The sequence below is a fragment of the Somniosus microcephalus genome, chromosome 12 (genome assembly GCF_052327205.1).
Source record: "Somniosus microcephalus isolate GS21.2 chromosome 12, FLI_Smic_1.0, whole genome shotgun sequence".
Taxonomy (NCBI): Eukaryota; Metazoa; Chordata; class Chondrichthyes; order Squaliformes; family Somniosidae; genus Somniosus; species Somniosus microcephalus.
In genome coordinates this window covers 206,545,764-206,616,959 of record NC_140998.1, presented here as the reverse complement: position 1 = coordinate 206,616,959, position 71,196 = coordinate 206,545,764, and the positions used below count along the sequence as shown (strand labels likewise).

Genomic DNA, 71,196 nt, shown 5'->3' with positions numbered 1-71,196 from the left:
GAGGCCCCGTCTCTCTGTTCAGGGGGATGTTAAACCGAGGCCCGTCTCCCTGTTCAGGGGGGATGTTAAACCGAAGCCTCGTCTCCCTGTTCAGGGGGGATGTTAAACCGAGGCCCCGTCTCCCTGTTCAGGGGGGATGTTAAACCGAGGCCCCGTCTCCCTGTTCAGGGGGGATGTTAAACCGAGGCCCCGTCTCCCTGTTCAGGGGTGATGTTAAACCGAGGCCCCGCCTCCCTGTTCAGGGGGAATGTTAAACCGAGGCCCCCTCCCTGTTCAGGGGGGATGTTAAACCGAGGCCCCCTCCCTGTTCAGGGGGATGTTAAACCGAGGTCCCGTCTCCCTGTTCAGGGGGGATATTAATCCGAGGCCCCGTCTCCCTGTTCAGGGGGATGTTAAACCGAGGCCCCGTCTCCCTGTTCAGGGGGGATGTTAAACCGAGGCCCCATCTCCCTGTTCAGGGGATGTTAATCCGAGGCCCCGTCTCCCTGTTCAGGGGGGATGGTAAACCGAGGCCCCGTTTCCCTGTTCAGGGGGGATGTTAATTCGAGGCCCCGTCTCCCTGTTCAGGGAGGGTGTTAAACCGAGGCCCCGTCTCACTGTTCAGGGGGATGTTAAACCGAGGCCCCATCTCCCTGTTCAGGGGGATGTTAAACCGAGGCCCCGTCTCCCTGTTCAGGGGGATGTTAAACCGAGGCCCCCGTTTCCCTGTTCAGGGGGATGTTAAACCGAGGCCCCGTCTCCCTGTTCAGGGGGATGTTAAACCGAGGCCCCGTCTCCCTGTTCAGGGGGGATGTTAAACCGAGGCCCGTCTCCCTGTTCAGGGGGATGTTAACCGAGGCCCCGTCTCCCTGTTCAGGGGCGATGTTAAACCGAGGCCCCGTCTCCCTGTTCAGGGGGATGTTAAACCGAGGACCCGTCTCCCTGTTCAGGGGGGATGTTAAACCGAGGCCCCGTCTCCCTGTTCAGGGAAGATTTTAAACCGAGGCCCCGTCTCCCTGTTCAGGGGGGATGTTAAACCGAGGCCCCGTCTCCCTGTTCAGGGAGGATGTTAAACCGAGGCCCCGTCTCCGTGTTCAGGGAGGATGTTAAACCGAGGCCCCGTCTCCGTGTTCAGGGAGGATGTTAAACTGAGGCCCCATCTCCGTGTTCAGGGAGGATGTTAAACCGAGGCCCCGTCTCCCTGTTCAGGGGGATGTTAAACCGAGGCCCCGTCTCCCTGTTCAGGGGAATGTTAAACCGAGGCCCCGTCTCCCTGTTCAGGGAGGATGTTAAACCGAGGCCCCGTCTCCCTGTTCAGGGGGGATGTTAAACCGAGGCCCCATCTCCGTGTTCAGGGAGGATGTTAAACCGAGGCCCCGTCTCCCTGTTCAGGGGGATGTTAAACCGAGGCCCCGTCTCCCTGTTCAGGGGAATGTTAAACCGAGGCCCGTCTCCCTGTTCAGGGAATGTTAAACCGAGGCCCCGTCTCCCTGTTCAGGGGGGATGTTAAACCGAGGCCCCGTCTCCGTGTTCAGGGAGGATGTTAAACCGAGGCCCCGTCTCCCTGTTCAGGGGGGATGTTAAACCGAGGCCCCGTCTCCCTGTTCAGGGGGATGTTAAACCGAGGCCCCGTCTCCCTGTTCAGGGGGATGTTAAACCGAGGCCCCGTCTCCGTGTTCAGGGAGGATGTTAAACCGAGGCCCCGTCTCCCTGTTCAGGGGGATGTTAAACCGAGGCCCCGTCTCCCTGTTCAGGGGGATGTTAAACCGAGGCCCCGTCTCCCTGTTCAGGGGGATGTTAAACCGAGGTCCCGTCTCCCTGTTCAGGGGGATGTTAAACCGAGGCCCCGTCTCCCTGTTCAGGGGGATGTTAAACCGAGGCCCCGTCTCCCTGTTCAGGGGGGATGTTAAACCGAGGCCCCGTCTCCCTGTTCAGGGGGATGTTAAACCGAGGCCCCGTCTCCCTGTTCAGGGGGGGATGTTAAACCGAGGCCCCGTCTCCCTGTTCAGGGAGATGTTACTGTTCAGGGGGATGTTAAACCGAGGCCCTGTCTCCCTGTTCAGGGAGGATGTTAAACCGAGGCCCCGTCTCCCTGTTCAGGGGGATGTTAAACCGAGGCCCTGTCTCCGTGTTCAGGGAGATGTTAAACCGAGGCCCTGTCTCCGTGTTCAGGGGGATGTTAAACCGAGGCCCCGTCTCCCTCTTCAGGGGGATGTTAAACCGAGGCCCCGTCTCCCTGTTCAGGGGGGATGTTAAACCGAGGCCCCGTCTCCCTGTTCAGGGGGGATGTTAAACTGAGGCCCCGTCTCCCTGTTCAGGGGGGATGTTAAACCGAGGCCCCGTCTCCGTGTTCAGGGGGATGTTAAACCGAGGCCCCGTCTCCGTGTTCAGGGGGATGTTAAACTGAGGCCCCGTCTCCGTGTTCAGGGGGATGTTAAACCGAGCCCCGTCTCCCTCTTCAGGGGGATGTTAAACCGAGGCCCCGTCTCCCTGTTCAGGGGGATGTTAAACCGAGGCCCCGTCTCCCTGTTCAGTGGGGATGTTAAACCGAGGCCCCATCTCCCTGTTCAGGGCGATGTGAAACCGAGGCCCCGTCTCCCTGTTCAGGGGGATGTTAAACCGAGGCCCCGTCTCCCTGTTCAGGGGGGATGTTAAACCGAGGCCCCGTCTCCCTGTTCAGGGGGGATGTTAAACCGAGGCCCCGTCTCCCTGTTCAGGGAGGATGTTAAACCGAGGCCCCGTCTCCCTGTTCAGGGGGGATGTTAAACTGAGGCCCCGTCTCCCTGTTCAGGGGGGATGTTAAACCGAGGCCCCGTCTCCCTGTTCAGGGGAATGTTAAACCGCGGCCCCGTCTCCGTGTTCAGGGGGATGTTAAACCAAGGCCCCGTCTCCGTGTTCAGGGGGATGTTAAACCGAGGCCCCGTCTCCCTGTTCAGGGGGATGTTAAACCAAGGCCCCGTCTCCGTGTTCAGGGGGATGTTAAACCGAGGCCCCGTCTCCGTGTTCAGGGGGATGTTAAACCGAGGCCCCGTCTCCGTGTTCAGGGGGATGTTAAACCGAGGCCCCGTCTCCCTCTTCAGGGGGATGTTAAACCGAGGCCCCGTCTCCCTGTCCAGGGGCGATGTTAAACCAAGGCCCCGTCTCTATGTTCAGGGGGATGTTAAACCGAGGCCCCTTCTCCCTGTTCAGGGGGATGTTAAACCGAGGCCCCGTCTCTCTGTTCAGGGGGATGTTAAACCGAGGCCCCGTCTCCCTGTTCAGGGGGGATGTTAAACCGAAGCCTCGTCTCCCTGTTCAGGGGGGATGTTAAACCGAGGCCCCGTCTCCCTGTTCAGGGGGGATGTTAAACCGAGGCCCCGTCTCCCTGTTCAGGGGTGATGTTAAACCGAGGCCCCGCCTCCCTGTTCAGGGGGAATGTTAAACCGAGGCCCCCTCCCTGTTCAGGGGGGATGTTAATCCGAGGCCCCCTCCCTGTTCAGGGGGGATGTTAAACCGAGGTCCCGTCTCCCTGTTCAGGGGGGATATTAATCCGAGGCCCCGTCTCCCTGTTCAGGGGGGATGGTAAACCGAGGCCCCGTCTCCCTGTTCAGGGGGGATGTTAAACCGAGGCCCCGTCTCCCTGTTCTGGGGGGATGTTAAACCGAGGCCCCATCTCCCTGTTCAGGGGGATGTTAATCCGAGGCCCCGTCTCCCTGTTCAGGGGGGATGGTAAACCGAGGCCCCGTCTCCCTGTTCAGGGAGGGTGTTAAACCGAGGCCCCGTCTCCCTGTTCAGGGGGATGTTAAACCGAGGCCCCATCTCCCTGTTCAGGGGGATGTTAAACCGAGGCCCCGTCTCCCTGTTCAGGGGGATGTTAAACCGAGGCCCAGTTTCCCTGTTCAGGGGGGATGTTAAACCGAGGCCCCGTCTCCCTGTTCAGGGGGATGTTAAACCGAGGCCCCGTCTCACTGTTCAGGGGGGATGTTAAACCGAGGCCCCGTCTCCCTGTTCAGGGGGGATGTTAAACCGAGGCCCCGTCTCCGTGTTCAGGGAGGATGTTAAACCGAGGCCCCGTCTCCCTGTTCAGGGGGGATGTTAAACCGAGGCCCCGTCTCCGTGTTCAGGGAGGATGTTAAACCGAGGCCCCGTCTCCCTGTTCAGGGGGATGTTAAACCGAGGCCCCGTCTCCCTGTTCAGGGGGATGTTAAACCGAGGCCCCGTCTCCCTGTTCAGGGGGGATGTTAACCGAGGCCCCGTCTCCGTGTTCAGGGAGGATGTTAAAACCGAGGCCCCCGTCTCCCTGTTCAGGGGGATGTTAAACCGACGGTCCCGTCTCCCTGTTCAGGGGGATGTTAAACCGAGGCCCCGTCTCCCTGTTCAGGGGAATGTTAAACCGAGGCCCCGTCTCCCTGTTCAGGGGGGATGATTAAACCGAGGCCCCGTCTCCCGTGTTCAGGGAGGATGTTAAACCCGAGGCCCCGTCTCTCCCTGTTCAGGGGGGATGTTAAACCGAGGGCCCCGTCTCCCTGTTCAGGGGGATGTTAAACCGAGGCCCCGTCTCCCTGTTCAGGGGGATGTTAAACCGAGGCCCCGTCTCCGTGTTCAGGGAGGATGTTAAACCGAGGCCCCGTCTCCCTGTTCAGGGGGATGTTAAACCGAGGGCCCCGTCTCCCTGTTCAGGGGGATGTTAAACCGAGGCCCGTCTCCCTGTTCAGGGGGATGTTAAACCGAGGTCCCGTCTCCCTGTTCAGGGGGATGTTAAACCGAGGCCCCGTCTCCCTGTTCAGGGGGATGTTAAACCGAGGCCCCGTCTCCCTGTTCAGGGGGGGATGTTAAACCGAGGCCCCGTCTCTCCCTGTTCAGGGGATGTTAAACCGAGGCCCCGTCTCCCTGTTCAGGGGGATGTGAAACCGAGGCCCCCGTCTCCCTGTTCAGGGGGATGTTCAAACCGAGGCCCCGTCTCCCTGTTCAGGGGGGGGATGTTCAACCGAGCCCCGTCTCCCTGTTCAGGGAGATGTTAAACCGAGGCTCCGTCTCACTGTTCAGGGGGATGTTAAACCGAGGCCCTGTCTCCCTGTTCAGGGAGGATGTTAAACCGACGGCCCCCGTCTCCCTGTTCAGGGGGATGTTAAACCGAGGCCCCGTCTCCGTGTTCAGGGGGATGTTAAAGCCGAGGCCCTGTCTCCGTGTTTCAGGGGGATGTTAAACCGAGGCCCCCGTCTCCCTCTTCAGGGGGATGTTAAACCGAGGCCCCGTCTCCCTGTTCAGGGGGGATGTTAAACCGAGGCCCCGTCTCCCTGTTCAGGGGGGATGTTAAACTGAGGCCCCGTCTCCCTGTTCAGGGGGGATGTTAAACCGAGGCCCCGTCTCTCTGTTCAGGGGGGGATGTTAAACCGAGGCCCCGTCTCTCTGTTCAGGGGGGGATGTTAAACCGAGGCCCCGTCTCCGTGTTCAGGGAGGATGTTAAACCGAGGCCCCGTCTCCGTGTTCAGGGGGATGTTAAACCGAGGCCCCGTCTCCGTGTTCAGGGGGATGTTAAACCGAGGCCCCGTCTCCGTGTTCAGGGGGATGTTAAACCGAGGCCCCGTCTCCCTCTTCAGGGGGATGTTAAACCGAGGCCCCGTCTCCCTGTTCAGGGGGATGTTAAACCCAGGCCCCGTCTCCGTGTTCAGGGGGATGTTAAACCGAGGCCCCGTCTCCCTGTTCAGGGGGGATGTTAAACCGAGGCCCCGTCTCCCTGTTCAGGGGGGATGTTAAACCGAGGCCCCGTCTCCCTGTTCAGGGAGGATGTTAAACCGAGGCCCCGTCTCCCTGTTCAGGGGGGATGTTAAACTGAGGCCCCGTCTCCCTGTTCAGGGGGGATGTTAAACCGAGGCCCCGTCTCCGTGTTCAGGGGGATGTTAAACCGAGGCCCCGTCTCCGTGTTCAGGGGGATGTTAAACCGAGGCCCCGTCTCCGTGTTCAGGGGGATGTTAAACCGAGGCCCCGTCTCCCTCTTCAGGGGGATGTTAAACCGAGGCCCCGTCTCCCTGTTCAGGGGGATGTTAAACCGAGGCCCCGTCTCCCTGTTCAGGGGCGATGTTAAACCAAGGCCCCGTCTCTATGTTCAGGGGGATGTTAAACCGAGGCCCCGTCTCCCTGTTCAGGGGGATGTTACACCGAGGCCCCGTCTCCCTGTTCAGGGGGATGTTAAACCGAGGTCCCGTCTCCCTGTTCAGGGGGATGTTAAACCGAGGCCCCGTCTCCCTGTTCAGGGGGATGTTAAACCGAGGCCCCGTCTCCCTGTTCAGGGGGGATGTTAAACCGAGGCCCCGTCTCCCTGTTCAGGGGGGATGTTAAACCGAGGCCCCGTCTCCCTGTTCAGGGGGGGATGTTAAACCGAGGCCCCGTCTCCCTGTTCAGGGGGGATGTTAAACCGAGGCCCCGTCTCCCTGTTCAGGGGAGGATGTTAAACCGAGGCCCCGTCTCCCTGTTCAGGGGGATGTTAAACCGAGGCCCTGTCTCCCTGTTCAGGGAGGATGTTAAACCGAGGCCCCGTCTCCCTGTTCAGGGGGATGTTAAACCGAGGCCCCGTCTCCCTCTTCAGGGGGATGTTAAACCGAGGCCCCGTCTCCCTGTTCAGGGGGGATGTTAAACCGAGGCCCTGTCTCCCTGTTCAGGGGGGATGTTAAACCGAGGCCCCGTCTCCGTGTTCAGGGGGATGTTAAACCGAGGCCCCGTCTCCCTGTTCAGGGGGGATGTTAAACCGAGGCCCCGTCTCCCTCTTCAGGGGGATGTTAAACCGAGGCCCCGTCTCCCTGTTCAGGGGGGATGTTAAACCGAGGCCCTGTCTCCCTGTTCAGGGGGGATGTTAAACCGAGGCCCCGTCTCCATGTTCTAGAGTTTAGAAGAATGAGAGGCGACCTCATTGAAACATATAAAATTCTTACAGGGCTTGACAGGGTAGATGCAGGGAGGATGTTTCCCTTGGCTGGTGAGTCTCGAACCAGGGGTCACAGTCTCAGAATAAGGGGTCGGCCATTGGGGACTGAGGTGGGGAGAAATTTCTTCACTCAGAGGGTGGTGAATCTTTGGAGTTCTCTACCCCAGAGGGTTGTGGGGGCTCAGTCGTTGAGTATATTCAAGACAGAGATTGATAGATTTTTGGATATTTAGGGAATCAAGGGATATGGGGATAGTGCAGGTAAGTGGAGATGAGGTAGAAGATCAGCCATGATCTCATTGAATGGCGGAGCAGGCTCGAGGGGCCGAATGGCCGACTCCTGCTCCTATTTCTTATGTTCTTATGTTCACTTAGGGTGCTAACGGGCCGGTAGAGCCAGGCCGCTAATGAAGTTAGCGCTCAGCGCTACCGGTCTTGGAGGCTCCTTCACTGGGTCAAAGGGAAGGGCCCAACGCTTATCTCCAGCATCAGTGAAGCCCGGGGATGGGTGGGCAATGACACCCGTAGGCCCCGAGGAGCAGCCCCGAGCACCCAATAGAGCGCAGGGCTGTCTCATCGGGGGCACCAAATGTGGCAAAGGGCCGTACCCAGGGGACTCATTAAAGGTGGGCCAACCTGACAGCCGAGGCCTTTAATTAGCGCCAGAAAACAGCGGGTAATGCTGCAGTGCCTGGTCCAGCGCTAATCAATAACCCGGTGGGACGCTATCGGAACACTGCGCCCCACAGATGATGTCACACTCTCTGGGGCGCAGGGTTCCGAGGCGCCAACTGTTATCGCCGCCGCTAAGTGTTAGCGCCGGCGATCCCCGCCAACTCAATTTATAGTACGGCGCTGTTATCATCCCACCCGGGCACTAATCCCTTAGCGACCCGTTAACGCCCGGGCGGGGGGCAAAGCGGAGGCCCTAAGCTAGCCAATTTCTAGCCCTATTTATCTCATCCTGTCTTGCGCCCCTCCCCTCCCCATCCGCTGGACTGAAGTCAGCAGCCCAGACACACCAAGCTTGGCCTTCAGACTCCTTCAGTCAAAGGCCGCAGTGTTGGAACTGCTTGGTGTCAAGGTTGGGCCATCATTGGCCAAATTAAAGATACGTAAAGCAAAATCCAAATCCTAAACTTGTAAACAACAGACAGCTATGCCTGGCAAGCAAGGCGGGCCCCTATGTGGAATGTTAGGCATCATTTACTCTAACACTTTGGGGTATAAATTCCGTTGCTTTGCACCTCCCGTTAGCACCCTAAGAGGGCGCTAATGGGACGCATAGCAACCAGCGCTGCCCGCGCAATTCAGCGGGTGGTTAGTGGTGGCGCTAACCAGTAGCGCCTTGTGGCGCTGCACTGCTGGCAATGACGTAATCACCGTGCGCAACGCCACGCTCGCGCCCCAGCCGCAACCTTCGGGAACACCCCCTGACTTACCGCCGGACGCTATGTCTGACGCGGTCAGAAGGGCCTACCTGCAGCCGGGGAGGCGCAATTTAAATGCGAGGTGCGGGTCGACCATTTTGTTTGCTGGCCGCCTGCCAGCACCTGCCTGCGCTCCTGTCCCCGGCCTCCTGAACAGCCAACCCCACCGCCCCCCCCGCCCCGTGGAGTGCCAGCTGCGCTCCAAGAGCCCAGCACTTCTCTTGAGTGCCGAGCTCTTTTGCCTGCACTCCCGATCCCCGGGGGCCCAGCTGGGCCCCAGGTCGCGCTGCGCAAGGCCCATCCCCTTTAAGAAGGGGAGGAAGGCCTGCAATACCGCGGCGCGACGTGCTGCAGCGTGTGGCGCTGCGGGACATAACACTGCGATGTTGACTCACAGCGCCCCAAGAAGCAACTACTCAATTTCCGGCGCGGGGACGCTAATTTTTCCGGGGTGCTACTTATAGCGCCCCGGCAAAGTTAGCACCCCAGATGGGGTACTACTCAATTTTTAGCCCTTTGTCTTCAAATTCTAATACAAGCTTTCTGGGAAATCAAAACTGACACGGTTCCAGTAAGAAGCAGTTTATTCATTAACCCCCTACATGTCTCGAGCAGAAACACAGTATTATTCACGTCACAGTCTTATTCGCATAACTGCTTATGTTTCAGGCACCTCTAATTTCTAACAGTGATCTGACCAGGGTTTTGTACATTTGCAGCATAATATTCGCGCCACACAAGTGCCAGGCAATGACTATCTCCAACAAGCGAGCGTCTAACCACCTCCCCTTGACATTCGATGGCATTAACCTTGCCAAATCCCCCAACATCAACATCCTGGGGGTCACCATTGACCAGAAACTTAACTGGACCAGCCACATAAATACTGTGGCAACAAGAGCAGGTCAGAGGCTGGGTATTCTGCGGCGAGTTTCTCACCTCCTGACTCCCCAAAGCCTTTCCACCATCTACAAGGCACAAGTCAGGAGTGTGATGGAATACTCTCCACTTGCCTGGATGAGTGCAGCTCCAACAACACTCAAGAAGCTCAAAATCATCCAGGACAAAGCAGCCCGCTTGATTGGCACCCCATCCACCGCCTTAAACATTCACTCCCTCCACCACTGGCGCACCATGGCTGCAGTGTGTACCATCTACAAGATGCACTGCAGCAACTCGCCAAGGCTTCTTCAGCAGCACCTCCCAAACCCGCGACCACTTCCACCTAGAAGGACAAGGGCAGCAGGTGCATGGGAACACCACCACCTCCAAGTTCCCCTCCATGTCACACACCATCCTGACTTGGAAATATATCACTGATCCTTCATCGTCGCTGGGTCAAAACCCTGGAACTCCCTCCCTAACAGCACTGTGGGAGTAACTTCACCACACGGACTGCAGCGGTTCAAGAAGACGGCTCACCACCACCTTCTCCAGGGCAATTAGGGATGGGCAATAAATGCTGGCCTTGCCAGCGACGCCCGCATCCCATAAACAAATATAAACAACAAAAACTTCTACCCCCTTGTACTCTAGTCCTCTACATATAAAGGCCAGCATCCCATTAGCCTTTTTGACTATTTTCTGTACCTGTTCCTGACATTGGACTCGTTGGACCTCCATTGTTTTTAACCTTTCACCATTTAGAAAGTACCCTGTTCTATCCTTTTTAGGTCCAAAGTGGATGACCTCACATTTGCTTACATTGAAACCCATTTTGCACATTCACTCACTCTGCCGATATCCCTTTGTTGTAACTATCAAAAGGGAATTGGATGAATACGTGAAGAGGATAATTTTGCAGGGCTCTGGGGAAAGAGCAGGGGGGAGTGGGACTAATTGGAGAGCTCTTTCAAAGAGCCGGCACAGGCACGATGGGCCGAATTGCCTCCTTCTGGGCTGGACCATTCTCTGATTCGATGAAGCCTGTGCTGAAATATTGGTGTTCTTATAAGAAGGTGGTTCAGCTTTGGTTGTCACTTCAGCTTTTTGAAACCCTGTGTGTTTCCTAAGCAATTGCAAAATCCGAAACGAGATTTAAATTTAACAACTTATTGGCAAACCAGCTGGAAATAATCAACAAGGGTGGATTCATTCTTCACAGAGGAGGAGCAAGAACAGCACTTGACAAGAAATGTGGATTTTGAAAGACACAAACATTCTTCCCGTTTGTCTCGAAACAGGTTGGACCACAAATCTCAAACAGGATAAAGGAAGTTCCCCCCCCCACCCCCGCAAGCTCCAAATCCAGAGACTCCTATTTCATTGTGTCCTTGCCAATCGGTGCTGAACTGCCCACCTCTTCATTCCATTCCAATGACAATTAATTTGTACCTCACTCACCCAGATCTTGGGCAGCAGGTGACATTTCCTTTGATTTTAAATGTAAGCGATGTTTTGTGAGCAATGGTCTGTCTGCACGTTTCCATCTCAAATATCCACCATCTCAAGGCAGGACTAGCAAGAGTGAGATGGCCGTGGACAATAGGCTGCCCAAGTTCTGGGTGAGTGAGGTGCCAATTAATTATCATCAGATTGGAATGAAGTGTATTGATGATTGACCTAGCCCACCTTGGCAAGGACACAAGGAAGGCGGAGACTCTCGATTTTGGTGGAGCTTTTTCCATATATACTGGGTGACTGATAGACACAGTCTGCAGAGCGATGAGGAGAAGAGGTTTGTGTCACTGGTCCCCGGGAGGAACTCCAAAGCTCAACGCAAAGATGAAGTTGTTCTCTGGCATTTTCATCATTTGCGCTCTGGTTACTGAAGGTGAGACGTTTTATTAAATTTGTTACTTGTTAATCTCTTTCAGGCTGATTGTTTCAATAGAACTGTTAGTTAGAGGGACCATATATATATATATATACAAATAGTATTCCATTCCCATATGGGACATGTGTTAATGCAACACTCATTATGCCACAGAAAAATGGGTGATTCTTAAAAACTCTTTCTTGGGATGTGGGCATCGCTGGCAAGGCCAGCATTTATTGCCCATCCCTAATTGCCCCTTGAGAAGGTGGTGGTGAGCCGCCTTCTTGAACCACTGCAGTCCGTGTGGTGAAGGTGCTCCCACAGTGCTGTTAGGGAGGGAGTTCCAGGATTTTGACCCAGCGACGATGAAGGAACGGCCGATATATATCTAAGTCAGGATGGTGTGTAACTTGGAGGGGAACTTGGAGGTGGTGGTGTTCCCATGCATCTGCTGCCCTTGTCCTTCTAGGTGGTAGAGGTTGTGGGTTTGGGAGTTGCTGCAGTGCATCTTGCAGATGGTGCACACTGCAGCTACAGTGCGTCGGTGGTGGAGGGAGTTAATGTTAAGGTGGTAGATGGGATGCCGAACAAGCGGGCTGCTTTGTCCTGGATGGTGTTGAGCTTCTTGAGTGTTGTTGGAGCTGCACTCATCCAGGCAAGTGGAGAGTATTCCATCACACTCCTGACTTGTGCTTTGTATGTGGTGGAAAGGCTTTGGGGGGTCAGGAGATGAGACAATCACCACAGAATACCCAGCCTCTAACCTGCTCTTGTAGCCATAGTATTTATGTGGCTGATCCAGTTAAGTTTTCGGTCAATGGTGACCCCGCCAAGGATGTTGATGGTTTCATAGGTGTCAGCTGTGATTAAGTGGGTAGCTCTCTCGCCTCTGAGCCAGAAGGTTGTGGGTTCAAAGTCTCACACCAGAGACTTAAGCACATGATCCAGGCTGACACTCCCAGTGCAGTACTGAGGGAGCGTGGCACTGTCGGAGGGGCAGTACTGAGGGAGTGCTGCACTGTCGGAGGGGCAGTACAGAGGGAGCGCTGCACTGTCGGAGGGTCAGTACTGAGGGAGTGCCGCACTGTCGGAGGGGCAGTACTGAGGGATCGCTGCACTGTCAGAGGGGCAGTACAGAGGGAGCGCTGCACTGTCGGAGGGGAAGTACTGAGGGATCGCTGCACTGTCAGAGGGGCAGTACTGAGGGATCGCTGCACTGTCGGAGGGGCAGTACTGAGGGAGCGCCGCACTGTCGGAGGGGCAGTATTGAGGGAGCGCCGCACTGTCGGAGGGGCAGTACTGAGGGAGTGCTGCACTGTCGGAGGGGCAGTACTGAGGGCGCGCTGCACTGTCGGAGATGCCGTCTTTCAGATGAGACGTTAAATCGAGGCCCCATCTGCTCTTTCCGTTGGATGTATAAGATCACATGGCACTATTTTGAAGAAGAGCAGGGGAGTCCTCCCCAGTGTCCCGGCCAATATTTATCACTTATTCGGTCATTTATCTCATTGATGTTTGAGGGACCTTGCTGGGCGTAAATTGGCTGCCCCATTTCTGACATTATAACACTTTTAACCTACTTCATAGTGTGTGAAATGCTTTAGGCTGTCCTGGGGACTGGCAAAGCGCCAGATTCCAAGACTTTTACATTCGGTCCGTTCATTGACGGCAACAATAACTGATGATTATTTCCTTGTTCTCTTTGTTGCAGCCTCAGCTCTGAAATGTTTCAGTTGTGTGGATCCAACAGGAAACTGTGGACAGAATGAAGCAGTCTGTGATCCGGCTCAGGACCTCAAATGCTCAACCACCTTAATCACACAGACAATCGGTGAGACTTCCTCCAAATAAGATTAATTTCTTCTAGGATTGCAAATATATAATAGCGGATAGATAGACAGATAGATAGATAGATAGATAGATGGATAGATAGATAGATAGAGAGATAGATATATAGATAGATAGATAGATAGATAGACACACGGACAGACAGACAGACAGATAGACAGACAGACAGATAGACAGATAGACAGACAGATGGAAAGAGCGACTGATAGGTAGATTGATGGTAGATAAAGTGGTTTGTATACCGAGTTGAAACTGACCAAATTCTGTCTGATTTCAGATGCAAAGAATCGCAGCCTGTTGATCAAAGGCTGCGGAATTTGCCCGGAACCCACTTCCATCAACTATGGTTTTGTGGCGCAGACTGTGGGATCCAGTTGCTGCAGTTCTGATCTGTGTAATGATCAGCATCATGAAGGTAAGGGCATGACCACAGCAAATGATTAGCACTCTCGGATGCATCACAGACTGGAAAAGGAACAAACTGCAGGGGGCGATGGTGAAAGAACCAGCACGGGCAAGATGGGCCGAATGGCCTCCTTCTGTGCTGTAAGATTCTATGTAAAGAAAGGCTTGTATTTCTGTAGTGTCTTTCACAACCACCGGACGTCTCAAAGCGCTTTACTGCCAATGAAGTACTTTTTGAAGTGTAGTCATTGTTGCAATGTAGCTATTGACTAACTGGTGACTTATTAACGACCTTCTTAAACTTGGGTTGCTTCATCTCCCAGTCAATGCTTGTGGGATCCTTCATATTTTGCCTTCCTATTACAGTGAAGGAGAACACCACGTTGAACGGGCTCGAGTGCTTTGGGTGTTATAACGATTCGGCTGAAACCTGTGCCAGCAGTACAAGAATCCTGAAGTGTGTAGGCAATCAGAATCGCTGCTACCACGATTCATTACCACAAATCTATGGTGAGTCCAAGCGCTGATATGTCACGCTAAGAGCTTGCAGTGTCTCCTTGATGTTCAGGGAGGTTTTGCTCCTTTGAAGAAATGGAGAGGTTTAGGGAGGGAATTCCAGAGCTCGGGGCCCAGGCAGCTGAAGGCGCGGCCGCCAATGGTGGAGCGATGGAAATCGGGGGATGCGCAAGAGGCCAGAATTGGAGGAGCGCCGAGATCTGTGAGAGTTGTAGGGGTTGGAGGAGGTCACAGAGATAGGGAAGGTTGTAGGGGGCTGGAGGAGGTTACAGAGATAGGGAGGGTTGTAGGGGGCTGGAGGAGGTTACAGAGATAGGGAGGGTTGTAGGGGCTGGAGGAGGTCACAGAGATAGGGAGGGTTGTAGGGGCTGGAGGAGGTCACAGAGATAGGGAGGGTTGTAGGGGCTGGAGGAGGTTACAGAGATAGGGAGGGCTGTAGGGGCTGGAGGAAGTTACAGAGATAGGGAGGGTTGTAGGGGCTGGAGGAGGTTACAGAGATAGGGAGGGCTGTAGGGGACTGGAGGAGGTCACAGAAATAGGGAGGGTTGTAGGGGCTGGAGGAGGTTACAGAGATAGGGAGGGTTGTAGGGGGCTGGAGGAGGTTACAGAGATAGGGAGGGTTGTAGGGGCTGGAGGAAGTTACAGAGATAGGGAGGGTTGTAGGGGCTGGAGGAGGTTACAGAGATAGGGAGGGTTGTAGGGGCTGGAGGAGGTCACAGAGATAGGGAGGGTTGTAGGGGCTGGAGGAGGTTACAGAGATAGGGAGGGTTGTAGGGGCTGGATGAGGTTACAGAGATAGGGAGGGTTGTAGGGGCTGGAGGAGGTTACAGAGATAGGGAGGGTTGTAGGGGCTGGAGGAGGTTACAGAGATAGGGAGGGCTGTAGGGGCTGGAGGAGGTCACAGCGATAGGGAGGGTTGTAGGGGCTGGAGGAGGTTACAGAGATAGGGAGGGTTGTAGGGGCTGGAGGAGGTTACAGAGATAGGGAGGGTTGCAGGGGCTGGAGGAGGTTACAGAGATAGGGAGGGTTGTAGGGGCTGGAGGAGGTCACAGAGATAGGGAGGGTTGTAGGGGCTGGAGGAGGTCACAGAGATAGGGAGGGTTGTAGGGGCTGGAGAAGGTTACAGAGATAGGGAGGGTTGCAGGGGCTGGAGGAGGTTACAGAGATAGGGAGGGCTGTAGGGGCTGGAGGAGGTTACAGAGATAGGGAGGGCTGTAGGGGACTGGAGGAGGTCACAGAAATAGGGAGGGTTGTAGGGGCTGGAGGAGGTTACAGAGATAGGGAGGGTTGTAGGGGGCTGGAGGAGGTTACAGAGATAGGGAGGGTTGTAGGGGCTGGAGGAAGTTACAGAGATAGGGAGGGTTGTAGGGGCTGGAGGAGGTTACAGAGATAGGGAGGGTTGTAGGGGCTGGAGGAGGTCACAGAGATAGGGAGGGTTGTAGGGGCTGGAGGAGGTTACAGAGATAGGGAGGGTTGTAGGGGCTGGATGAGGTTACAGAGATAGGGAGGGTTGTAGGGGCTGGAGGAGGTTACAGAGATAGGGAGGGTTGTAGGGGCTGGATGAGGTTACAGAGATAGGGAGGGTTGTAGGGGCTGGAGGAGGTCACAGCGATAGGGAGGGTTGTAGGGGCTGGAGGAGGTTACAGAGATAGGGAGGGTTGTAGGGGCTGGAGGAGGTTACAGAGATAGGGAGGGTTGCAGGGGCTGGAGGAGGTTACAGAGATAGGGAGGGTTGTAGGGGCTGGAGGAGGTCACAGAGATAGGGAGGGTTGTAGGGGCTGGAGGAGGTCACAGAGATAGGGAGGGTTGTAGGGGCTGGAGAAGGTTACAGAGATAGGGAGGGTTGCAGGGGCTGGAGGAGGTTACAGAGATAGGGAGGGCTGTAGGGGCTGGAGGAGGTTACAGAGATAGGGAGGGTTGTAGGGGCTGGAGAAGGTTACAGAGATAGGGAGGGTTGCAGGGGCTGGAGGAGGTTACAGAGATAGGGAGGGTTGTAGGGGCTGGAGGAGGTCACAGAGATAGGGAGGGTTGCAGGGGCTGGAGGAGGTCGCAGAGATAGGGAGGGTTGTAGGGGCTGGAGGAGGTCACAGAGATAGGGAGGGGCGAGGCCACACACTCATATATATATATATCCCACATCCTTTCCCATCCCCAGGTTGGGCATTGATAAGTGCAAGAGGGAGAAAGGAATTGGAGGATCTGCTGATAGGCTTAGATGAAATAAGAATCATAGAGAATTACAGCACAGAAGGAGGCCATTCGGCCCATCGTGTCCGTGCCAGCCCAATGAGCGATCCAGCCTAATCCCACTTTCCAGCTCTCGGTCCATGGCCCTGTAGGTTACGGCACTTCAAGCGCATATCCAATAACTTTTTAAATGTGATGAGGGTTTCTGCCTCTCCCACCCTTTCAGGCAGTGAGTTCCAGACCCCCACCACCCTCTGGGTGAAAAAAGTTCTCCTCAACTCCCCTCTAAACCTTTGACTAATTAGTTTAAATCTCTGCCCCCTGGTTATTGACCTCTCTGCTAAGGATAATAGGTCCTTCCTATCCACTCTATCCAGGCCCCTCATTATTTTATACACCTCAATTAAATCTCCCCTCAGCCTCCTCTGTTTCAAAGAAAACAACCCCAGCCTCTCCAATCTTTCCTCATAGCTAAAATTCCCCAGTCCTGGCAACATCCTTGTAAATCTCCTCTGTACCCTCTCCAGTGCGATCACATCCTTCCTGTAATGTGGTGACCAGAACTGTACACAGTCCTCTAGCTGAGGCCTAACTAGTGTTTTATACAGTTCTAGCATAACCTCCCTGCTCTTATATTCTATGCTGTGGTTTATAAAGGCAAGTATCCCGTACCCCTTCTTAAGCACCTTATCTACCTGTCCTGCTAACTTCAGGGATCTGCGTACCTGCACTCCAAGGTCCCTCTGATCTTCTACACTTTTCAGTAACCTGCCATTTATTGTGTATTCCCTTGCCTTGTTAGCCCTCCCCAAATGCATTACCTCACACTTCTGCAGATTGAATTCCATTCGCCACTTCTCTGCCCACCTGACCAGTCCATTGATATCTTCCTGCAGTCCACAGCTTTCTCCTCACTGTCAACCACACGGCCAATTTTTGTATCATCTGCAAACTTCCTAATCATGCCCCCTATATTGAAGGCTAAAGGGACCCAGTACTGAGCCCTGCGGAACCCCACTGGAAACAGTTTTCCAGCCACAAAAACACCTGTCGGCCATTGCCCTTTGCTTCCTGCCACTGAGCCAATTTTGGATCCAACTTGCCACTTTCCCTTGGATCCCATGGGCTTTTACTTCTCTGACCAGTCTGCCATGTGGGACCTTGTCAAAGGCTTTGCTAAAATCCATGTAGACTCCACCAAATACGCAACCCTCATCGACCCTCCTTGTTACCTCCTCAACAAATTCCATCAAGTTAGTCAGGCACGACCTTCCCTTAACAATCCATGCTAAGATGGGAGGAGGCTCATGTGAAGCATAAGTACCGGTTTAGACCTGTTGGGCCGAGCGGCCCGTTTCTGTGCTGTAAATTCTGTGTAAATCGGGGAGCAGCAGTGAGGGGGAATCTCGTCGGGTAACTGTAAACCTCACCTGAAGACCAGTCCCAACCTTTAGACCCTTTTTGTTTGTTCAATAAGTAGAAGTTTCAATTTTGTGCTTGGATGCTGGCAGCAGAGTTGTGGGGTGATTTAAGGGACAGGCGATTCTCTATTACACACTATTACACAGCAGACATGCTAGGAATGACCCACATCTTTCTGTTCCCTGCAGCTGGGACATACATTGTCCAGAAAGGCTGTGTATCCGAGAATATTTGCCGAAATACCGAATCGACATTTTTAGGAGTACAACTCACTTCTGACACCCTCTGTTGCAAGGATAACCTGTGCAACAAAGAGACGATCCTTCCAGGTACCAACCGCGGGCACGGGTTACAAGGGGTACTAAGTTCTACTGTGCTCGGGTGTTGAGTTTAACATTCTATTTTCGTTCCACTCAAGGACTGCAATGCCAATCATGTGTCAGTGTGGCAGGAAAGTGCAAACCCCTGACAATACATTGCACCTCTTCAAGCTGCAGGTCACTCCACATCAAAGAAGTCAATGGTAAGTAATCCACGGCAACCCGTGGTTAAAACATGTCGAGTTTCTTGTAAAATCTATACCGTTACTACGTTAGGTTAAGCGTTAGATGCTACACAATACACATCGATAGATACAAGGCTCCTGACTCCCCAACGCCTTTCCACCATCTACAAGGCACAAGTCAGGAGTGTGATGGAATACTCTCCACTTGCCTGGATGAGTGCAGCTCCAACAATACTCAAGAAGCTCGGCACCATCCAGGACAAAGCAGCCCACTTGATCGGCACCCCATCCACCACCTTAAACATTCACTCCCTCCACCACTAACGCACCATGGCTGCAGTGTGTACCATCTACAAGATGCACTGCAGCAACTCGCCAAGGCCTCTTCGACAGCACCTCGCAAACCCGCGACCTCTTCCACCTAGAAGGACAAGGGCAGCAGGCGAATGGGAACACCACCACCTCCAAGTTCCCCTCCAAATCACACACCACCCTGACTTGGAAATATATCGGTCGTTCCTTCATCGCCACTGGGTCAAAATCCTGGAACTCCCTCCCTAACATCGCTGTGGGAGCACCTTCACCACACGGACTGCAGCGGTTCAAGAAGGCGACTCACCACCACCTTCTCAAGGGCAATTAGGGATGGGCAATAAATGTTGGCCTTGCCAGCGACGCCCACATCCCATAAAATAATACATTTTTAAAAAGGCGTTTGATAAAGTACCAACAACAATAAATTGTATTTATACAGCGCCTTTAACGTAGTAAAACATCCCAAGGTGCTTCACAGGAGCGATTATCAAACAAAATTTGACACCGAGCCACATAAGGAGAGATTAGGACAGGTGACCAAAAGCTTGGTCAAAGAGGCCGGTTTTAAGGAGCATCTTAAAGGAGGAGAGAGAGGCGGAGAGGTTTAGGGAGGGAATTCCAGAGCTCGGGGCCCAGGCGGCTGAAGGCACGGCCGCCAATGGTGAAGTGATGGAAATCGGGGGATGCGCAAGAGGCCAGAATTGGAGGAGCGCAGAGATCTCGGAGGGTTGTGGGGCTGGAGGAGGTTACAGAGATGGGGAGGGAGGCGAGGAGGCCATGGAGTGATTTGAAACCAAGGATGAGAAATTTGGAATTACCATATAATAGACTGGGTAGCAAAGTTGAGCCGGCACGGGTATGAGGGGCTGAATGGCCTCCTTCTGTGCTGAAAATTCCACGTAAGTCATGAAGGACATCAACATGGGTGAGATACTCGAGGGCGTCCCTCAACTCTAGGGCCAGAACGTTGCATGAACTTAACTGCCTTCAGGAGAATGGGGCAGCAACCTGTCTGTAAGGTCATAGGGACATAAGAACATAAGAATTAGGAGCAGGAGTCGGCCATACGGCCCCTTGAGACTGCTCCACCATTCAATAAGATCATGGCTGATCTTCGACCTCAACTCCACTTTCCCGCCGGATCTCCATATCCCTTGATTCCCTTAGTGTCCAAAAATCTATCGATCTCTGTCTTGAATTTACTCAAAGACTCAGCATCCACAGCCATCTGGGGTAGAGAATTCCAAAGATTCACCACCCTCCAAGTGAAGAATTTCTCCACATCTCAGTCTGAAATGGCTGACCCCTTATCCTGAGGCTGGATTTTGTGAATGGAGGCTGCTTGTTGTGTCAATGTCCCGCCTCCATCCTCGCCTGACCAACCAGAGGGTTTTTCCCCTGCGGCTCAGCAGGCCAATTAGGGAGGAAGTCACTGACAGAGCACGTCAACGTCAGACATGCAATCTGTCAAGACTTCTTAAAGAAGAAATGTCAGTGTTTGACAGCTCTGTGAAAGCTGTCAAACACTAACATTCTCTTTAGTTTGATGAGACTTTGTGTTGAGGACTCATCAAACCTTTCAAATTTGTAAATTTCACAAGGCACTTGGAACGGAGGTTCCAACAGCCATTCTGTGAAATTGACAAGCAGGATGTCGGCTCTCCCGATCCACCGCGGCTAAAAGCCGTATGAAGAAAACAAGGTAAGTGAACATTAAAAAAAACTTATTGCTCACCTTTTGTTATAAATCTCATCATCATAAAGAAACTACGCATGAAATAACACTGGATGGCCAGCTGGTGGCGCCGTCCAAGGAGTATAAATACTCGGGCGTGGGCCCAGCTTCCCAGGGACATTTTGTAAGACAGGAACTAATGAAGTACAACTGGACCTCCATGTTCTGAAACAAGTTGATTAATACCTTGCTTTATACTCAAACCAAGTGCGTAGTGAGTTTTATTACGTCACCTTGCATACTTACCACTCTACACTTGCACCCAACACTCACCTCTACACCTTACATCCAGGTGCCTCCGACCGCCGCAGACCTACTCCACGTCTCCTCCAACCCGGCGGGGTTCTCCAAGGTCAGGAAGCATTCACCTGTGAAGGTAAAATGGCACTAATCCTTTTTTCTGCCCGTTGACTATCTGTTAACAGGCAGTTAAAAGGATTAAATGCCTTTCCCGCCTCCAGGAGACGGGGCCCAAAGCTGCACATCCTCCCGCCCCCTGGCAAGTGGGCATGGAGGCGGGATGGGGGCGGGTTTGCCATCCGCCCCAACTTTCCCCGAGTTTACCGGCTGTCCCGCCTCCATGCCCGCCTCCTCGGGGCTTGGGAAATCCAGCCCTATGTCTAGACTCTCCAGCCAAGGGAAACAACATCTCTGAGCCTCTTCACCTTTTCAATTCCTCTCAGAATCTTGTATGTATCAATGAGATCACCTCTCATTCTTCTAAACTCCAGAGAGTATAGGCCCATTCTACATAATCTCTTTGCATAGGACAACCCTCCAACCCTCTCATCCCAGGAATCAATCTAGTGAACCTTCGTTGTACCATCTCTAAGGCAAGTATGTCCTTCCTCAGATAAGGAGAACAAAACTGTGCACAGTGCTCCAGGTGTGGTCGCACCAAAGCCCTGTACAATTGTAGCAAGACTTCCTTCTGTGGTTCTCACAGTCTGCGTCAGAACTTTAACTGAATAAAGTCCCTGGTTCTATTTTTTCAGGTGCAACATCCAAAGATTTCATCATCAACGGATGCGGGAACTGTACTGCAACTCTGTCCTTCAGTAGCGGTGCATTGACACTGAACACAGCTGATAGGTGCTGCCAATCTGACTCCTGCAACAACCAAACCATCACAGGTAGGGTACAAACACACTCACGGCAAGGTTGCGAGTTATGTGCATTGCAATGTATTATAAAGTATTTACAGCACAGAAACAGGCCATTCGGCCCAACTGGTCCATGCCGGTGTTTATGCTGCACACGAGCCTAGTGGTAATGTCACTGGGCTAGTAATCCAGAGGTCTGGACTAATGATCCAGAGACGTGAGTTCAAATCCCACCACGGTAGCTGGGGAATTTAAATTCAGTTAATTAAATAAATCTGGAATGACCACGAAACTATCGGATTGACGTTCAGTAAAGACCTTTAGGGAAAGAAATCTGGCCTATATGTGACTCCAGACCCACAGCAATGTGGTTGACTCTTAACTGCCCTCTGAAATGGCCCAGCGAGCCACTCAGTTGTAACAAACAGTTACGAAACACAATAATAAGAATGAAACCAGACAGACTACCCAGCACCGACCTCGGCACCGGCAATGGCGTGCCCAGTCGACCCTGCAAAGTCCTCCTCACCAACATCTGGGGACTTGTGCCAAAATTGGGAGAACTGTCCCACAGACTAGTCAAGCAACATAGTCTGACATAGTCATCCTCACAGAATCATATCTTTCAGCCAATGTCCCAAACTCCTCCAACACCATCCCTGGGTAGGTCCTGTCCCACCAGGCGTGGCGGCACAATGGGAAGGAGTGGACCTGGGAGTCCTCAACATTGACTCCGGACCCCATGAAGTCTCATGGCTTCAGGGCAAGCATGGGCAAGGAAACCTCCTGCAGATTGCCACCTACCCCCCTCCCTCAGCTGATAAATCAGTACTCCTCCATGTTGAAAGATATGAGCAGGAGTAGGCCATTCGGCCCTTCGAGCCTGCTCCGCCATTCAATTAGATCATGGCTGATCATCCAAACTCAGTACCCTGTCCCTGCCTTCTCCCCATATCCCTTGATCCCTTTAGCCTTAAGAAATATATCCAACTCCTTCTTGAATATATTTAATGAATTGGCCTCAACTGCCTTCTGTGGTAGAGAATTCCACAGGTTCACCACTCTCTGGGTGAAGAAATTCCTCCTCATCTCTGTCCTAAATGGCTTACCCCTTATCTTTAGACTGTGACCCCTGGTTCTGGATTCCCCCGCCATCGGGAACATCCTTCCTGCATCTAGTCTGTCTAGTCCTGTTAATATTTATAAGTTTCAATGAGATCCCCTCTCATTCTTCTAAACTCCAGTGAGTATAAGCCCAATCGACCCAACCTCTACTCATACGTCATTCCTGCCATCCCAGGTATCAGTCTGAACACAACTTGGAAGAAGCACTGAGAGTAGCAAGGGCACAGAATGTACTCTGGGTGGGGGACTTCAATGTGATTCGTGTACAAGGACACCAGGTCCCTCCAAACACCCACATTTCCCAATCTCTCACCATTTGTAAAATACACCAAGTGTGGTCTAACCAATGTCTCACCCCATCTATTCCTTTCTCCCTCATGTGCTTATCCAGCTTCCCCTTAAATGTATCTGTGCTATTCACCTCAACCACTCCCTGTGGTAGCGAGTTCCACATTCTCACCACTCGCTGGGGAAAGATGTTTCTCTGAATTCCCTATTGGATTTATTAGTGACTATCTTATATTTATGGCCCCTAGTTCTGGTCCCACCCACAAGTGGAAACATCTTCTCTACATCTACCCCATTGAAACCTTTCATAATCTTAAAGATCTCTATCAGGTCATCCCTCAGCCTTCTCTTTTCTAGACAAAAGAGCCCCAGTCTGTTCAGTCTTTCCTGATAGGTATAACCTCTCAGTTCTGGAATCATTCTTGTAAATCTTTGTGGCACCTCCTCCAGTGCCTCTATATCCTTTTTATAATTTGGAGACTAAAACAGTGCACAGTGCTCTAAGTGTGGTCCAACCAAGGTATATGGAGACCAGAACTGCGCGCAGTGCTCCAAGTGTTGTCCAACCAAGGTATATGGAGACCAGAACTGTGCGCAGTGCTCCAAGTGTGGTCTAACCAAGGTATATGGAGACCAGAACAGTGCGCAGTGCTCCAAGTGTGGTCTAACCAAGGTATATGGAGACCAGAACTGTGCGCAGTGCTCCAAGTGTGGTCCAACCAAGGTATATGGAGACCAGAACTGTGCGCAGTGCTCCAAGTGTGGTCCAACCAAGGTATATGGAGACCAGAATTGTGCGCAGTGCTCCAAGTGTTGTCCAACCAATGTACATGGAGACCAGAACTACGCGCAGTGCTCCAAGTGTTGTCCAACCAATGTACATGGAGACCAGAACTGTGCGCAGTGCTCCAAGTGTGGTCTAACCAAGGTATATGGAGACCAGAACTGTGCGCAGTGCTCCAAGTGTGGTGTAACCAAGGTATATGGAGACCAGCACTGTACACAGTGCTCCAAGTGTGGTCTAACCAAGGTATATGGAGACCAGAACTGTGCGCAGTGCTCCAAGTGTGGTCTAACCAAGGTATATGGAGACCAGAACTGTGCGCAGTGCTCCAAGTGTGGTGTAACCAAAGTATATGGAGACCAGAACTGTGTGCAGTGCTCCAAGTGTTGTCCAACCAATGTACATGGAGACCAGAACTGTGCGCAGTGCTCCAAGTGTGGACTAACCAAGGTATATGGACACCAGAACTGTACACAGTTTTCCCAAGTGTGGTCCAACCAAGGTATATGGAGACCAGAACTGTGCGCAGTGCTCCAAGTGTGGTCTAACCAAGGTATATGGAGACCAGAACTGTGCGCAGTGCTCCAAGTGTGGTCTAACCAAGGTATATGGAGACCAGCACTGAGCGCAGTGCTCCAAGTGTTGTCCAACTGAGGTATATGGAGACCAGCACTGTGCACAGTGCTCCAAGTGTGGTCCAACCGAGGTATATGGAGACCAGCACTGAGCACAGTGCTCCAAGTGTGGTCCAACCAAGGTATATGGAGACCAGCGCTGAGCACAGTGCTCCAAGTGTGGTCCAACCAAGGTATATGGAGACCAGAACTGAGCACAGTGCTCGAGGTGTTGTCCAACCAATGTATATGGAGACCAGAACTGAGCACAGTGCTCGAGGTTTTGTCTAACCAAGGTATATGGAGACCAGCACTGTGCACACTGCTCCAGGTTTTGTCTAACCAAGGTATATGGAGACCAGCACTGTGCACACTGCTCCAGGTTTTGTCTAACCAAGGTATATGGAGACCAGCACTGTGCACACTGCTCCAGGTTTTGTCTAACCAAGGTATATGGAGACCAGCACTGTGCACAGTATACCAAGGTATATAGAGACCAGAACTGCTCACAGTGCTCCAGGTGTTGTCCAACCGAGGTATATGGAGACCTGAACTATGCGCAGTGCTCCAAGTGTGGTCTAACCAAGGTATATGGAGACCTGAACTGTGCACAGTGCTCCAGGTGTTGTCCAACCGAGGTATATGGAGGGCAGAACTGTGGCCTCCTTACTCTTCCTACCAAAATGTATCACCTCGCACTTCTCTATATTGGGACCCAGTTTAGGTGACGTTGCACCAGGCAGGGGCCGATGAAACTTGCCCTCAATGATCAGTGTACCGTTAAATGTTAACCACTCGGCTCCCAGAAAGAAACAACTCACTCCGCTTTCTCTAAACAAGACACAATGGATGAATATTAACAGTGATGGTTGTACAACATCAGCATGAGACCTCGTCCAACTGGAGTTTATAATATACCTCAACAACTTGCATTTATATAGCATCTTTACAAAAGAACATAAGAACTAAGAGCAGGAGTCGGCCATTTGGTCCCTCGAGCCTGCTCCATCATTCAATAGGGTCATGGAACGGGACCAACATCCTTGCGGGGAGGTTTGCTAGTACTGCTGGGGGTGGGGGTTTAAACTAACTCGGCAGGGGGATGGGATACGGAGTGGAGCTATAGTAGGGGGTGATGCACAGCCAAATATAGAGGAAAAAACAAGTCAGTCTGGAAGGCAGAGCAAATATGTAATGGCGCAAGGGAGTATGGCAAGGATGTATGGCCTTTATTTTAATGCAAGGAGTCTTGCGAGTAAGGCAGATGAATTGAAGGTGTTGATGAACACATGGGAGTATGATATTTTTGCTATCACAGAGACATGGTTGAGGGAAGGGCAGGACTGGCAGCTCAATATTCCGGGGTATAGAATCCTCAGGCAAGACAGAGGAGGGTGTAAAAGAGGAGGGGGTGTCGCAATATTAATCAAGGAATCAATTACTGCTGTAAGGAGGGATGATATCTTAGCAGGTTCCTCTAATGAGGCCATATAGTTCGAACTTAAAAACAAAAAGGGGGCAAGCACTTTGCTGGGAGTGTACTATAGGCCCCCAAACAGTCAGGGGGAGATAGAGGAACAGATATGTAGGCAAATCTCAGAGAAGTGTAGAAATAATAGAGTAATAATAGTAGGGGATTTCAACTTCCCCAATATTAACTGGGATAGTCAGAGTGTGAAAAGCTTAGAGGGTGCAGAATTCTTAAAGTGCATACAGGAGAGCTTTTTGAGCCAGCATGTAGAAAGTCCTACAAGAGAGGGGCGGTAGCAGGGCAAGTGGTAGAAGTGTCAGTAGGAGAGCATTTTGGTGACAGTGACCTTAATTCGGTGAGATTTAAGGTAGTCATGGAAAGGGACAAAGATGGACCGGAAATAAAAGTTCTAAATTGGGGGAAGGCCGATTTTAATATGATAAGGCAGGAACTGGCCAAAGTGGACTGAGATCAGCTACTTGTAGGAAAATCCACATCAGAGCAGTGGGAGTCTTTCAGAAAGGAAATAGAGAGAGTACAATGCCAACATGTTCCCGAAAGGTCAAGGGTGGGACCAACAAGCCCAGGGAACCCTGGAAGTCAAGGGATATACAAGAATGGATTAGGAAAAAAAGGGAGGCTTTTGGCAGATACAAAGGACTAAAAACAATGGAAGCCCTAGAGGAGTATAGAAAGTGCAGGGGGGTACTTAAAAAAGAAATTAGGAGAGCCAAGAGGGGGCATGAAAAAACACTGGCGGGAAAAATAAAGAAAAATCCCAAGGTGTTTTATAAGTATATCAAGGGCAAGAGGATAACCAGGGAAAGAGTAGGACCCATTAGGGACCAAAGTGGCAATCTGTGCGTAGAGCCGGAAGATGTAGGTGAGGTTTTAAATGAATATTTTGCATCTGTGTTCACTATGGAGAAGGGTGATGTAAGCATAGAAATCAGGGAGGGGTATTGTGATATACTTGAACAAATTAGCATTGAGAGAGAGGAGGTACTAGCGGTTTTAGTGGGCTTAAAAGTGGCTAAATCCCCAGGCCCAGACGAGATGTATCCCAGGCTGCTATGTGAGGCAAGGGAGGAGATTGCAGGGGCTCTGACACAAATTTTCAGAACCTCTCTGGCCACAGGGGAGGTGCCAGAGGACTGGAGGACAGCTAACATAGTACCATTATTCAAGAAGGGTAGTAGGGATAAACCAGGGAATTACAAGCCAGTGAGCCTAACATCAGTGGTAGGGAAATTATTGGAAAAAATTCTGAGGGACAGAATTAGTCTCCACTTGGAGAGGCAAGGATTAATCAAGGATAGTCAGCATGGCTTTGTCAGGGGGAGATCATGTCTAACCAATTTGATTGAAATTTTCGAGGGGGTGACTAGGTGTGTGGATGAGGGTAGTGCAGTTGATGTAGTCTACATGGACTTCAGTAAGGCTTTTGACAAAGTCCCACATGGGAGACTGGTCAAGAAGGCAAGAGCCCATGGGATCCAGGGCAATTTGGCACATTTGATCCAAAATTGGCTTAGTGGCAGGAGGCAGAGGCTGATGGTCGAAGGTTGTTTTTGTGACTGGAAGCCTGTGTCCAGTGGTGTACCACAGGGATCGGTGCTGGGTCCTTTGCTGTTTGTAGTGTACATTAATGATTTAGATATGAATGTAGGAGGTATGATCAGTAAGTCCGCAGATGACACGAAAATTGGTGGAGTGGTAAATAGCGAGGAGGGTAGCCTAAGGCTACAGGACGATATAGGCGGGTTGGTCAGATGGGCATAACAGTGGCAAATGGAATTTAACCCTGAAAAGTGTGAGGTGATGCATTTTGGGGGGACTAACAAGGCAAGGGAATACACAATGAATGGTAGGACCCTAGGAAGGACAGAGGATCAGAGGGACCTTGGTGTGCATGTACATAGATCCCTGAAGGCAGCAGGACCGGTAGATAAGGTGGTTAAAAAGGCATATGGGATACTTGCCTTCATTAGCCGAGGCATAGAATATAAGAGCAGGGAGGTTATGATGGAGCTGTACAAAACTCTAGTTAGGCCACAGTTGGAATACTGTGTGCAGTTCTGGTCGCCACACTATAGGAAGGATGTGATTGCATTGGAGAGGGTGCAGAGGAGATTCACCAGGATGTTACCTGGGCTGGAGCGTTTCAGCTATGAAGAGAGACTGGACAGGCTGGGATTGTTTTCCTTAGAGCAGAGAAGGCTGAGGGGAGACCTGATTGAGGTGTACAAAATTATGAGGGGCATAGATAGGGTAGATAGAAAGGAACTTTTCCCCTTAGTAGAGGGGTCAATAACCAGGGGGCATAGTTTCAAGGTAAGGGGCAGGAGATTTAGAGGGGATTTGAGGAAAAACTTTCTCACCCAGAGGGTGGTTGGAATCTGGAACTCACTGCCTGAAAGGGTGGTAGAGGCAGGAACCCTCACAACATTCAAGAAGCATTTAGATGAGTACTTGAAACGCCATAGCATACAAGGCTACGGACCAAGTGCTGGAAAATGCGATTAGAATAGACAGGGCTTGATGGCCGGCATGGTCACGATGGGCCGAAGGGCCTCTTTCTGTGCTGTATTATTCTATGACTCTATGACTCGATGACATGGCTGCTCTTCGACCTCAACTCCACTTTCCCGCCCGGTCTCCATATCCCTTGATTCCCCTAGAACCCAAAAATATATCGATCTCAGCCTTGAATATAATCAAAGACTCAGCATTCACAGTTCTCTGGGGTAGAGAATTCCAAAGATTCACAACCCTCTGAGCGAAGAAATTCCTCCTCATCTCAGTCTTAAATGGCTGACCCCTTATCCTAGGACTGTGCCCCCTAGGTCTAGACACTCCAGCCAGGGGAAACAACCTCTCAGCATCCACCCTGTCAATCCCCTTCAGAATCTTATGTTTCAATGAGATCACCTCTCATTCTTCTAAACTCCAGAGAGTAAAGGCCTATTCTACACAATCTCTCATCATAGGACTGCCCTCTCACCCCAGGAATCAATCTAGTGAACTTTCCTTGCACCGCCTTCAAGGCAAGTATATCCTTCCTTAGATAAGGAGACCAAAACTGTGCACAGTACTCCAGGTGTGGTCTCACCAAGGCCCTGTACAATTGTAGCAAGACTTCCGTACTCTTATACTCCAACCCCCTTGCAATAAAGGCCAACATGCCATTTGCCATCCTTATTGCTTGCTGTACCTGCATGCTATCTATCTGTGTTTCTTGCACGAGGACACCCAAATCTCTCTGAACACCAACATTTGAAAGTTTCTCACCATTTAAAAAATATTGTTTTTCTATTCTCCCTACCAAAGTGAATAACCTCACATTTCCCTACATAAAACTGAGATGAGGAGGAACTACTTCACTCAGAGGGTGGTAGGTCCATGGAATATGCTGCCCCAAAAAGCTGTAGAAGCTACATCATTACATAAATTTAAAACAGAAATAGACAGTTTCCTAGAAGTAAAGGGAATTAAGGGTTACGGGGAGCGGGCAGGAATTTGGACATGAGTCTAGGTTCGGATCGGTCATGGCCCTGTGGGTAGCGGAGCGGGCCCAGGGGCCGTGTAGCCTGATCCTGCTCCTATTTCGTGTGTCTAATTCGGTTAGATTCAGGAGATGGTTCTGTGATAGTGGATTGGCGGTTAGGATCAGATCAGCCATGATCTTATTGAATGGCGGAGCAGGCTCGAGGGGCCGATTGGCCTACTCCTGCTCCTATTTCTTATGTTCTTATGTTCTTATTATTCTCCATCTGCCACCTTACTGTCCACTCACTTAGTCTATATATATCCCATTGCAGGCACTTTGTGTTCTCCTCACAGCTTACTCTCCCACCTAGCTTTGTATCATCAGCAAACTTGGATACATTACACTCGGTCCCTACATCTAGGTCATTAATATACTGTAGATTGTAAATGGCTGAGGCCCCGACACTGATCCTTGCGACACCCCACTAGTTGCAGCCTGCCAACCTGAAAAAGATCCGTTTATCCCTACTCTCAGTTTTCTGTCCATTAACCAATCCTTTATCCATGCTACTATATTACCCCCAACCCCATGAGCCCTAATCTTGTGTAATAACCTTATCGAATGCCTTTTGGAAATCCAAATATACTACATCAACTGGTTCCCCTTTATCTACCCTGCAAGTTACATCCTCAAAAAAATCTAATAAATTTGTCAAACACGATTTCCTTTTCATAAAACCATGCTGACTCTGCCTAAAAATGTTATGATTTTTTAAGTGACTTGATACCGCTTCCTGAACAATGGATTCCAGCATTTTCCTGATGACTAACTGACCTGTAGTTCCCTGTATTTTCTCTCCCTCCTATCTTGAATAGCGGTGTTACATTTGTGACCTTCCAATCCGCTGCAACCGACTAGAATCTAGGGAATTTTGGAAGATCTAAACCAATGCATCCACTATCTCTTCAGCCACCTCTTTTAGAACCCAAGGATGTAGGCTGTCAGGTCCAGGGGATTGGTCGGCTGTTAGTCCCATTAGGACAGCTGACCAAAAGAGGCGGAGAGGTTTAGGGAGGAAATTCCAGAGCTTAGGGCCCAGGCAGCTGAAGGCACGGTCACCAATGGTGGAGTGAAGGAAATCAGGGCTGCGCAAGAGGCCAGAATTGTAGGAAAGCTGAGTGCTCGGAGGGTTGTAAGGCTGGAGGAGGTTACAGAGATCGGCCGGGGGCGAGGAGGCCATGGAGGGATTTGAACGCATACGAGCAATGACAGACAGATAAAGACCCTTGGGTCCATCCAGCCCGTCCCGCACAATGGTGATACCTTGTGCATCACAATATATACACTCTGCACCCCACCCGAAACCATGTGATCTCCCAGGAGAGGCGAGAAAACAGCTTAAAAAACCCAGGCCAATTAGGTTGAATAGTCAAGTCTTGGCGTGGTATGCTACGGGCACATTACACGCCCCGACTGATAATCAGTCCAATTTCAGGTGGTTGGGGGGTCGCGGGTGAGGCTATAACACGCTGTCAATGTGATACCGCCCGTTCTGCGATGCTGTCCAAGATGAATTTCTCTCCCGGAGCAGTCTGACGTGTGAGCGGCTGGCAGCGGGCGGAAGAATCTGACCTGTATCTTCTCCTTTGTTGGACAGAAGAAGCAAACTCCACTTTGAACGGCCTCAAGTGTTACGGGTGTGTAGCGACTTCAAACCAGACATGTGAAGATCCCAAGGAAACGGTGAAATGTGTCGGGGAGCAGAAGCGGTGTTTCCACGTCTCAGGCAGATGTAAGTCTTCGATTTTACTCCATCAATTATCTCCCAATGTAACCCCAATGTGCCCCAGCCTGTCACTCCTTTAAGGACAGGAGAGAAGGGGAGAGAACTGAGAGGTGACAACCTTTAACCTGAACAAAGGACATCGGTAACCTATAGGAGTTTTTCGAATGGTGAGTCGATTGAGAATGTATTGCTCGATGTTGATATGCAGTGCTTGACTTGTAATAACATTGTAAGGGTTAGAGTGACCGGACAAGATCAATATCTCTCCCTCACTCACACTCTCAGGACCAGTTTGGCGTCACTGAAAGTTGGTAAATCACCTGGTCCAGATGGAATACATCCTAGGTTACTGAAAGAAGCAAAGGTAGAAATAGCAGAGGCATTGGTCACAATCTTTCAATCCTCATTGGATACAGGAGTAGTGCTGGGGGACTGGAGGGTTGCTAATGTTATACCACTATTCTAGAAAGGGGAGAGGGATAAACCAGCAAACTACTGGCCAGTCAGCCTAACATCGGTGGTGGGGAAGTTACTGGACACCATTATCAGGAACATGGATTTGTTAAAGGCAAATCGTGTTTGATGAACTGGATTGAATTCTTTGATGAGGTAACAGAGAAGGTTGATCAAGGTAGTGCAGTAGATGCTGTATATATAGACTTTTGGAAGGCATTCGACAAAGTGCCACACAGAAGGCTTTTAAGCAGATGGAAGCTCGTGGAATTAAGGGGAAAATGGCGGAATGGATACGGAATTGTCTCAGGGACAGGAAGGAAAGGGTGGCGGTGGATGGTGTTTTATCAGACTGGGAGCTGGTTTGCAGTGGGGTTCCCCAAGGGTCAGTTTTGGGTCCATTACTCTTTGCAATTTTTATAAAGGATCTAGACTCGGGTATAGGCCTATATTCTCTAGAGTTTAGAAGAATGAGAGGTGATCTCATTGAAACATACAAAATTCTTACAGGGCTTGGCAGGGTAGATGCTGAGAGGATGTTTCCCCTGGCTGGAGAGTCTAGAACCAGGGGTCACAGTCTTAGGGTAAGGGGTCGGCCATTCAGGACTGAGATGAGGAGAAATTTCTTCACTCAGAGGGGGGTGAATCTTTGGAATTCTCTACCCCAGAGGGCTGTGGAGGCTCAGTCGTTGAGTATATTCAAGACAGAGATCGATAGATTTTTGGATATTAAGGGAATCAAGGGATATGGGGATAGTGCGGGAAGGTGGAGATGAGGTAGAAGATCAGCCACGATCTTATTAAATGGCGGAGCAGGCTCGAGGGGCCAAATGGTGGTTTGCAGTGGAGTTCCCCACGGGTCAGTTTTGGGTCCATTACTCTTTTTAATTTTTATAAACGACCTAGACTCGGGTGTAGGGAACAGCATTGTAAATATTGCAGATTCTACAAAACTTGGCAAAGTATTAGATAATGATGAGGATAGTTATTGGCTCCAGGATGGAATAGACAAGATGGTGAAATGGGCAGAAGTAGGGCAGATGGAGTTCGATACGGAGAAGTGTCCAGTGATACACTTGGGGAGGACTAATATGGAAAGACGGAATACTATAAAAGGCACGGATTTGGAAAGTGTCGATGAGCAGAGAGAACATTGTGTCCATACACACAAATCCTTAAAGGTGGCAGGGCAAGTTGATAAGGTGGTTAAAAAGGCATATGGGTTACCTGGGTTTATAAATAGAGGAATCGAATATAAAAGCACAGAGGTCACACTAGAACTTTATAAATCACTGGTACAGCTGGAGTGTTGTGGACAATTCTGGGCCCCACACTTCAGGAAAGGTGGACAGACCTCAGAAAGGGGACAGAGGAGGATTACTAGGATGTTACCAGGGATGAGGAACTTCAGTTATGAGGAGAGGTTGGAAACGTTGGGACTGTTCTCCTCGGAACAGAGAAGGTGAAGAGGCGACCTAATAGGGGTTTTCAAGATGATGAGAGGTTGGGATAGAGGAGGTGGAGAAAGACTATTCCCTCTGGTGAGTGGGTCAATAACCAGAGATCATAGATTCAAAATCACATGCAAAGATCTAGAGGGGAGATGAGGAGAGCTTTCTTCACTCGGAGAGTTGTGGGGACCTGTAACGCTCTCCCTGAAAAGGTGGTGGGAGCTGATTCCATCAATAATTTGAAACGGGAGTCGGACGGGTACTTGAGGATGAGGAGCTGACAGGGTCCCGGGGCAAAGAGCGGGGGTGTGGGACCGACCACGACTGGTCTTTGAAAGAGCCAGCGTGGGCACCAACGGGCCGAATGGCCTCCTTCTGTGCTGTAAGTTTTTTCTGATTCTCTGGTTCTAATGTACCTTTTTTCAGCTAATTCAGGGCAGAACATCACCATGAAAGGCTGTGCTTCTGAAAGCATCTGCAAAAACCTGGACCTCTTTAAAGCGTACAACATCGACCAAAAGCAAGAGCTCGTCTGCTGCAAAGGGAGCGGGTGCAACCGTGGGCGAGGGAGGACGGAGGGCAGCACGGCGCAGACTACGACAGTTGCTAACAATTCGACAGCCGCTGTCACTGCGACAGTCGCTAACAATTCGACAGCCGCCTTCGCTACTACAGTCGCTGACAATTCAACAGCTGCTGTCACTGTAGCAAGAACCAGCGACAGCCCAGCTGTTCAACAAGGTCTAACCCTCCTTACACTGTCATTATTTGCTCTGATACCATGTCTGTTTTAACCAGGGCTCTGGGGGAATAAAATAACCTACACCTAATCCTTGGGCCTCCTTGTGTCTATTGAGTGCAATCCCTTGATGAGATACAAGAACAACAACGACACCTTGCATTTATATAGCGCCTTTAACATAGTAAAACTTCCCAAGGGGCTTCACAGGAGTATTATGAGACGAAAGATTTGACACCGAGCCACATAAGGAGAAATTAGGGCAGGTGACCAAAAGCTTGGTCAAAGAGGTAGGTTTTAAGGAACATCTTAAAGGAGGAAAGAGAGGTAGCGAGGTGGAGAGTTTTAGGCAGGGAACTCCAGAGCTCAGGGCCCAGGCAACAGAAGGCACAGCCACCAATGATTGAGCGATTATAATCAGGGATGCTCAAGAGGGCAGAATTAGAGGAGCGCAGATATCTCGAAGCGGGGTTGTGGGGCTGAAGGAGTTTACAGAGTTATGGAGGGGCGAGGCCATGGAGGGATTTGAAAGCAAGGATGAGAATTTTGAAATCGAGGCGCTGCTTAACCGGGAGCCAATGTAGATCAGCGAGCACAGGAGTGATGGGTGAACGGGACTGGGTGCGAGTTAGGACACGGGCAGCCGAGATTTGGATGAGCTCAAGTTTACATAGGGTAGAACGTAGGAGGCCAGCCAGGGGTGCGTTGGAATAGTCAAGTCTAGAGGTAACAAAGGCATGGATGAGGGTTTCAGCAGCGGAAGAGCTGAGGCACAGGCGGAGACGGGCGATGTTACTGAGGTGGAAATAGGCGGTCTTAGTTATGCCGTGGATATGTAATCGGAAGCTCATTTCAGGGTCAAATATGACACCAAGGTTGCGAACAGTGTGGTTCAGCCTCAGACAGATGTTAGGGAGAGGGATGGATTCAGTGGCTAGGGAACGGAGTTTGTGGCAGGGACCGAAAACAATGGCTTCAGTCTTCCCAATATTTAATTGGAGAAAATTTCTGCTGATCCAGATGTGGGTGTCGGACAAGCAGCCTGACAATTTAGAGACCGTGGAGGGGTCGAGAGAAGTGATGGTGAGGTAGAGCTGGGTGTCGTCAGCGCACATGTGGAAACTGATGCTGTGGTTTCAGATGATGTCGCCAAGGGGCAGAATGTAGATGAGAAATAGGAGGAGGCCAAGGATAGATCCTTGGGGGACACCAGAGGTAATGATGCGATAGGTAAGATTGCACTGTACAGTCTCTGAGACCTGTTATACAATCCTTGGATGAACTATTTGCCTTAAACTTAGACCAGCTGAGTAATCTTTCTCTTCATCTCATGGCTCATACACAGACATTCACTTGTGTTAGTCGTGGCCCAGTGGGTAAAGCTCACCTGAACCCCCAACTCTCCTCTCCCTCTCCTGGGCACTCAACTATCCTCTCCCTCTCCTCAACCCTCAACTCTCCTCTCCCTCGCCTGAACCCTCAACTCACCTCTCCCTCTCCTCAACCCTCAACTCTCCTCTCCCTCTCCTCAACACTCAACTGTCCTCTCCCTCTCCCTAACATTCAACTGTCCTCTCCCTCTCCTCAACCCTCAACTCTCCTCTCCCTCGCCTGAACCCTCAAATCTCCTCCCCCTCTCCTCAACCCTCAACTCTCCTCTCCCTCTCCTCAACCCTCAACTCTCCTCTCTCTCTCCTCAACCCTCAACTCTCCTCTCCCTCTCCTCAACCCTCAACTGTCCTCTCCCTCTCCTCAACACTCAACTCTCCTCTCCCTCTCCTCAACCTTCAACTCTCCTCTGCCTCTCCTCAACCCTCAACTCTCCTCTCCCTCGCCTGAACCCCCAACTCTCCTCTCCCTCTCCTCAACACTCAACTCTCCTCTCCCTCTCCTCAACCCTCAACTCTCCTCTCCCTCGCCTGAACCCCCAACTCACCTCTCCCTCTCCTCAACCTTCAACTCTCCTCTCCCTCTCCTCAACACTCAACTCTCCTCTCCCTCTCCTCAACCCTCAACTCTCCTCTCCCTCTCCTCAACCCTCAACTGTCCTCTCCCTCTCCTCAACACTCAACTCTCCTCTCCCTCTCCTCAACCCTCAACACTCCTCTCCCTCGCCTGAACCCCCAACTCACCTCTCCCTCTCCTCAACCCTCAACTCTCCTCTCCCTCTCCTCAACCTTCAACTCTCCTCTCCCTCTCCTCAACACTCAACTCTCCTCTCCCTTTCCTCAACCCTCAACTCACCTCGCCCTCTCTTTAACCCCCAAATCTCCTCACCCACTCCTCAACCCTCAACTCTCCTCTCCCTCTCCTCAACCCTCAAATCTCCTCTCCCTCGCCTGAACCCTCAACTCTCCTCTCCTCAACCCTCAACTCTCCTCTCCCTCTCCTCAACCCTCAACTCTCCTCTCCCTCTCCTCAACCCTCAACTCTCCTCTCCCTCTCCTCAACCCTCAACTCACCTCTCCCTCTCCTCAACCCCCAACTCTCCTCTCCCTCCCCTCAACCCTCAACTCTCCTCTCCCTCTCCTCATCCCTCAACTCTCCTCTCCCTCTCCTCAACCCCAACACTCCTTTCCCTCTCCTCAACCCTCAACTCTCCTCTCCCTCTCCTCAACCCTCAACTCTCCTCTGCCTCTCCTCAACCCTCAACTCTCCTCTCCCTCTCCTCAACCCTCAACTCTCCTCTCCCTCACCAGAACCCTCAACTCTCCTCTCCCTCTCTGTAATGTATATACCTTTAAGGGGGGAACTATCTTTTACAGCTCATGTATACTGCAGTACCGGCAGTGACCACACCTGTATATAACACTGAGTAGTAATCTGTACAGATCAGTTCCAGTGTGAGCCACGTTGAGTAAACACCTGTTGTACCATTCTCCGGCAGTCTGTGTCTTATTATACACGGACACAACATTGGCGACGAGGCAAGTTCGAACCTACCTGCAACTCTGCATCACCTCCCGGGGATTCGTTCCTGGAGATCAGTGGATTGGAGGTCAAGGCCGGAGACTCGGGCGTCGACCACGGGCAACCGCCCAGTCATCCAGCAGAGACTCGAGAATTGTGGGGGAGGCTGTCAAGAGCCAGGCTTGGCTTTCCTGTCGAGGTGGTCCAGCGAAACGGGCTGGCAACAGGTAGTGCGCAGACCCTTCCCGGACAGCGGCGGGCTAGAGCCTGACCGAGCGGCACAGCAAAGGGCCGAGCAGCGTCGACGGGGGAGAGAGAGAGAGGGCAGAGCACACGGGGCGCAGCCGGTGTTCAGGGGGCGAGCAGCGTCGAAGAGAGGGAGAGGGAGACGCGCAGAAACCCGCGAGGCGCCGCCATTGTCACGAGGACCGCCGAGAGCGGCGTTGGCAGCAGCGCAGGAGAAGCGCGTGAAACCTACAGGGCACCGCCATTGCCACGAGAACCGCCGGGAGCGGCGTTGGCAGCAGCGGGGGAGGACGGAAAGCGCGGGGGACACCATTTTAAGCCATTGGGAGATGCCATTTTAAACCACACCCAAAATGCTGAAGAGTGGCAGTATCACCGTATTTGACAATGAAGTCGAAGATTGGACTACATATGTCGAACGAATAGAGGTATACTGCAAGGCAAATGAGGTGTCAGATGACAAGAAAGCGTCGGTATTGTTAAATTTAATGGGTGCAAAGACGTATGGTTTATTACGAAATCTAGTAACCCCAACGAAGCCAATGGAAAAGAGTTTTGAAGACATAGTAACGATACTACAGGAACATTTAAACCCCACACCGCTGCTGATAGCAGAAAGATTCAAGTTTCACAAACGGAACCAGCATAAGGATGAAAGTAATGCTGATTATTTAACAGAACTGCGCAAACTATCGAAACACTGCCAGTTTGGAGCGGGACTGGCAGATACCTTAAGGGACAAGTTTGTGTGTGGGCTTCAAAGTGAAGGAACCCAGAAACGTCTTTTATCTGAAAAGGACCTTACGCTGGAAAAGGCTTTCAGCATTGCGGTATCATATGAAGCAGCAGCACGGGGCGCTGCAGAGATACAACAGAGACCGCAAGAATATGGCACAAACAAAATTTCATATGGAACAGAGAAGTGCTATCGCTGTGGCAGAACAACACATGACCAGAATGGTTGCTGGTTCAAAGACAAAGTGTGCAGACAGTGTGGAAAAGTAGGACACACAGCACGAGTCTGCAGGTCGGGAAAGAAAACTAGCAATAAGAAACCTACCAAAGAAAAGTACAAGAAGGTACATAAGATGACGGAGAATAGTTCAGACGAACAAAAGAGTGATAACGACTCCGAAAGCAGGGAACTGAGTTGTCTGAAACTACATAATGTGATCACAACGGAGGATCACCGAACCATTTGGGTCACTCTCAAGATAGCAGGAGTCCAGGTAAAGATGGAATTGGACACAGGATCAGCCCTAACAGTCATAAACTGATGGGACTACGAGCGGCTATTCTCACACATACCCTTGAGAGACACAAAAATTATTTTGAAGACGTACACGGGGCAAAAGGTCTACCCCAAAGGAAAAATAAGGGTGACCGTTATATATAACGGTAAGGAAACACCAAAACTAGACCTGTATGTATTGCAAGATGCAGGACCACCATTACTGGGACGTGAATGGATCCGGAAAATACAACTGCATTGGCATTCCATACAGGCACTGACTGTGGCTGACGAAAAGGATGACGACATCACACCTGGGCGACTGTCAAAGATCCTAACTGACGCGTAAGAAGTGTTCCAGCAAGGACTTGGAACACTAAAAGGCATGACAGCGACGATTAAAATTGAAGAAAACGCAAGCCCAAAATTTTTTAAGGCCAGACCGGTACCTTATGCGATCCGCCCAGCCGTCGAAGCAGAGCTGGAGAGTCTGGAACGTTCAGGTGTACTGTTCAAGGTAGACTGGAGCAAGTGGGCTACACCCATCGTCCCTGTGATGAAAAAGTCGTTGTGCAGCACGTCTGGGGAACCAAGGAAGGTTCGCATCTGTGGTGACTTTAAGGCAACAGTGAACCCGATCCTTCACACCGTACAATATCCACTTCCGCGGATTGAAGATATTTTCGCCTCGCTATCTGGAGGGCAATGCTTCACTAAGATTGATCTGGCCCAGGCGTATCTGCAAATGGAAGTAGAGGAAGCATCAAAAAAATACCTCACAATCAACACCCATAAAGGTCTCTACCAATACAACCGGCTGGTATTCGGGGTAGCATCAGCTCCGGCTAATTGGCAAAGGGCAATGGAACAAGTCCTGCAAGGGATCCCAGGGACCCAGTGTTATTTGGACGACATCCTGATCACGGGCGAAAATGACAGTGATCACCTTGCTAACCTGGAGCAGGTGCTCACTAGACTGCAGGAATATGGGCTCCGAGCTAACTGCCCCAAATGCGAGTTTTTTAGAAAACAGATCTCGTATTGTGGCCACGTTATCGATAAAGAGGGGTTACATAAGTCCCCAGAGAAGATTGAGGCAGTAGTCAAGGCTCCAGCACCAGAAAATGTGTCACAACTGAGGTCGTTCCTCGGGCTGGTAAACTACTACCATAAGTTCTTGCCAAATTTGTCTACAATACTACACCCACTGAACACCCTACTGCAAACTGGGGTGCCATGGAAGTGGAGTGACGAATGTAGACGAGCTTTTCAGAAGAGCAAAACACTAATCACATCGAAAGAGGTATTGGCCCATTACAGCCCAGCATTACCAATTCGGTTGGCATGTGATGCATCACCCTACGGCATTGGAGCGGTGCTGTCGCACAAATTCTCGGACGGCTCAGAGAGGCCAATAACCTTTGCGTCACGATCACTAACCTCAGCCGAGCGTAACTACGCCCAGATTGACAGGGAGGCCCTCAGCCTAGTGTGGGGAGTGAAAAAGTTCAATCACTATCTGCACGGGCAGAAATTCACCTTGCTGACGGATCACCAGCCTCTTGTCTCCATTTTTAATCCGAAGAATTGCGTTCCGGTGATGACTGCGCAATGACTACAAAGATGGCCACTCTTTCTAGGGGCGCACCACTATGAGATTGAATATAAGGGCACGAAACAGCATGGAAATGCTGATTGGCTATCACGCCTGCCACTGCCTACTGCGGAGGAAGCACCAGCAGTGGATCCTGTCGAAATATTCCATTCTACTATCGTTGAATACCTACCGGTAACTAACGCTTGTATCGAAAAGGAAACCCGAAATGACCCGACACTCTCTCGGGTAGATGATCTGACGGTGAAGGGATGGCCAGCACATGGCGACTCACTGTTGCCAGCATTCTCGACAAGGAGGGAACAGCTGTCAGTGTGCCGGTGGACCTTGATATGTGGACCCCGAGTGGTAATTCCACCCAAGTTAAGGGATAGAGTGCTCAATGAGCTTCATGAGGGTCATCTGGGAGGGGTAAAAATGAAAAGCTTAGCCAGGGCTTATGTGTGGTGGACGGGAATCGATAAACAAATCGAGGACATGACCAAGAGTTGCTCAGGATGCCAGAAAGTCCAAAATGCACCACCACAGGCCCCTCTACACCCATGGGAGTGGCCCTCATCTCCATGGCAACAGGTGCATATTGATTTTGCTGGTCCATTCTTTTGTGTATGTACCTTTAAGAGAATAACTGGTCTCAGACTGCAGTACCGGCAGTGACCACCCCTGTATAAAAGGCGCTAGTGAGCCTCTGTTGTTTCAGTTTCGCTATTGACTTCCATCAGTAAAGACTTATTTTGTTCCACTCTTGCTGTCCGTGTCTCAATCATTCACGGACGTAATACTGGCGACGAGCAGATACGAACCTCCCGACAGTCTGCACCACCTCCTGGGATCCATTCCTACAGCGAAGTGAGCAGAGGTCGAGGCCAGAAAGTAAGAGGCAGTAGAAACGGGCGTCGACCGTGGGCATCCGCCCTGTGTTGCGGAGTTGAAGATTGCTGGAGAAGCTGTCGGAAGCGGGGCCTGGTTCCTGTCGACGGTGCTTCAGCTAATCGGGCTGGTGGCAGGTAGTGCACTGATCCTTCCTGGGCTGCGGCGGTCGCGAACTCGAGCGGGTGGTTTGCAACGGGGCCGAGCAGCATTGTCGGGAAGAAGAGAGAGAGAGGGTGGAGCACACAGGGCGTGGCCGGTGCTACGAAGCCGGACTGCGTATAGACCCGCGAAGAGGGAGGCAAGAGTCCCACAGGGTTGTTCCATGACGGGAAAATAATAAAAAAAAAAAAATTAAACGCGCAAGAAACCGTGGAAAGCAGCGCTAACAACAGCGGGGAAGAAGGCAAAGCGCGGGAGGCACCATCTTAATCAGCGGGGAAGAAAGCAAAGCGCGGGAGGTGCCATTTTGTTAAATCGCGGAAGAAGGCAAAGCGCGGGAGGCGCCATTTTAGATTTGCAAGATGCCGAAGACTGGCTGTATCACTGCTTTTGATAATACAATAGAGGACTGGACCACGTATGTGGAAAGAGTCGAGGTATATTTTGAGGCAAACGAAATAGCGGAGGAGAAAAAGGCATCGATATTGCTAAACTTAATGGGCGCTAGAACGTACGGCCTATTGCGGGACCTGATTACTCCAGCCAAACCGAAGGAGAAGAGTTTTAACGAAATTGTTGCTGTCCTACAGGAAAACCTAAACCCTGCACCGCTGTTGATAGCAGAATGATTTAAATTCCACAGGAGAACTCAGCACAAAGATGAGAGCAATGCTGAGTATCTTACGGAACTACGCAAGCTATCAAAGCACTGCCAGTTCGGAGCAGGACTGGCAGATACCCTACGGGACAAATTTGTCTGTGGACTCCTAAGTGAAGGAACACAGAAGAAGTTACTCTCAGAGAAAGAGCTGACGCTAGATAAGGCTTTCAGCGTGGCAGTATCGTATGAAGCAGCAGCCAAGGGAGCTGCAGAAATTCAACAAAAAACACAGGAATACGGCACCCACGAAATGACACGGGGATTTGCAAAATGTTATCGCTGTGGCAGAACTAGCCATGACCCGAAGGACTGCTAGTCCAAAGACAAAATATGCAGGCAATGCGGGAAGATGGGACACATTGCACGAGTTTGCAGGTCTGGGAAGAAGACCAGCGACAACAAAAAGGCTACTAAGGAACCGTACAAGAAAGTACAAAAGATGACGGACAGTAGTTCCGAAGACCAGATGAGCGATAGTGAGTCCGGGAACAGGAGACTAAGTTGTCTCAAACTTCACAATGTAATCGCAAAAGAGGATCACCGAACCATTTGGGTCGCCCTCACGATAGCAGGGTCCCATGTTAAAATGGAATTGGATACAGGATCAGCGCTAACCGTCATGAATCGACGAGACTACGAGCGGCTATTTTCACACATACCCTTGAGAGAGACATCCATCGTCTTGATGACGTATACGGGGCAAAAAGTATACCCCAGAGGAAAAATAAGGGTGCCTGTCGAATACAACGGCAAGAAAATACGGATATTGTATCTCTACATACTGCCAAATGGTGGACCACCATTATTGGGACGGGAATGGATCAGGAAGATAAACTTAGATTGGCACTCCATTCATGCAATGACGGTGGACGGTAAAAAAGATGAAGACGTCACTCCTGGACGATTGTCAACAATCTTAGCGTACGCCAAAGAGGTATTTCAACAAGAACTGGGCACACTTAAAGGCGTAACCGCCTCGATAAAAATAGAAGAGAATGCAGTTCCCAAGTTTTTCAAAGCAAGACCGGTACCATATGCAATTCGCCCAGCCGTCGAGGCAGAGCTGGAGAATCTGGAGAAGGCGGGCGTGTTGTCTAAGGTCGACTGGAGCGAGTGGGCGACACCCATCATTCCTGTCATGAAGAAAACATTAAGCAATAAGTCCGGGGAGCCAAGGAAGATTCGCATCTGTGGGGATTTAAAGGTGACGGTGAACCCAGTCCTTCACACAGTACAATATCCTCTTCCAAGGATAGAAGACATCTTCGCCTCACTGTCTGGAGGGAAGCGTTTTACAAAAATTGACCTAGCACAAGCATATTTGCAGATGGAGGTTGAAGAGTCCTCTAGGAAGTATCTCGCGATAAACACTCACAAAGGTCTTTACCAGTATCATCGATTGGTATTCGGAGTAGCATCGGCTCCGGCGATATGGCAAAGAGCGATGGAACAAGTCCTGCAAGGGATTCCGGGGACTCAGTGTTACTTGGACGACATCCTTGTGACAGGTGAAGATGACAGTGAACACCTTAACAACCTAGAACAGGTGCTCACTAGACTACGGGAACATGGGCTGCGAGCCAACCGCCCCAAGTGCGAATTTTTTAAGGAACAGATATCGTATTGTGGCCACGTGATTGATGAAGAGGGGTTACATAAGTCCCCTGACAAAATTGATGCGGTTGTTAAGGCCCCAGTGCCTGAAAATGTGTCGCAACTGAGGTCATTCCTCGTGCTTTTCAGAAGAGTAAGGACTTAATCAATTCAAGGGAAGTATTGGCTCACTACAACCCGGCACTGCCGATCAGACTGGCATGTGATGCGTCCCCCTACGGCATTGGGGCGGTACTGTCACATAAATTCCTTGATGGTTTAGAGAGGCCGATAGCTTTTGCGTCACGCTCGTTAACTTCTGCCGAGCGTAACAACGCCCAGATTGACAGAGAGGCCCTCAGCCTAGTGTGGGGGGTGAAGAAGTTCAATCACTACCTGCACGGTCAAACATTTACTCTACTAACCAATCATCAACCTCTTGTCTCCATTTTCAACCCTCAGAAGGGCGTACCGATAATGACAGCACAACGGCTGCAGAGATGGTCCCTTTTACTAGGGGCACACCAATATGACATCGAGCACAAAGTAATTAACAGCATGGAAATGCTGATGGATTGTCACGCCTACCGTTGCCGACGGTGGAAGAAGAAGACCTTGCAGTGGATCCAATGGAGTTATTCCACTCGACCATAGTCGAATGTCTCCCTGTGACGAATGCAAACATAGAAAAGGAAACACGGAATGACCCGACACTATCACGGGTCTATGATTTAACGGTGAAGGGATGGCCAGCACATGGCGAACCACTGCTGCCAGCATTCTCGCCGAGAAGAGAACAGCTGTCAGTGTGCACAGGAACCTTGATGTGTGGATCCAGAGTAGTAATTCCACCTAAGTTGATGGATAGAGAACTCAATGAGCTTCATGAGGGTCATCTGGGTGGGGTAAAAATGAAGAACTTAGCCAGAGCCAAACATCCTCTTCCTCTCCTCAACCCTCAACTCTCCTCTCCCTCTCCTCAACCCTCAACTCTCCTCTCCCTCTCCTCAACCCTCAACTCTCCTCTCCCTCTCCTCAACCCTCAACCCTCCTCTCCCTCTCCTCAACCCCCAACTCTCCTCTCCCTCTCCTCAACCCTCAACTCTCCTCTCCCTCTCCTCAACCCTCAACTCTCCTCTCCCTCTCCTCAACCCCCAACTCTCCTCTCCCTCTCCTCAACCCTCAACTCTCCTCTCCCTCTCCTCAACCCTCAACTCTCCTCTCCCTCTCCTCAACCCCCAACTCTCCTCTCCCTCTCCTCAACCCCCAACTCTCCTCTCCCTCTCCTCAACCCCCAACTCTACTCCCCCTCTCCTCAACCCTCAACTCTCCTCTCCCTCTCCTCAACCCTCAACTCTCCTCTCCCTCTCCTCAACCCCCAACTCTCCTCTCCCTCTCCTCAACCCCCAACTCTCCTCTCCCTCTCCTCAACCCTCAACTCACCTCTCCCTCTCCTCAACCCTCAACTCTCCTCTCCCTCTCCTCAACCCCCAACTCTCCTCTCCCTCTCCTCAACCCTCAACTCTCCTCTCCCTCTCCTCAACCCTCAACTCACCTCTCTCTCTCCTCAACCCCCAACTCTACTCCCCCTCTCCTCAACCCTCAACTCTCCTCTCCCTCTCTTCAACCCCCATCTCCTCTCCCTCTCCTCAAACCCCATCTCCTCTCCCTCTCCTCAACCTTCAACTCTCCTCTCCCTCTCCTCAACCCTCAACTCTCCTCTCCCTCTCCTCAACCCCCAACTCTCCTCTCCCTCTCCTCAACCCCCAACTCACCTCTCCCTCTCCTCAACCCCCATCTCCTCTCCCTCTCCTCAACCCTCAACTCTCCTCTCCCTCTCCTCAACCCTCAACTCTCCTCTCCCTCTCCTCAACCCCCAACTCACCTCTCCCTCTCCTCAACCCCCATCTCCTCTCCCTCTCCTCAACCCTCAACTCTCCTCTCCCTCTCCTCAACCCTCAACTCTCCTCTCCCTCTCCTCAACCCCCAACTCACCTCTCCCTCTCCTCAACCCCCATCTCCTCTCCCTCTCCTCAACCCTCAACTCTCCTCTCCCTCTCCTCAACCCCCAACTCTCCTCTCCCTCTCCTCACCCCCCAACTCACCTCTCTCTCTCCTCAACCCCCAACTCTACTCCCCCTCTCCTGAAACCAACTCTCCTCCCCCTCTCCTCAACCCTCAACTTTACTCCCCCTCTCCTCAACCCACATTTCTCCTCCCCCTCCCCTGAACCCTCAACTCTCCTCCTTCTCTCCTCAACACCATCTCTCCTCCCCCTCCCCTGAACCATCAACTCTCCTCCCCCTCCCCTGAACCCTCAACTCTCCTCCCCCTCCCCTGAGCCCTCAACTCTCCTCCCCCTCTCCTGACCCCTCAACTCTCCCCGATATCTTCTGAACCCCGCAACACTACACCCCCTCTCGTGAAACACTACTCCCTTCTCCTGAACCCCTTATCAACCTCTCCTGAACCATTTCTCCCTGTCCTGAAACCTCTCTCCTGAACCCTTTCTCCTGAACCCCTTCTCGCTCTCCTGTGTGACTCTCTCTTTCTGTATCTGTCGCTCTCTCTTTCTGTATCTGTGTCTCTCTCTCTCTCTATCTGTCTCTCTCTCTTTCTATATCTGTCTCTCTCTTTCTGTATCTGTCTCTCTCTCTTTCTGTATCTGTGTCTCTCTCTCTCTGTATCTGTGTCTCTCTCTCTTACTGTATCTGTCGCTCTCTATTTCTGTATCTATGTCTCTCTTTGTATCTGTTGTCTACCTCTGTTTCTGTATCTGTTTTATACTCTCTCTCTCTCAGGCCTTAAAACAGTTCATTATCGGAGACATTACTTTCACTGCACAGTAAACCGGTTTATCAGAAAGTTTTGTTCATCTCGTTATCTGATGAAAATTCTCACATGACTGGGAAACACCCGAGCTTGTGCCGAGGGGCTGGTCCGAAGCTCAGAGAGAGATCGTCAGAATCAAATTGTCAGTTGGAGCCTGAGTGATGGTTAAAAATCTCCGATTTCCAGGAGTAGATCCAGAAAGATTCAGGGTAAAAACGACAGTGCCGAGAGTGGGGAGGAGTGGAGGAGAGTTTCTGGGTCCACACCGTCAGGAAGCAAGTTTCCCTGAAACAAGTGCACACGTTGAACACACCCTCTCCCACCCTCCCATCTCGATATGTTTAATCTTATCACAGCTCCTCCCCTCGCCCAGCTTTCTGGTCCTGGAGAATGAAACGCTGCCCTCGTGCCTGTTACATAGGAACAGGAGGAGGCCATTCAGCCCCTCGAGCCTGCTACATAGGAACAGGAGGAGGCCATTCAGCGCCTCGGGCCTGTTACATAGGGACAAGAGGGGGCCATTCAGCCCCTCGAGCCTGTTACACAGGAACAGGAGGAGGCCAGTCAGCCCTTCGAACCTGTTACATAGGCGCAGGAGGAGGTTCATTCAGCCCCTTGACCCTGTTGCATAGGAACAGGAGTAGGCCCATTCAGCCCCTCGATCCTGTTACATAGGAACAGGAGGAGGCCATTCAGCCCTTCGAGCCTGTTACATAGGCGCAGGAGGAGGTTCATTCAGCCCCTTGACCCTGTTGCATAGGAACAGGAGTAGGCCCATTCAGCCCCTTGACCCTGTTGCATAGGAACAGGAGTAGGCCATTCAGCCGCTCGAGCCTGTTACACAGGAACAGGAGGAGGCCAACCAGAACCTCGGGCCTGTTACATAGGTTCAGGAGAAGGCACATTCAAACCCTCGAGCCTGTTACACAGCAACAGGAAGAGGCCATTCAGCCCCTCGGGCCTGTTACACAGGAACAGGAGGAGGCCCATTCAGCCCCTCGGGCCTGTTACACAGGAATAGGAGGAGGCACATTCAAACCCTCGAACCTGTTACACAAGAACAGGAGGAGGCCCATTCAGCCACTCGGGCCTGTTACACAGGAACAGGAGGAGGCCATTCACCCCTCGAGCCTGTTACACAGGAACAGGAGGCGGCCATTCAGCCCTTCGAGCATGTTACATAGGAACAGGAGGGGGCTCATTCAGCCCCTTGTGCCTGTTACACAAGAATAGGAGGAGGCCCATTAAAACCCTCAAGCCTGTTACACAGGAACAGGAGGAGGCCCATTCAGCCCCTCGGGCCTGTTTCACAGTAACAGGAGGAGGCCATTCACCCCCTCGAGCCTATTACACAGGAAATGGAGGCGTCCATTCAGCCCTTCGAGCCTGTTACATAGGAACAGGAGGGGGCTCTTTCAGCTCCTCGAGCCTGTTACATAGGAACAGGAGGAGGCCGTTCAGACCCTCAAGGTTGTTACACAGGAACAGGATTTGGCCCATTCAGCTCCTCGAGCCTGTTACGTAGGAACAGGAGGAGGCCATTCAGACGCTCGAGTCTATTGCACAGGAACAGGAGGGGGCCATTCAGCCCCTCGATCCAGTTACACAGGAAAAGGAAGAGTCCCATTCAGCCCCTCGAGACTGTTACACAGGAAGAGGAGCAGGCCATTCAGCTCCACGAGCCTGTTACACAGGAACAGGAGGAGGCCGATCAGCCCCTCGGGCCATTTACATAGGAACAGGAATGAGCCCATTCAGGCCCTCGAGCCTGTTGCATCGGAACAGGAGGAGGCCATTCAGCTCCACGAGCCTGTTACACAGTAACAGGAGGAGGCCGTTCAGCCCCTCGGGCCATTTACATAGGAACAGGAATGAGCCCATTCAGGCCCTCGAGCCTGTTACATAGGAACAGGAGGAGGCCATTCAGAATATCGAGCCTGTTACATTGGAACAGAAGAAGGCCCATTTAGCTCCTCGAGCCGGTTACACATGAACAGGAGGATGACATTCAGCCCTTCGAGCCTGTTACACAGGAACAGGAGGAATCCGTTCAGCCACTTGGGCCATTTACATAGGAAAAGGAAGAGGCCCATTCAGGCCCTCGAGCCTGTTACATAGGAAGAGGAGGTGGCCATTCAGCCCCTCGAGCCGGTTGCATAGGGACAAGAGGAGGCCATTCAGCCCCTCGACCCAGTTACACAGGAACAGGAGGAGGCCCATTCGTCCCCTCGTGCCTGTTACACAGGAACAGGAGCAGGCCCATTCAGACCATCGAGCCTGTTACATAGATGCAGGAGGAGGTTCATTCAGCCCCTTGGGCCTGTAACACAGGAACAGGAGGAGGACAACCAGCCACTCGGGCCTGTTGGATAGGAACATGAGGAGACCATTCAAATCCTCGAGCCTGTTACACAGAAACAGGAGAAGGCCCAGTCAGCCCCTAAAGCCTGTTACACAGTAATAGGAGGAGGCCCATTCAGCCCCTTGGGCCTGTTACACAGGAACAGGAGGAGGCCATTCAGCACATCGAGTCTGTTACACAGGAACAGGAGGAGACCATTCAGCCCTTCGAACCTGATACATAGGAACAGGAGGAGGCTCATTCAGCTCCTCGAGGCTGTTACTTAGGAACAGGAGGAGGCCATTCAGACCCTCGAACCTGATACACAGGAACAGGAGTAGGCCCATTCAGACCCATGAGCCTGTAACATAGGAACAGGGTGAGACCCATTCAGCCCCTTAAGACTGTTACACAGGAAGAGGAAGAGGCCATTCAGCCCCTCAAGCCTGTTACACAGGAAGAGCAGGAGGCCCATTCAGCCCCTTGAGCCTGTGACACAGGAGCAGAAGGAGGCCTATTCAGCCCCTCGGGCCTGTTACACAGGAACAGGAGGAGACCATTCAGCACTTCGAGCCTGTTACATAGGAACAGGAGGGGGCTCATTCAGCTCCTCGAGCCTGTTACACAGGAAAAGCAAGAGGCCCATTCAGCCCCTTGAGCCTGTGACACAGGAATAGGAGGAGGCCATTCAGCCCCTCGAGAATGTTTCACAGGAAAGGGAGGAGGCCCATTTAGCCCCTCGAGACTGTTACATAGGAACAAGAGGAGGCCATTCAGCCTCTCGAGCCTCTTACACAGGAATAGGTGGAGGCCATTCAACCCTCGAGCCTGTTACATAGGAACAGGAGGAGGCCCATTCAGCCCCTCGAGCCTGTTAGACAGGAATAGGTGGAGGCCATTCAGCCCCTCGAGCCTGTTACACAGGAACAGGAGAAGGCCATTCAACCCTCGAGCCTGTTACATAGGAAAAGGAGGAGACCCATTCAGCCCCTCGAGACTGTTACACATGAACAGGAGGAAGCCATTCAGCACCTCGGGCCTGTTAAATAGGGACAAGAGGAGGCCATTCAGCCCCTCGACCCTGTTACACAGGAACAGGAGGAGGCCCAATCAGACCCTCGAGCCTGTTATACGGGAACAGGAGGTGGTCCATTCACCCCCTTGGGCCTTTTACACAGGAACAGGAGTAGGCCCATTCAGCCCCTCGAGCCTGTTACACAGGAACAGGAAGAGGCCATTCAGCCCCTCGGGCCTGTTACACAGGAACAGGAGGAGGCCCATTCAGCCCCTTGGGCCTGTTACACAGGAACGGGAGGAGGCACATTCAAACCCTCGAGCCTGTTACACAAGAACAGGAGGAGGCCCATTGAGCCCCTCCGGCATGTTACACAGGAGCAGGAGGAGGCCATTCAGCCCCTCGAGCCTGTTACACAGGAACAGGAGGCGGCCATTCAGCCCTTCGAGCATGTTACATAGGAACAGGAGGGGGCTCATTTAGCTCCGAGCCTGTTACATAGGAACAGGTGGAGGCCGTTCAGACCCTCAACGATGTTACACAGGAACAGGATTTGGCCCATTCAGCTCCTCGAACCTGTTAAATAGGAACAGGAGGAGGCCATTCAGCCCTTCGAGCCTGTTACATAGGCGCAGGTGGAGGTTCATTCAGCCCCTTGACCCTGTTGCATAGGAACAGGAGTAGGCCATTCAGCCGCTCGAGCCTGTTACACAGGAACAGGAGGAGGCCAACCAGAACCTCGGGCCTGTTACATAGGTTCAGGAGAAGGCACATTCAAACCCTCGAGCCTGTTACACAGCAACAGGAAGAGGCCATTCAGCCCCTCGGGCCTGTTACACAGGAACAGGAGGAGGCCCATTCAGCCCCTCGGGCCTGTTACACAGGAACAGGAGGAGGCACATTCAAACCCTCGAGCCTGTTACACAAGAATAGGAGGAGGCCCATTCAGCCACTCGGGCCTGTTACACAGGAACAGGAGGAGGCCATTCAGCCCCTCGAGCCTGTTACACAGGAACAGGAGGCGGCCATTCCGCCCTTCGAGCATGTTACATAGGAACAGGAGGGGGCTCATTCAGCTCCTCGAGTCCGTTACATAGCAACAGGAGGAGGCCGTTCAGACCCTCAAGGCTGTTACACAGGAACAGGATTTGCCCCATTCAGCTCCTCGAGCCTGTTACTTAGGAACAGGAGGAGGCCATTCAGACCCTTGTGCCTGTTACACAAGAATAGGAGGAGGCCCATTCAGCCCCTCGAGACCGGTGCACTGGAACAGGAGGAGGCCCATTAAAACCCTCAAGCCTGTTACACAGGAACAGGAGGAGGCCCATTCAGCCCCTCGGGCCTGTTTCACAGTAACAGGAGGAGGCCATTCAACCCCTCGAGCCTATTACACAGGAAATGGAGGCGTCCATTCAGCCCTTCGAGCCTGTTACATAGGAACAGGAGGGGGCTCTTTCAGCTCCTCGAGCCTGTTACATAGGAACAGGAGGATGACATTCAGCCCTTCGAGCCTGTTACACAGGAACAGGAGGAATCCGTTCAGCCACTTGGGCCATTTACATAGGAAAAGGAAGAGGCCCATTCAGGCCCTCGAGCCTGTTACATAGGAACAGGAGGTGGCCATTCAGCCCCTCGAGCCTGTTACATAGGGACAAGAGGAGGCCATTCAGCCCCTCGACCCTGTTACACAGGAACAGGAGGAGGCCCATTCGTCCCCTCGTGCCTGTTACACAGGAACAGGAGCAGGCCCATTCAGACCATCGAGCCTGTTACATAGATGCAGGAGGAGGTTCATTCAGCCCTTTGGGCCTGTAACACAGGAACAGGAGGAGGACAACCAGCCACTCGGGCCTGTTGGATAGGAACATGAGGAGACCATTCAGATCCTCGAGCCTGTTACACAGAAACAGGAGGAGGCCCAGTCAGCCCCTAAAGCCTGTTACACAGTAATAGGAGGAGGCCCATTCAGACCCTTGGGCCTGTTACACAGGAACAAAAGAAGGCCATTCAGCACATCGAGTCTGTTACACAGGAACAGGAGGAGACCATTCAGCCCTTCGAACCTGAAACATAGGAACAGGAGGGGGCTCATTCAGCTCCTCGAGCCTGTTACTTAGGAACAGGAGGAGGCCATTCAGACCCTCGAACCTGATACACAGGAACAGGAGTAGGCCCATTCAGACCCATGAGCCTGTAACATAGGAACAGGGTGAGACCCATTCAGCCCCTTAAGACTGTTACACAGGAAGAGGAAGAGGCCATTCAGCCCCTCAAGCCTGTTACACAGGAAGAGCAGGAGGCCCATTCAGCCCCTTGAGCCTGTGACACAGGAGCAGAAGGAGGCCTATTCAGCCCCTCGGGCCTGTTACACAGGAACAGGAGGAGACCATTCAGCACTTCGAGCCTGTTACATAGGAACAGGAGGGGGCTCATTCAGCTCCTCGAGCCTGTTACACAGGAAAAGCAAGAGGCCCATTCAGCCCCTTGAGCCTGTGACACAGGAATAGGAGGAGGCCATTCAGCCCCTCGAGAATGTTTCACAGGAAAGGGAGGAGGCCCATTTAGCCCCTCGAGACTGTTACATAGGAACAAGAGGAGGCCATTCAGCCTCTCGAGCCTCTTACACAGGAATAGGTGGAGGCCATTCAACCCTCGAGCCTGTTACATAGGAACAGGAGGAGGCCCATTCAGCCCCTCGAGCCTGTTACGCAGGAACAGGAGAAGGCCATTCAACCCTCGAGCCTGTTACATAGGAAAAGGAGGAGACCCATTCAGCCCCTCGAGACTGTTACACATGAACAGGAGGAAGCCATTCAGCACCTCGGGCCTGTTAAATAGGGACAAGAGGAGGCCATTCAGCCCCTCGAGACTGTTACACAGGAACAGGAGGAGGCCCAATCAGACCCTCGAGCCTGTTATACGGGAACAGGAGGTGGTCCATTCACCCCCTTGGGCCTTTTACACAGGAACAGGAGTAGGCCCATTCAGCCCCTCGAGCCTGTTACACAGGAACAGGAGGAGGTCAACCAGCCTCTCGGGCCTGTTACATAGTTTCAGGAGGAGGCACATTCAAACCCTCGAGCCTGTTACACAGGAACAGGAAGAGGCCATTCAGCCCCTCGGGCCTGTTACACAGGAACAGGAGGAGGCCCATTCAGCCCCTTGGGCCTGTTACACAGGAACGGGAGGAGGCCCATTCAAACCCTCGAGCCTGTTACACAAGAACAGGAGGAGGCCCATTGAGCCCCTCCGGCATGTTACACAGGAGCAGGAGGAGGCCATTCAGCCCCTCGAGCCTGTTACACAGGAACAGGAGGCGGCCATTCAGCCCTTCGAGCATGTTACATAGGAACAGGAGGGGGCTCATTCAGCTCCGAGCCTGTTACATAGGAACAGGTGGAGGCCATTCAGACCCTCAACGATGTTACACAGGAACAGGATTTGGCCCATTCAGCTCCTCGAACCTGTTAAATAGGAACAGGAGGAGGCCATTCAGCCCTTCGAGCCTGTTACATAGGCGCAGGAGGAGGTTCATTCAGCCCCTTGACCCTGTTGCATAGGAACAGGAGTAGGCCATTCAGCCGCTCGAGCCTGTTACACAGGAACAGGAGGAGGCCAACCAGAACCTCGGGCCTGTTACATAGGTTCAGGAGAAGGCACATTCAAACCCTCGAGCCTGTTACACAGCAACAGGAAGAGGCCATTCAGCCCCTCGGGCCTGTTACACAGGAACAGGAGGATGCCCATTCAGCCCCTCGGGCCTGTTACACAGGAACAGGAGGAGGCACATTCAAACCCTCGAGCCTGTTACACAAGAATAGGAGGAGGCCCATTCAGCCACTCGGGCCTGTTGCACAGGAACAGGAGGAGGCCATTCAGCCCCTCGAGCCTGTTACACAGGAACAGGAGGCGGCCATTCCGCCCTTCGAGCATGTTACATAGGAACAGGAGGGGGCTCATTCAGCTCCTCGAGTCCGTTACATAGCAACAGGAGGAGGCTGTTCAGACCCTCAAGGCTGTTACACAGGAACAGGATTTGCCCCATTCAGCTCCTCGAGCCTGTTACTTAGGAACAGGAGGAGGCCATTCAGACCCTTGTGCCTGTTACACAAGAATAGGAGGAGGCCCATTCAGCCCCTCGAGACCGGTGCACTGGAACAGGAGGAGGCCCATTAAAACCCTCAAGCCTGTTACACAGGAACAGGCGGAGGCCCATTCAGCCCCTCGGGCCTGTTTCACAGTAACAGGAGGAGGCCATTCAACCCCTCGAGCCTATTACACAGGAAATGGAGGCGTCCATTCAGCCCTTCGAGCCTGTTACATAGGAACAGGAGGGGGCTCTTTCAGCTCCTCGAGCCTGTTACATAGGAACAGGAGGAGGCCGTTCAGACCCTCAAGGCTGTTACACAGGAACAGGATTTAGCACATTCAGCTCCTCGAGCCTGTTATGTAGGAACAGGAGGAGGCCATTCAGACACTCGAGTCTATTGCACAGGAACAGGAGGAGGCCAATCAGCCCCTCGATCCTGTTACACATGAAAAGGAGGATTCCCATTCAGCCCCTCGAGACTGTTACACAGGAAGAGGAGCAGGCCATTCAGCTCCACGAGCCTGTTACACAGGAACAGGAGGAGGCCAATCATTCCCTCGGGCCATTTACATAGGAACAGAAATGGGCCCATTCAGGCCCTCGAGCCTGTTGCATCGGAACAGGAGGAGGCCATTCAGCTCCACGAGCCTGTTACACAGTAAGAGGAGGAGGCCGTTCAGCCCCTCGGGCCATTTACATAGGAACAGGAAGGAGCCCATTCAGGCCCTCGAGCCTGTTGCATAGGAACAGGAGGAGGCCATTCAGCGTATCGAGCCTGTTACATAGGAACAGGAGGAGGCCATTCAGCACATCGAGCCTGTTACATAGGAACAGAAGAAGGCCCATTTAGCTCCTCGAGCCTGTTACACATGAACAGGAGGATGACATTCAGCCCTTCGAGCCTGTTACACAGGAACAGGAGGAATCCGTTCAGCCACTTGGGCCATTTACATAGGAAAAGGAAGAGGCCCATTCAGGCCCTCGAGCCTGTTACATAGGAAGAGGTGGAGGCCATTCAGCCCCTCGAGCCTGTTACACAGGGACAAGAGGAGGCCATTCAAACCCTCGACCCTGTTACACAGGAACAGGAGGAGGCCCATTCGTCCCCTCGTGCCTGTTACACAGGAACAGGAGCAGGCCCATTCAGACCATCGAGCCTGTTACATAGACGCAGGAGGAGGTTCATTCAGCCCCTTGGGCCTGTAACACAGGAACAGGAGGAGGACAACCAGCCACTCGGGCCTGTTGGATAGGAACATGAGGAGACCATTCAGATCCTCGAGCCTGTTACACAGAAACAGGAGGAGGCCCTGTGGTGTATGTAACCTGTTCCACCTTAAGAGAACGGTGGCATAGTGGTTAGCACTGTTGCCTCACAGCGCCAGAGACCCGGGTTCGAGTCCGACCTCGGGCGACTGTCTGTGTGGAGTTTGCACATTCTCCCCGTGTTTGCGTGGGTTTTCTCCGGGTGCTCCGGTTTCCTCCCACAGTCCAAAGATGTGCAGGTTAGGTTGATTGGCTATGATAAATTGACCCTTAGTGTTAGGGGGGTTAAATACGTGGGGTTACAGGGATAGGGTGGGATATGTGTTGGTGTAGGGGTTACGGGGATCGGGTGGGATATGTGTCGGTGCAGGCTCGATGGGCCGAAATGGCCTCTATCTGCACTGTGGGGTTTCTGTGATTTCTGTGAACTTAAGTCTGGTCCACCTTAAGATAGGTACTACTTTCTGTGGCTGCTGTATACGTAATACCGGTGGTGACCACACCGGTATATAAGCACAGTGTAATAATACTGTATTCAGTATAGTCCGACCTCCAACCAGTAAAGACCTGTTGAATTTACTCTTGTGGTCTGTGTAGTAATTCTCACTATAACACACAGACGTAACAGTGGCGACGAGTCTGATTCTTACCCTGCTGCAGTAATTTCCACGGTGACTTCGTCCACAGACAGGACGTCGAAGAGAGGTTTCCACCCTCATCACCTACGGGAAGACACGTCGAGCGGCAGGCATCGAGCAACCGGAGTGCAGAAGACATCCTGACCTCGAAGCCTCCATCAGCGACTGTCAGCTTCTTCTACTACCTCGTGGTGGGTAAGCCGGGCAGCGACGCGACAGAAAGTCAACCGCGTTGGCTGTACAGACGGGGCTGGGAAGACGGAGGAATAAGGGCGGTGAGGTCGATCGCGACCAGAGATAAGGGCCGGGCCGCTTTCGAGCGAGAGGCGCAGTGCGGGACATCGATCGCGACCGGAGATAAGGGCCGCATTCGGGCTAAAGGTGCAGCGTCTGGGGAAACTGAAGGCGCGAGAGCCGCGGTGAAGCGGAGACAGCGTCGGGGACGGGTGAAGACCGCTAAGCGCGGGAAAACCGCCATTTTGTGGGCGGAGGACGACGGCAAGAGCGGGAAGCCGCCATCTTAGATAACATTAAAAATCCGATAAATTGCTACGATGCCTAAACATGGGAACATTAATGCCTTCGACAGTGATATAGAAGACTGGGCTATGTATGTAGAACGCATACAAAACTATTGTAAGGCAAATAAAATTCCTGAGACAGATAAAGCACTAACATTACTAAACTTAATGGGTGCGAAGACATATGGGCAATTGAAACACCTGTTATCACCAGATGAACCGGCGGATAAGACGTTCGAACAGATTGTTACTGTCCTAAAAAATCATCTTAGCCCCACGCCGCTGATGCTAGCGGAACGATTTAAATTTTACGATAGAAGACAGCTGCAAAATGAAAGCAATGCTGAATATTTGATGGAATTACGTAAGCTAGCAAAATATTGTCAGTTTGGAACGGGACTGACAGAGGCACTTCGAGATAGATTTGTGTGTGGTTTATTTAAACAGGATACACAAAGGCGACTGCTCGAGGAGAATGAGCTGTCTCTCGAGAAGGCAGTCACTATGGCAGCAGCACACGAGGCCGCAGCGAGAGGCACGGCAGTAATGCAGCTATGGCCACCGGAACTCGGTACAAACAAATTGGGTTTGAGTTCTGTCAAATGTTATCATTGTGGAAAGACAATGCACGATCAGAACCAGTGTTGGTTTAAAAACCAAGAATGCAGAACGTGTGGCAGGCTTGGCCACATAGTTAAAGTATGCCGGTCAGGAAAGAAGACCAGCAATAAAAAGTCACCGCAAGGAAAATATGCAAAGGTACACAAGGTGACAAAGAACAGTTTGACTGAACAGAAGTCAGATTCAGACGCTAGCAGTAATGAACTGGATAGCTTAAGAATACACAACGTTGGTAAGGATACAGACCTCCAGACAATTTGGGTCACTCTTAAGATAGCAGGAGTCCAAGTAAAAATGGAATTGGACACTGGATCGGCATTGACGGTCATGAATAAGAAAGATTACAGAAGGTTATTCCAACATATTCCCTTACAGGATACGGAGATTATATTGAAAACGTACACGGGGCAAAGAGTGTACCCCATCGGAAAAATAGAGGTAGAAGTGGTCCACAAGGGCAAAGGAAGCCAAGTAATGGACTTATACGTGCTACCTGAAGGAGGTCCACCACTACTAGGATGGGAGTGGATTAGGAAAATGAATATGGACTGGCACTCCTTGAAAGCACTAACGGTAGATTCCGGGGAAACAGCTGTCAAACCTAAACGATTGTCCAGAATATTGGATGAGGCTAAAGAGGTGTTCCAGCCGGGACTGGGAACACTGAGAGGAATTACGGCAAACATCAAGATTGATGAACATGCACAACCAAAATTTTTTAAAGCCAGACCGGTACCCTATGCAATACGACCTGCGGTTGAAGCGGAGCTGGAAGCACTAGAACGTTCAGGGGAACTGTCTAAAGTAGATTGGAGTGAGTGGGCTATGCCCATTGTTCCCGTTATCAAACGTCCTGTGAACAATAAGCCAGGAGATCCAGGGAAGGTTCGCATCTGTGGAGATTTCAAGATCACCGTTAATCCGGTGCTTCACACGGTGCAGTATCTGCTTCCACGGATTGAGGATATTTTCGCTTCACTGTCTGGCGGGAAACACTTCACCAAGATAGACCTGGCGCAGGCGTACTTGCAGATGGAGGTTGAAGAAGAGTCACGCCAATACCTCACGATCAACACGCATCGAGGGTTGTACCGGTACAATAGGCTGGTTTTTGGTGTGGCATCGGCTCCAGCAATTTGGCAGAGGGCCATGGAGCAGGTATTACAGGGAATTCCAGGCACACAATGTTACCTGGACGACATTCTGATCACAGGTGATGGTGATGAACAGCATCTCGCTAACTTGGAACTGGTGCTCAACAGACTGAAAGAGTATGGACTTAGAGTAAATCGGCAGAAATGTGAGTTCTTCCAGAAGCGGATCTCGTACTGTGGTCATGTCATTGACCGGGAGGGGCTTCATAAGTCTCCTGACAAGATAGCGGCAGTTGTAAAGGCTCCCGCTCCGGAGAATGTCTCTCAGTTGAGGTCGTTTCTAGGATTAATTAACTACTACCATAAATTTCTGCCAAATCTATCCACGGTGCTGCATCCGTTGAACGCTCTTTTACAGAAAGGGGTACCATGGGACTGGGGCGAAAACTGTAAGAAGGCATTTCGCAAAAGCAAAGAATTGATCACCTCAGAGGAAGTGTTGGCTCACTTCAACCCGACACTGCCTATTCGGTTGGCTTGTGATGCTTCTCCATATGGTTTTGGGGCAGTACTCTCACATAAATTGCCAAATGGCACGGAAAGGCCAGTCGCGTTTGCATCCAGATCATTGACCTCCGCTGAGTGCAACTATGCGCAGATCGATAGGGAGGCCCTTAGCCTTGTATGGGGAGTGAAGAAGTTTAATCATTACCTACAGGGCCAAAAATTCACACTTCTGACGGACCATCAACCGTTGGTGTCCATTTTTAACCCTAAGAAGGGTGTTTCGGTGATGACAGCACAGTGTCTCCAGAGATGGTCTCTTTTCTTAGGGGCACATCAATATCAGATAGAATTCAAAGGTACGAAACAGCATGGCAATGCTGATGGCCTGTCGCGCCTGCCACTACCTGAAGATGAAGACACGACGGAAGTTGACCCTGTTGAGTTATTTCATTCGACCATTATCGACTGTTTACCTGTCACCAACGCAAGTATTGAAAGAGAAACCAGGAATGACCCGACACTGTCCAGAGTCTACGAGGTGACAGTGAAAGGATGGCCAACACGGGGTGATCCTCTGTTACCGGCATTCTCGGCAAGGCGAGACCAGCTGTCCGTCTGCCATGGTACTTTGATGTACGGGACAAGAGTGATTATTCCTCCCAAGTTAAGGGAAAGAGTTGTAAAAGAACTACATGAAGGTCATCTGGGGGGAGTTTAAATGAAAAGTCTTGCTTGGGCTTACGTATGGTGGCCGGGTATTGACCATCAGATTGAGGAGTTAATGATAAGCTGCGCTGGGTGTCAAAAAGTGCAAAATGCACCTCCGATCGCACCACTACACCCATGGGAATGGCCTTCAGCCCCATGGCAACACGTACACATTGACTTTGCTGGTCCATTCATGGACTCCATGTTCCTAATCGCGGTGGACGCACATTCCAAATGGCCAGAAGTCATCAAGATGAATACCACTACTTCAGAAAAGACAATTGCGGTGTTAAGAACAATATTCGCAAGGAACGGATTGCCAGAACAGATCTGTTCGGACAACGGACCACAGTTTGTATCGGAAGAATTCCAAAAATTCTTAAAGAAGAATGGAGTTAAACATTATACCTCTGCCCCATGTCATCCGGCGACAAACGGGTTGGCTGAAAGATTTGTCCAGACATTCAAAAAGGCTATTAAGGCCATGAATGATGATCAGATTCCGCTGCAACACAAGGTCGATAAGTTCCTGATGTCATATAGAAACACCGATCATGCCGTGACTAACCAAAGTCCTGCTATGATGTTTTATAACAGGAGGTTGCGGTCCAAGTTGGACTTGTTAAAACCAAATGTGCGGAGGGAAGTGGAAAACAAACAGTTTCGGCATATTAACAGCAAGACCACTCGAACTTTTGACGTAGGACAACCAGTGATGGCAAGGGGCTATGGAAACGACAAATGGCAGTCCGGAACAATCCGGGCCAGACAAGGACCTCTGATGTACACCGTAGATATTGGTCATAATGTGATAAGGCGTCATGCGGATCAATTGGTAGAGTCGAGAGCAAGGGTCGAACCCATGGTTGTGACAGAGACAGCTGTGGAAGACGTTCATGAACCTGAAGCATCTACCTCGGCCGAGAATGTATTTGATGATGATGACACCCAATACATTGGCAACCAACTAGAGGAGGCACCTCAACAACAAGAATCAGAGACCACTGAAAGGCGTTATCCAAGCCGAATCAGAAAGCCTCCTGAGAGACTGAACCTTTGAACTGTTATACCTGAAGTTATATATGTATATATGTTATGTTTATTTGGGGATATGACTGTTAAGCTAAAAAGGGAGGATTGTGGTGTATGTAACTTGTTCCACCTTAAGAGAACTTAAGCCTGGTCCACCTTAAGAAAGGTACTACTTTCTTTGGCTGCTGTATACGTAATACCGGTGGTGACCACACCGGTATATAAGCACAGTGTAATAATATTGTATTCAGTATAGTCCGACCTCCAACCAGTAAAGACCTGTTGAATTTACTCTTGTGGTCTGTGTAGTAATTCTCACTATAACACACAGACTTAACAGGCCCAGTCAGCCCCTAAAGCCTGTTACACAGTAAAAGGAGGAGGCCCATTCAGCCCCTTGGGCCTGTTACACAGGAACAGGAGGAGGCCATTCAGCACATCGAGCCTGTTACACAGGAACAGGAGAAGAACATTCAGCCCTTCGAACCTGATACATAGGAACAGGAGGGGACTCATTCAGCTCCTCGAGCCTGTTACTTAGGAACAGGAGGAGGCCATTCAGACCCTCGAACCTGTTACACAGGAACAGGAGTAGGCCCGTTCAGACCCATGAGCCTGTAACATAGGAACAGGGTGAGACCCATTCAGCCCCTTAAGACTGTTACACAGGAAGAGGAAGAGGCCATTCAGCCCCTCGAGCCTGTTACACAGGAAGAGCAGGAGGCCCATTCAGCCCCTTGAGCCTGTGACACAGGAGCAGAAGGAGGCCTATTCAGCCCCTCGGGCCTGTTACACAGGAACAGGAGGAGACCATTCAGCCCTTCGAGCCTGTTACATAGGAACAGGAGGGGGCTCATTCAGCTCCTCGAGCCTGTTACACAGGAAAAGCAAGAGGCCCATTCAGCCCCTTGAGCCTGTGACACAGGAACAGGAGGAGGCCATTCAGCCCCTCGAGACTGTTACATAGGAACAGGAGGAGGCCATTCAGCCTCTCGAGCCTCTTACACAGGAATAGGTGGAGGCCATTCAGCCCCTCGAGCCTGTTACATAGGAACAGGAGGAGGCCCATTCAGCCCCTTCAGCCTGTTACACAGGAACAGGAGGAGGCCATTCAGCCCCTCGAGCCTGTTACACAGGAACAGGAGAAGGCCATTCAGCCCCTCGAGCCTGTTACACAGGAACAGGAGAAGGCCATTCTGCCACACGAGCCTGTTACATAGGAAAGGAGGAGACCCATTCAGCCCCTCGAGACTGTTACACATGAACAGGAGGAAGCCGTTCAGCCCCTCAAGCCATTTACATAGCAACAGGAAGAGGCCGTTCAGGCCCTTGAGCCTTTTACATAGGAACAGAAGGAGGCCCATTCAGCCTCTCGAGCCTGTAACACAGGAACAGGAGGAGGCACATTCAGCCTCTCGAGCCTGTTACACAGGAAAAGCAGGAGGCCCATTCAGCCCCTTGAGCCTGTGACACAGGAACAGGAGGAGGCCATTCAGCCCCTCGGGCCTGTTACACAGGAACAGGAGGCGACCATTCAGCCTTCGAACCTGTTACATAGGAACATGAGGGGGCTCATTCAGCTCCTCGAGCCTGTTACATAGGAACAGGAGCAGGCCAGTCAGACCCTCGAACCTGTTGCACAGGAATAGGAGGAGGCCCATTCAGACCCATGAGCCTGTGGCACAGGAACAGGAGGAGGCAATTCAGCCACTTGAGACTGTTACACAGGAACAGGAGGAGGCCCATTCAGACCTTCGGGCCTGTAACACAGGAACAGGAGGATGACACTCAGCCCCTTGAGCCTGTTACACAGGAACAGGAGTAGGCCCATTCAAACCCTCGAGCCTGTTACATGAGCGCAGGAGCAGGTTCATTCAGCCCCTTGGGCCTGTTACACAGGAACTGGATGAGGCCAACCAGCCACTCGGGCCTGTTGGATAGGTACATCAGGAGACCATTCAGACCCTCGAGCCTGTTATATATTAACAGGAGGAGGCCATTCAGCCACTCGAGCCTGTTACATAGGAACAGGAGGAGGCCATTCAGCCTCTCGAGCCCGTTACACAGGAACAGCAAGCTGCCATTCAGCCCCCTCGAGCCTGTTACATAGGAACAGGAGGAGGCCATTCAGCCTCTCGAGCCTGTTACACAGGAACAGCAAGCTACCATTCAGCCATTCAAGCCTGTTACATAGGAACAGGAGGAGGCCATTCAGCCTCTCGAGCCTGTTACACAGGAACAGCAAGCTGCCATTCAGCCATTCAAGCCTGTTACATAGGAACAGGAGGAGGCCATTCAGCCACTCGAGCCTGTTATATTGGCAAAGGAAGAGGCCATTCAGCCCTTTGAGCCTGTTACATAGGAACAGGAGGAGCCCATTCAGCCCCTCGAGCCTGTTAAATATGAACAGGAGGAGGCCACACAGCCTCTCGAGCCTGTTACCTAAATAGAGGAGATGGACAATTCGGACCCTCAAGGCTGTTACATTAGGAACTGGAGGAGACCATCCAGCCCCTCGGGCCTGTTACCATAGGAACAGGAGGAGGCTAATTAGCCCCTTAAGCCTGTTGCACAGAAACAGGAGAAGGCCATTCAGCCCCTCGCGCCCGTTACACGGGAACAGGAGGAGGCCATTCAGCCCCTCGAGCCTGTTACACAAGAAAAGGAGGAGACCGTTCGGTCCCTCGAGCCTATTACATAGGAATATGAGGAGGCCTTTCAGCCACTTGAGCCTGTTACAGAGGAGCAGGAAGAGGCCCATTCAGCCCATCGAGCCTGTTGCACAGGAATAGGAGGTGGCCATTCAGCCCCTTGTGCCAGTTACATAGGATCAAGAGGAAGCCATTCAGCCCCTCGAGCCTGTTACACAGGAACAGGAGGAGGCCCATTCAGACCCTCAAGCCTGTTACACAGGAACAGGAGGAGGCCATTCAGCCCCTTGAGCCACTTACACTGGGAGAGAGACAGAGAGATAGGGAGCGAGAGAGACAGAGAGACAGAGAGAGAGAGAGAGTGACAGAGAGACAGAGAGATAGAGAGAAAGACAGAGAGAGAGACAGAGAGAGAGACAGAGAGAGAGACAGAGAGAGAGAGAGTGACAGAGAGACAGAGAGATAGAGAGAGACAAAGGCAGAGACAGAGACAGACAGAGAGAGAGTGACAGAGTGAGAGAGACAGAGGGAGAGAGAGAGACAGAGAGAGAGAGAGACAGAGAGAGAGAGAGACAGAGAGAGAGACAGAGGGAGAGACAAAGAGAAAGAGACAGAGAGAGAGAGAGACAGAGAGACAGAGAGAGAGAGAGAGGGAGAGACAGAGAGATAGATAGAAAGACAGAGAGAGAGAGCCAGATAGAGAGAGAGAGACAGATAGAGAGCGGGAGAGACAGATAGAGAGAGGAAGAGACACACAGAAACAGAGAGAGAGAGAGAGAGAGAGAGACAAAGAGACAGATAGAGAGAGAGAGAGGGGAGAGACAGAGAGACAGATAGAGAGACACAGAGACAGAGTCAGGTAGATAGAGAGAGAGACAGATAGAGAGAGGGAGAGACAGATAGAGAGAGAGAGAGAGACAGATAGCGAGAGACAGAGAAAGACAGATAGAGAGAGACATAGAGAGAGAGACAGATAGAGAGAGAGAGAGACAGAGAGACAGATAGAGAGAGAGATAGACTGAGAGACAGATAGAGAGAGACAGATAGAGAGAGAGAGAGACAGATATAGAGAGAGAGAGAAAGGTAGAGAGAGAGACAGAGAGACAGATAGAGAGACAGAGAGAGAGAGACAGAGAGAGAGAGAGACAGCTAGAGAGAGAGAGAATGATAGAGAGAGAGAAAGAGAGACAGATAGAGAGAGAGACACACACAGATACAGGAAGTGAGAGACACAAAGAAACAGAGAGAGAGACACACACAAAAAATACACGAGAAGAGGTTCAGGGGAAGCGGTCTAAAAGAGGTGAATAAGGGGTTCAGGAGAGGAAGAAAAGTGGTCCCGTCTCTCTGTTCAGGGAATGTTAAACCAAGGCCCCGTCTCCCTGTTCAGGGGGATGTTAAACTGAGGCCCAATCTCCCTGTTCAGGTGGTGTAATGATCAGTAACATGTCATTCTAGTATGGTACACTAGATGGAGCTGTATGTTTAGTAGTGGGGCTACCCACAAGACAGTAGTCAAGATGTATGCCTGTACACGAGTCCACATGGCTGAATAAATGACTAGCTCAAGCTAGCTGTTCATAATCAAAACGTCTATTTATTTATGAACATAACATGATACCAGGATAGGTAATATCTGCTGAATATTGTAGAACGTGACATGGAGAATTTGAAGCCACCGGAGGGTTTGAAACTCACGGGGAATGTCGACTGCATTTGGCGGACTTTCAAACAACAATTCCAACTCTACATTGCCGCCATCGGGTTCGGTACGATGCCAGGCGCAAGGAAAATAGCGTTGCTGCTCACGGTTGCAGGCCTGCAATGATAGAGGTTTTTAATATGTTTGTATTTGATCAAGAGGAGGACAGAGAAAAGATGGACGATGTGCTAAAGAAGTTTGATACACATTGTTCTCCCAAAAAGAACGAGACTTATGAGAGGTACGTGTTCCGTTCACGGACGCAACAGCAAAATTAGACTTTTGATAGCTTTGTGACCGATCTGAAACTGAAAGCACAGACATGTAATTTCTCTGAACTGAAATCATCCATGATTCGTGACCAGATTGTGTTTGGTATTCATGATAAAAAAGTCAGGGAACGTTTGTTGAGAGAAATCGAACTAACATTGGAGGATGCTGTGAAAATATGCCATGCCAGTGAGCTAGCTCAGAAGCACGAGAAGACTTTCAGTGAAATTAATAATGATGCGACTATAATGAGTGACTGTGCTGCTGTCGAAGCTGTGTCCTACAAGGGGAAGAAACATGGGCAGAACAGAAATGCAAAGCAATCGGAGGATGGAATTTTTAATTGTAAATGCTGTGGTTACCAGCACCAGTCAAGACAATGTCCAGCGTTTGGGAAAATGTGCACAAAATGTAATGGAAAGAATCACTTTGCCAAACAATGCTTTTCAAAAGTAAAGACAAAGAAAGGGCAACAAGCCTCGGGCGACTGTCTGTGTGGAGTTTGCACATTCTCCCCGTGTTTGCGTGGGTTTTCTCCGGGTGCTCCGGTTTCCTCCCACAGTCCAAAGATGTGCGGGTTAGGTTGATTGGCTATGATAAATTGACCCTTAGTGTTAGGGGGATTAAATATGTGGGGTTACGGGGATAGAGTGGGATATGTGTAGGGGTTACGGGGATCGGGTGGCATATGTGTCGGTGCAGGCTCGATGGGCCGAAATGGCCTCTACCTGCACTGTGGGGTTTCTGTGATTTCTGTGATTTCTGTGAAGTCAATGTGATTGAGGACACTGATTTAAGTGAGACATTTTTTGTAGGAATGGTGTCATGTGACAATATCGAACGGTGGCATAGTGGTTAGCACTGTTGCCTCACAGCGCCAGGGACCCGGGTTCGAATCCGGCCTCGGGTGACTGTCTGTGTGGAGTTTGCACGTTCTCTCCGTGTTTGCGTGGGTTTCCTCCGGGTGCTCCGGTTTCCTCCCACAGTCCAAAGATCTGCGGGTTAGGTTGATTGGCTGTGATAAATTGACCCTTAGTGTTAGGGGGATTAAATACGTGGGGTTAGGGGATAGGGTGGGCTATGTGTTGGTATAGGGGTTACGGGGATCGGGTGGGATATGTGTCGGTGCAGGCTTGATGGGCCGAAATGGCCTCTATCTGCACTGTGGGGTTTCTGTGATTTCTGTGATTCTGTGAAAAGGATACAGAAAATGTGCAGCCCTCAGGAATGGACAATGCTGAACATAAAGTTAATGCAGTAAAAGAGGACAAATGGATGATGCCACTGCAGGTAAATGGACCATTAGTTACATTGAAACTAGACACTGGGGCAAAAGCAAACTTAATCAGTATGAGTGACATTAAAAATATGAAAGAAAAGCCCAAAATACAGAAAAAGTCAGTACTACTGAAGAACTATAATGGACAGAAAATAGGTAGCTTAGGTGTATGCAGACTTAAAGTGACAGTCAAAGACAAAGTGCATCATCTAATGTTTTCTGTTGTGGCTGAAGGACTTGATTCACTACTAGGTCACAAAGCTTGTGAGGACTTAGAACTGGTCAAGAGAGTCTACCGTATAAACTGTGCCAGAAGCAGACCAGATGACTCGGTGGATTCTGTAGTGAGTAATTTCCAGGATGTGTTCAAAGGATTTGGAGTTCTACCATTCACTTACAAGATCCAGCTAAAGGAGGATGCTCAGCCAGTGGTACATGCTCCATGGAGAGTTCCAGCACCCCTGCGTGACCGGCTCAAGAACGAACTGGACAGAATGACCACACTAGGAGTCATCAGGAAAGTCGAAGAGCCAACAGACTGGGTTAACTCCATGGTATGTGTAAAGAAAAAGAACAATGATCTAAGAGTATGCATGGATCCAAAGGACTTAAATGCAAACATAAAACATGAACACTACCAGATTCCGAAGCGAGAAGAAATCACCAGTGAAATGTCAGGTGCCAGATACTTCACAAAGCTCGATGCTTCACAAGGATTTTGGCAACTAAAACTGGATGAAGAGAGCACCAAATACTGTACCTTCAACACACCATTTGGCAGGTATTGTTTCCTCAGAATACCTTTCGGGATAATATCTGCATCTGAAATCTTTCATAGAGTGATGGAACACATAATTGAAGGTCTGGAAGGAGTTCGGGTCTATGTTGATGACATCATCATCTGGGGCTCCACACTAAAAGAACACGATGAGAGACTGACTAAAGTGCTACAGAGCATACGCCGGAATGGACTGAAGCTCAACAAAGCCAAGTGTCAGTTTGGCATCCAGGAAGTCACTTTCCGAGGAGAAAATCTATCTGGTAAAGGAATAGAGCCAGATATGGAAAAAGTAAATGCCATACTCAACATGCCCTGACCCACTGACAAAAAAGGAGTGCTACGCATCATGGGGATGATAAACTTCATTGGAAAGTTCATTCCTAACTTGTCAGCCAAGACAGCCTGTCTGCGAGACCTGCTACATAAAACAAATGAGTTCGCATGGACAGAAAGACATGAACAAGAGTGGATGAACCTCAAAACAGTGCTGACAACCACACCTGCACTCACCTTCTTTGACCCAACAAAGAGAATCAAAGTGTCAATGGATGCATCAAAAGATGGCTTAGGCGCAGTCTTGCTCAAAGCAGAGGGTGAAGATTGGAAGTCTGTTGCCTATGCCTCCAGGTCTATGACCGACTCTGAGTGTCGATACGCCCAGATTGAAAAGGAATGTCTCGGCTTGGTAGTTGGACTAGAAAAGTTCCATGGCTACATATATGGACTTCCCACCTTCACAGTTGAGACAGGCCACTGCTCACTGGTTGCCATCATAAAAAGAAAACCTGAATGAGATGTCTCCAAGGATTCAACGACTCATGATGAAGCTGCAAAAATATGACTTTGAACTGATCTCAAATCAAATCAACCTTTATTGTCATTGTTAATGCACAAGTGCAATACAACGAAATGTAGGCTTGCGGCTCCCGAGAGTGTACATTTGGATTAAGACATTTAAACATTCAACATACATTTGGCTTGTAATACATTAACATAAACATAACCATAATAAAGTGCATTGGCAGATGTGCAGGCTTTAGAGTTTATTTGTGGAGTTCAGTAGGATGACAGCCCTGGGAAAGGAGCTGTTCCTAAATCTGGTCAGATGGGTGTGAATGCATCTGTAGCATCTCCCAGATGGCAGGAGGGTGAACAGACTGTGGCTGGGGTGGGTAGGGTCTTTGATGATGGACCGTGACCTCCGTAAACAGCGTTTCTGGTATATGTGCTCTATGGTCGGTAGCTGGGTGCACACCAGGCAAACAGATGCACTATCCCGAGCACCCACAATGGGTCATGTGAGCTCTACTGAGGAAGACGTGGATGTTCATGTGAGTATGGTCACTGCTGCGCTGCCCGTGCCAGACACAAAATCAAAGCAAATAGCAGAAGAAACAGTAAAAGATACAGTATTACAAACAGTAATAGAGAACATTCATCATGGTTGGCCAAAAGGTTCCTGTCCAAAGTACTATCACATCAGGTCAGAGTTGAGTGTCGCAAGTGGACTGTTACTAAAACAGAAAGAATAGTCATTCCACAGGCTCTACGTTGAGACATGCTCGAAAGGATTCATGAGGGACACCTCGGAATTGAAAAATGCAAAAGGAGAGCAAGAGACACTGTTTATTGGCCTGGCATAAATAAGGACATTGAGAACATGATAGACCTATGTGAGACATGTCAGAAACACCAAAACAAACAAGAACAGGAACCAATGATAGTCGCTGATTTACCAACAACACCATGGCAAAAGGTTGGTATGGACCTCTTTCATTTGAATGGTAAAGACTATCTAATAGTGATTGACTACTATTCTAACTATCCTGAGATGGCGCTGCTCTCAAGCACCACAGCAAGCAGTGTCATAATGCATGTTAAATCCATCTTCGCCAGACATGGAATTCCCAGGATTGCTGTTAGCGACAATGGTCCATGCTTCAACTGTAAGGAGTGGCAACAGTTTGCAGCACATTATGACTTTCAACACATCACATCCAGTCCTCTGTATGCTCAGTCGAATGGTAAGGCAGAGAAAGGTGTTCAAGTTCTCAAACAGCTACTGAAGAAAGCAACAGAAAGCAAGTCTGGTCCTTATCTCACCCTGCTGAGCTACCGAGCCTCCCCTTTAGACTGTGGTTCTTCACCTGCTGAACTCCTAATGGGTCGCAAGTTGCGCACCACGCTACCCTGCTGTGCAAAAGAAAAGCAGAGTAAGGAACTGAGACAGAGACTTCAGCTGTTAAAGCTGAAACAGAAATCACACTGTGACAAGTCATCCAAAACTCTGAAACCATTGACAAGGGATGATGTTGTCAGGATTGAGGATCCAGATGCATGGAACAGGAAAGCTACAGTTCTTGAGGAAGTAGGACCAAGGTCATACACTGTTAGAACTGAGGAAGGACAGATTCTCAGGAGGAACCGCCGTTCCCTCCTGAAAACACAAGAAACTATCCAAGAGCAAATCGATGACAATGCCGCAACTGAATCTTGTCACTCACCACCAGAATAATCAAACACAAACACACATACAGGCTCTCATGAAAACACATCAGACTTACCTGTGCTGAGAAGATCCACACGTGAAGCAAAAAGCCTGATAGACTTAATCTTTGAGTATAAAGAAAACTATAATAAAAGAATGAAAAGCTTAGAGTTCATAAAGTAAAGCTTTGAAAATGTGTTGACTGTTGTGACGATGTTTATGTCATTATGATTGATTGATATTGATTTTGTTTAACCTCTAAGGAATGGGGATGTAATGATCAGTAACATGTCATTCTAGAATGGTACACTAGGTGGAGCTGTATGTTTAGTAGTGGGGCTACCCACAAGGCAGTAGTCAAGATGGATGCCTGTACACTACTCCACATGGCTGAATAAATGACTAGCTCAAGCTAGCTGTTCATAATGAAAACGTCTATTTATTTATGAACATAACAGGGGGGATGTTAAAAAGAGGCCCCATCTCCCTGTTCAGGGGTGATGTTAAACCGAGGCCCCATCTCCCTGTTCAGGGGGGATGTTAAACCGAGGCCCCGTCTCCCTGTTCAGGGAGGGTGTTAAACCGAGGCCCCATCTCCCTGTTCAGGGGGGATGTTAAAACGAGGTCCCGTCTGCTCTCTCAGGTGGACGTAAAAGATTCCAATGGCGTATATTTCGAAGAAGAGCAGGGAAGTTCTCCCCGGTGCCCTGGGGCCATTATTTATCTCTCAACCAACATAACAAAAACAAACGGATTACCTGGTCATTATCACATTGCTGTTTCTGGGAGCTTGCTGTGCCCAAATTGGCTGCTGCATTTCTCACATTACAACAGTGACTACACTTCAAAAGTACTGCATTGGCTGTAAAGTGTATTGATTTCTTTGTGGGTTCAATGATGAGACATTTATGAAAGCGAATGAGTTTTAATCTAAAGTCTGTTCAACTCTTTATACAGCATTCAGGAGACACCATTATTGTGGTGTATGTGCCTTTAAGAGCAATTGTGGTGTATGTGCCTTTAAGAGCCCCAGGTGTGCGTAATGCCGGTAATTGCCACTTGGGCTATATAAGCCTGTGTATTGTGTATATCCTTTAGAACCTCCCCCCCCAGGCTTGCTTAGTAAATACCTATGAACCAACTCCTGTCTTCAGTGTCTTTATCTACACACGGACACTACAGTGGCGACGAAGTGGAAACGGACTTACCTGCAATTCGGCAGCACCTCGAGGACATTGATTCCTCCAGCGTCCAGAAGACTCAAGGAAGTAATAGAAACTGTGGTTTCACCAGCTGGCCAAGCTGGTGGCAGATACTGCGCTAATCCTTCCTGGGCGTCAGGCTGGGGCTCCAGCGGTGGGCTCTACACCTGAGACAGGCAGCGAAATCGGAGGCAAGCAATAACGGACTGGGAGGGTGCACTCGGGAGACGGCCGGCGCGGCAAGCAGGTCAGCGTTTAGACCTCCGTCGGGAACGAGTCTCCAACAGTGAATAAACGGAAACCACAGTAAAACAGCGTTGTTATCGGTAGTAGCGGCGGGAAAGCGCAGGAAGCGCCATATCGTTGCTACAGAGAGAAAAAAAAAGCGCGGGAAGCACCATATTTTTTTTGAAATGCCTAAGTCTGGCAATATTGATGCTTTTGATAACGAAACAGAGCCTAACTTTGGCAATATTGATGTTTTTGATAACAAGATAGAGGATTGGACCACATATGTAGAAAGAGTGGAGGTGTTTTGCACCGCAAATGGAATAGAAGATGAAAAAAAAGCTTCAATGCTTCTGGATCTAATGGGCGCAGAAACATACAAGCTGTTACGCAACTTAATCACTCCAGCCGAACCGATGGACAAGAATTTTGAGGAGATTGTTGATACCCTACACTGCCAATTCGAGGCAGGACTGGCAGATTCTCTGCAAGACAAATTCATCTGCGATCCCCTAAGTGTAGAAACACAAAAAAAGGTATCTTCTGGAAAAGATTTAACACTGGACAAGGCTTTCAGTGCAATAGGAGCGGCAAAGATACAGCAAAGGCCACAGGACTTCGGCACCCATGAAATGACACGGGGTTTCGAGAGATGTTATCGCTGCGGCAGATACAACCATGACCAGAGGGATTGCTGGTTCAAAGAAAAAGCATGCAGGCGATGCGGAAAGATGGGACACATTCCACATGTATGCCGATCTGAAAATAAAAAATCCACTAACGGGAAAAGAATCAATAAGGAAAAGCACAGAAAGGTACAAATGATGACGGACAGTAGCTCCAAAGACCAGAAGAGCGATAGCGACTCCGGGAACAAGAGACTAAGCTCTCTCAAATTACATAATGTAATTGCCAATGAAGATTACCAGACCATTTGGGTTACCCTCATAATAGCAGGGTCCCCAGTTAAAATGGAGCTAGATACAGGATCAGCTCTAACCGTAATAAATCGACGAGATTACGAGAGGCTATTTTCGCATATACCTCTAAAAGACACATCTATTATCTTAAAAACATATACGGGGCAGAAAGTATACCCCAAAGGAAAAATAAAGGTGCCTGTGGTATACAACGGCAAAGAAATACATAAGTTGTATTTATACATTCTACAAGATGGTGGTCCACCGTTGTTGGGACGTGAATGGATAAGGAAGATACGTTTAGACTGGCACTCCATTCAGGCACTGACGGTGACCAGTAAGGAAAAAAACAATGATGACATCATACCTGAACGATTAAAAGACATCTTGGCCAACGCCAAAGAAGTGTTTCAAGAG

General features: G+C 50.8%; 1 protein-coding gene and 2 pseudogenes across 1 annotated transcript; all 3 read left to right on the top strand.

The window, feature by feature from the left end:
• Nucleotides 1–10,949: 10,949 nt before the first annotated feature.
• Nucleotides 10,950–33,360, top strand: LOC147109965 (urokinase plasminogen activator surface receptor-like). The gene is made up of 9 exons (XM_086003957.1): nt 10,950–11,083; nt 12,780–12,899; nt 13,194–13,331; nt 13,688–13,831; nt 17,635–17,775; nt 17,865–17,969; nt 20,997–21,134; nt 30,534–30,668; nt 32,993–33,360. Exons 1-9 carry the CDS (start codon nt 10,975–10,977, stop codon nt 33,358–33,360), a joined length of 1,398 nt encoding a protein of 465 aa, XP_085860083.1. The 5' UTR covers nt 10,950–10,974.
• A 12,226-nt stretch (nt 33,361–45,586) lies between these two features.
• On the top strand, nt 45,587–48,010 carry LOC147109964 (uncharacterized; annotated as a pseudogene).
• A 762-nt stretch (nt 48,011–48,772) lies between these two features.
• Nucleotides 48,773–61,536, top strand: LOC147109963 (uncharacterized; annotated as a pseudogene).
• The last annotated feature ends 9,660 nt before the right edge of the window (nt 61,537–71,196 follow it).

What these genes read in the sequence shown, in the direction of transcription:
- LOC147109965 (XM_086003957.1), top strand. Translation starts at nt 10,975, where the DNA reads ATGAGGAGAAGAGGTTTGTGTCACTGGTCCCCGGGAGGAACTCCAAAG. An exon ending in CAAAGAGACGATCCTTCCAG is followed by an intron (nt 17,776 to 17,864) that starts GTACCAACCGCG and finishes GTTCCACTCAAG; the next exon opens with GACTGCAATGCCAATCATGT. An exon ending in TTTCCACGTCTCAGGCAGAT is followed by an intron (nt 30,669 to 32,992) that starts GTAAGTCTTCGA and finishes ACCTTTTTTCAG; the next exon opens with CTAATTCAGGGCAGAACATC.